Source organism: Solanum verrucosum, unplaced genomic scaffold, assembly GCF_900185275.1.
Source record: "Solanum verrucosum unplaced genomic scaffold, falcon-dt-bn FXZP01000151.1, whole genome shotgun sequence".
NCBI classification, from domain to species: domain Eukaryota; kingdom Viridiplantae; phylum Streptophyta; class Magnoliopsida; order Solanales; family Solanaceae; genus Solanum; species Solanum verrucosum.
In genome coordinates, this window is record NW_026020202.1 from 2062085 (window position 1) to 2134173 (window position 72089).

At 34.8% G+C, this 72089-nt stretch overlaps 4 protein-coding genes and 1 pseudogene across 8 annotated transcripts in view; 3 read left to right on the forward strand and 2 right to left on the reverse strand.

Annotated features, from left to right (window-relative positions):
• LOC125830069 (superoxide dismutase [Cu-Zn] 2) overlaps window positions 1-872 on the forward strand; it is a 4585-nt gene extending 3713 nt beyond the window's left edge. For both annotated transcript variants that reach the window (XM_049509292.1, XM_049509293.1), the window contains one exon: window positions 692-872. In XM_049509292.1, the coding sequence (XP_049365249.1) occupies window positions 692-720 (29 nt within the window). In that variant the 3' untranslated portion in view covers window positions 721-872. The remainder of the gene's footprint in view (window positions 1-691) is intronic.
• Window positions 873-8264: 7392 nt separating this feature from the next.
• On the reverse strand, window positions 8265-9797 carry LOC125830111 (uncharacterized; annotated as a pseudogene).
• A 99-nt stretch (window positions 9798-9896) lies between these two features.
• On the reverse strand, window positions 9897-10942 carry LOC125830067 (uncharacterized). Its single transcript, XM_049509290.1, has 2 exons — window positions 10464-10942; window positions 9897-10095 (listed from the first exon to the last, which is right to left on the reverse strand). Exons 1-2 carry the CDS (start codon window positions 10940-10942, stop codon window positions 9897-9899), a joined length of 678 nt encoding a protein of 225 aa, XP_049365247.1.
• Window positions 10943-12647: 1705 nt separating this feature from the next.
• Window positions 12648-23505, forward strand: LOC125830057 (nudix hydrolase 23, chloroplastic). Of its 4 annotated transcripts, none has more exons than XM_049509277.1 (7): window positions 12648-13085; window positions 17002-17133; window positions 19907-19983; window positions 20145-20280; window positions 20367-20507; window positions 20644-20702; window positions 23144-23505. In XM_049509277.1, exons 1-7 carry the CDS (start codon window positions 12846-12848, stop codon window positions 23202-23204), a joined length of 846 nt encoding a protein of 281 aa, XP_049365234.1. In that variant the 5' UTR covers window positions 12648-12845; the 3' UTR covers window positions 23205-23505. The 4 variants fall into 4 exon arrangements, with proteins under 4 accessions (XP_049365234.1, XP_049365233.1, XP_049365235.1 ...); XM_049509276.1 differs by having other exon boundaries at window positions 12745-13085; window positions 16993-17133; XM_049509278.1 differs by having other exon boundaries at window positions 12745-13085; window positions 16993-17079.
• A 45247-nt stretch (window positions 23506-68752) lies between these two features.
• The window catches only part of LOC125830056 (probable plastid-lipid-associated protein 13, chloroplastic), a 15026-nt gene continuing 11689 nt past the window's right edge, over window positions 68753-72089 (forward strand). Inside the window, exons 1-3 of the mRNA XM_049509274.1 lie at window positions 68753-68995; window positions 71767-71888; window positions 71967-72050. Of these exons, the coding sequence (XP_049365231.1) occupies window positions 68771-68995; window positions 71767-71888; window positions 71967-72050 (431 nt within the window). The 5' untranslated portion in view covers window positions 68753-68770. The remainder of the gene's footprint in view (window positions 68996-71766; window positions 71889-71966; window positions 72051-72089) is intronic.

A 72089-nucleotide genomic window follows, 5' to 3' on the forward strand; every position in this document is an offset into this window, starting at 1 on the left:
CCCAAGTTTAAGTTGAGGCGGGTATATTAGTTCTGAAAGGAAAGAGTAGAATAAATATTTAGTTGAAAAATTAATGCACATAATTAGACTTTATATAAAATATAAAATTAGCATTATATAAAAATTGTCATTTGAAATAGTCAAATTAATCTAATAACCTCCAATACAAGTTTTTGCTCAAGTCTTTACAATTAAGAGCACTTGTCTTGAACTTTAAATGGAGGGGAAACTTCCTTATCTAGAATAGTTCAAGACAAAATTAGACCCATTTTCTTTGTTTTGGACAAATCTTTAGTAAGAAGGATTTTTTTTATCTATTTTGATAGTTGGAGTGTATTTTTGAGCCAAAAACATAACCGAGGGTAAAGCTGACTTATTTGAATAGTTCTGAGGTATATTTAGCCCTTTTCCCTATATATCTTATCAGAGACGTAAATGCACCAATAGAACAAGTAAGGTCTAAGGGACTATGTTTTACTTAGAACAAGCCTAATTACTACTGATATGACTAAGGATCATTATGAATTTGAAGCTAAATTGTATGAAATCTGAACCTAAATTGCAATTGCTTTTCAGGTTCAATTTTATTGTGATTTCTAAGTTTATGTAACTACAATTGAAATCCTTTTGTGTCTTCCTCGTCTTTCTTATCTGTGGCACTAATATCGTTCTGCTACACCTGTTTTCGCAGGCGTTATTGGGCTTCAATCATCTGTCTAATGTTTGTGTTATTCAGTTAATCATGTTTAACTAGCAATACTCTCAAATGTCTCAAAGAGCTGATTAATAAAATAGTAGTGATTTACCTCTCAGCTCAAGTGTTTGAACCTCAGTTACATTTTGCTAGTGAAAATAATGAGTTACTTTTTCTATGATTGAGTAGACAATTTAGATGTGTTGGGTATGATGGGAAATGTCTTATTTTTTTGGAAATAAGTAATCTTTTTATTTATTCTCAGGTGTTTGGTAAGTAAGGTGAAAATGTTAGACTAAGAGCACCCTCTATCTCTCTCTATATATACTAGTCAAGTGTACGTGTTTTGCACATGTATATCGTGTTAATTAATGAAAAATGTATATAAATTTCGATATTGATATCAAAAATCAAAATTAATTTGTATTGATATCAATAAAAGGAATCTCTAGAATATAATCTAGTGGTGAAGAGAGAGTAACTCACCTTGAATTCTAACTGTCACAGATGTCAATCGTAGCAGCAAGTCAAGTAATGATAGTACCTGGCTCAATCCCTGCACACAAAAAGGTGCAACAAGTATAGAGTGAGTACGGAAAACACATGTACCCAACAAGTTTTGATTATTAACGCTTCCTAGAAGCGATAATGAGGTATATCTTAAAAATTCCCTTTCCAATATGATTACTTCATAAATAATTCACCTCAACATATTAATTCAGAATATACTTTTTTTAAACTATTAGTTACACCATTGATATCCACTACAGGAAAAAGAATCTTTAGCGAAGGAAGTTTCAGTCGTTAAAAGTCTAAATTCGGTAGCTATAAATCGATAACAATCGAAAACAATCTGGTTGTCACCGGTCGCTAAAAGTTCCGTCGTTAAGAGTTAAGGACCGGATTTAATATCCAGTTGTAAAAGATCCTTTAACGACAAAAGAAATTTCAGTCGTTATAATTAATTTTTAGCAACCAATTTTCTTGTCGCTAATTGCAAAATATCCTTCGCTTATTTCCGTTTTCATTCTCTAAAAGGTACCACATCCTTAACGGCCCTAAAACGCCTTTTTCAAACAAGTTAATTAGCTTCAGCCTAACTGGTGAACATTGTTTTTGCATCTACCTTGTGAAATGCTGAATGATTAGATCAACTGAAAAATAATATTACCGGGACAGAACCAACAAAAATTAATAATCTTCCATTCATTCTTGTACCATCACGTATGATGTCTAGATATGAATGAAATGAACTCGAGAATATAGAACGTGTCACGACCTGAAACCGAGCATGGTGACACCTGTCTTATCCCACCAAGACATATCAGCCTAAAACCCAACAAAATAAATTAATGCGGAAATAAAATGGAAATGGAAGACTAAATATCATGAATATTGCGAAAATATATAGCATAACTTATAAACCCCAAGGACTTGTGTCACATGTACAAGACTCTAAGTATTACATTAGAATCAACAAAAATACAAGTCTAAATGTCTTTTTGTCTAGAACATGACATAAACATAACGAAAGAGTAAGCGATGTCTGCCGAAATGACAAACAACTACCTCACAAACTACTCAGACAAGCCTCGAACAAAGGTAAGAAGGAGTAATCAAGACGATCCACGCTCGTAACCTACACAAGTGTAGAAGCAAGGGGGTGAGTACCAAACAACAATGGCACTCAACAAGTATGAACCCAAATAACTCTAAGTAAAGTAATCCTGAACACAAGTACTCCAATTACACTAACTGAACCTCCACAACTACGACATGCATATAGTAAATAAGTTCAACCTAACAGTTCACACTCGATAACAACAAAGCACGTATGACCATCACAACTTTCACCTCAATAAATATAGTCACATTACTGTGGTCTTTCACAATTCAATAACCACAAAAACACATCGTCATTCACTAATGACAAGAAACAAGATGAAGTGCAATGTCATATAGAGTGATGCATGTATGTTCTTAGGATACACACCTACTGTATTACAGTCCGAGACCCATAAGGGTCATATCTTTCCATGCATCAGATCGTTTGGCCCAACCCCTATTTCTCATGAATCTGCCACGAATCATGTGGTTTGTCCCCTATTTCTCATAAATCTGCCACAGTCGTATGGTCCATCCCCTATTTCTCATTATTTGCAACAAAGAATCATCATAACAATGTTATAGCACCAATGCAAATAAATATGTTCAAATGTTCAATGAGATGATAACATTCTTCACAACAATAAATCCAACACGAACAGTCTTGACACAAATATCAAGAGTGAGTCAATACAACATTCCAACCATTCATGGTACATCATTTATCACAATATCAACAAGATTCTTCTTTTATCCCACAACATCATGACTATAACGTATACGTCAATTAAAATACACAACTTATAGGAAATTCTTCACCAATTTTCATTACTTCTAATCACACATTGCATACAAGGTTCAATATACATAACAAAGGGTCAAAATGTCCATTTGCCTTAGTAATGAAAATAATCAATCTGGTATATGAGCTTTTCCTCTCCGATGGGTCTCCAATTCAACATAATCTATACAAATATGGAATCACAATAAAAATTCAAGACTAACAACAACCATATCAATGATTTTGAAAACCAAGGTCAAATTCACCCAAAAATCCATTCCCAAGTACTAGGATTAAATCTAAAATTTTGTATGAAATCATGTTACCCAATGATTTTGGAACTCATCAGTGAAAACCACATCAAAAATTGAGTTGAAATCAATCTTATATCACCATTTCCCTTAAAACTCAACTTCTTGAGGAACTCACAAAGTTGTAGTTCAAAATTAGCTATTTAATGATAAAATTTTGAAGTAAATAATGTGTAATAAAGATGGGGAGTTAAAATTCGTTACCCAATCGAAAATTCTTGAAAAAAAACCTTTTAAAAGCGCCTCCACTAAGCTCAAAAGATTAAAAAAAAATGGTGAAATGGAGATTAACCTCGATTTTGGAAAAACACATTTTTTAGGTCACAAATGTTCATCATGATCGCGACCCCTAGGCCACGCGATCGCAATGAGCTAATGCGATCAACTCATTTATTTTGACCACCGCGATCGCAATCAGGACCTACGTGATCATGATGGCTGAAAGTCTAACCCTACACGATTGTGTCTGACTGCATGTGATTGTGACACACAACAAATGATCCATATGCGATCGCGAGAAGGAGTCTCGTGATCTCGATGAACAAACTAGGATGCACCAAAACTCAGCAATTTAACAAAAAATAAGGCGTAACAAAATCTCCAAATGGACCCTTGGGATTCGTTCAAAATTTCATTCAAAAAAATTAAATATATTACCCTACTAAATTCGACATTCTGAACTGAATGGAACCATTGAAGCATGGATCTGAGATCTTCTTGATCAGAAACCCATGAAAGTACAATATACTAACTTTAACTCAAAAAATACCAAACTTCCCTCGGAAGCTCTAAAATTTAAACCAAGACCTTCCCTAGGCCCTAAAATCATCAATTGAATCCAATGGAATCGTTGGAAATCTAATCCGAGCGTCCAAATTGTGAATGTTGACCAAAGTCAACTCTTGACTTAATTTCACTTAAATTCCAACTCAGAGGCTCAATTCCACATAAAGACTCCAAAACTAAAAACGAAAACACTCGTCGACCAAATTTCGCAATTGAGAGTTGATGGAATTGACAAAATTCCATTTCGAGACTCGTAGCTCCAATTGTTACTAACAATCACTTTTAAAAACTTCAACTCCAAAACTCTAAAACTTTCAAAACTCACAACTTTTCAATAAACCTTCAAAATGGTCTTCATAAACAGATCAAATATGACTCTGGGCCATAATCAAGAGGGGTAAAACTATAATTTTTTTTAAATTTCCAAAAAATACCTTCAAGGTCATTAAATTATCCACCACTCAAAATCATGTTCCTCTCGAACATAAAGTAAAAGAAGGTACATGAAGCTTAAAAAAGTTGAGGATATCGGGCACGCATTTCTCACTCTGTCTCTAAGGCAACCTCTTCAATCAAACGATGTTTCTACTACACCTTTATAAAAAGCAATTTGTTGATGAGATGCCCGTTTAGATTCTTGATCGTTAGGTTCGCAAGTTGAGGACCAAGGAGGTTGCATCAGTCAAGGTCTTATGGAGAAATCAATTTATTGAGGAATCTACTTGGGAGGCCAATAAAGATATGAAGAAGATATACCCACATCTCTTTCTTTCTGGAGAAATTCCAAACCAAGGTATTAACACTTTGTAAAGTACTCTTTAAGTTGATGTGCTGAGTTTTGTTAATTGCATGTTGTGTGCTTGAGTTGGGGTGGTTAGATGCTTTCCACCCCTGTTCTACTTAGTGTGATCTTATTTGAGGACGAATGTTTCCAAGGGAGAGATATTGTATCACCTCGAACTTCCATCAGTTTTTTATTTTGGGTCAACTTCAGACCACCATATCTTTTAGCACATAAATAGTTAGGTGGTCCATGAGGTATCAAATCAAAGGTCTTTGATTTCTCTTTTCATCGCCACCAAGTTTGATAAATTTTGAGCTCCTAGTAAAAAGTTATGGCTGTTTGAGTGAAGCCTCTCTAGTTAAGATTTTTTCATCCGTTTGAGAAAGGGGTATTTTTGTCATTTCCTTATCCCCACTAGGCCTAAAACGTTTTTCTCACCCAAATAAGGGTCTAATCTGATTTAGTATAGTTTGAGAGAAGGGTTTCAAGAAGAGGAAAAGAGGGTTTTCAAGCGTTCATTTAAGGGTTGAGAAATTTCGCCAAGAACAAGTGTTCTTTCAAGGTATGTAAGCTTCTCATAGTATTGGACTTATTCGTCCTCAAGCCAAACATGTAATTCTTCCATTAATTCGTCCATGATATAGTTTATAATGAGATTCTTGAGTAGTTCTTGAGTTTTACCCCATTTTTTAACAATGGAGGTTTTGAGTTCTTGAGGTGAAGGTATTGACAATGAGTGGTGTTTCTTGATAAAGTTTGGGTGGAATTTCGATGATTTTGTGTGGGGTTTGTAAACCAAAAAGAGTTTAGAAGAAATCACTCGATTCTAGATGAATTAGGACCAAAAAAATTGAAGAAAAAATTGTTAGTTTTCTGGGCACAGGTGTGGGACGGCGCGCCACCACCGTGCTAGGACTACTGGTCAGTAGTTTGGGGACTGATGCGGCGCGCCAACAGTGCACCCCAAACATTGTCCAGTAGTTTTGTGGTTGGTGCCCCGCGCCACTCAGTGCGCCAGGGTTGCCAGGTTCTTTTCTGTCATTCATTCCATATGTGTTCTTTCAAATCGTGTCTACGTTCTCTTCTTAGTATGAACTCTTAAAGTCTTCATTAATCTTTGAGAGATCCTACATGTCATAATCACATGTCTTAATTCACATTTCAAATTAAACTAAAGTTAAGAGGAAAGTCCAAGAGGTTTTTTGAGAACTCTTTTGCAATTAACTATAGTTTTCAACTAAATCTTGAGTAAATGAGTATGAGAATGAGAAGAGTTGTATTTCATCTTTCAAAATGAGTATAGGGGAACTAGGTATTCCTAAATGTAACACTTTACATTTTCGAAGAGAAAAACAACAATGTCTAAATGAGTTATGAGTTCAAAGATGTTTTCAGAGCATTACCTCTTTTTAGAGGATCTTTTGAGTAATTACCTCGAATTCAGAAAGAGTTATGTTTTACACATTTGAGCATGAGTTATATATTATTGGGAGTAGTATTGAGCATTGATATGGGGATGAGTTCAGACAACTCAAAATCCTCATAAACCATGTATGCCAACATGGGTAAATGATTAAACTTTTAGATGATTCCTTATTGCTTTTAAGCATAGCTTAGTGGATCAACTTAGTTGAGGTGTTCTATACCCCGACAAGGTATATGACAGTTTTAGCAGCGTGGGCGAGACATTGTATCATCACATAGCTCATAGTGATGGTTATCGATTAAAGAATCTCTCAAATAAAAGTAAAAAGTATATTATTATATTTTATACATCATTGAGTTGATAACTACTGTTTTAAAAACTTTAAATATTGCATCTCTTATTGATTGCTTTTGAAATTTTTTATCATGATAGAGGCCCAACCAACAAAAGGTGTGTGAGGCTCCATTAACTTTTTGACATGTGGATAAGTAGGCCATTTATCTACTTTAAAGCAAAAATGCTACCATTAACAAGAGAGAGAAAATATATTTACATAATAAATTGAGTTGAACAAATACAAAAAAATGCAAGAGAAATAATACGTGCATTTGCTGCTTTTCTTCTTTTTTAATTATTCAACAAGGAAGCGACACACTGTAAGTTTTAAAACATCTTGTTTTAAAGTTTATGTTCAATTTATTTTTGTATAATGTATCTTTTGCATTTTTGTAGGGATTGTGGTTTGTTTGTGGCCGCCTTTGCTGAATTCCTTAGCGATGAAATTCCAATCCAATCCAATAATTTCCGTTCTGATTATCTCCGGTCAAGATACGCAGCATTGCTATGGAATTACGGCAATGAAAAGGCTTAAGCTAGATACGTTAGTGATAATGACGATCCATCAAAGCCTAGGGGTCATTTCACACCACCAAACCATGATGCGTTGGTTAAGTAGTTTTTGTGCATCAATGGATACACAATGTTTTGTTTGTTTTTACTGCTTTCAAGATATATTAACTTAAGTGTTGAAGGGTTCCTCTTAAAACTTGTTTTGTCTGACTTTTTAATATCAATATATTTTATTCATTTAATCTCGAAATGTATATTTGTCTAAATTTACAAATTCTAATAATCAAACATTATTATTAAATCATCATCAATATAAAATGCACATAAATTTGAGCAAACTTTTTTTCCTAACAACATCAATTCAATTTACTGTATCAAAAACATTTAAAAGGACAACACACTAAACAGTATATTACGTTTATAATCTAAAACTTATTGAATTGAAAATTATAAATCTTAAACATCAATGTATTCTAAAAAAAGTCTATTAAAAAGTCTAACACAATATTTTGATAATGTATATACAACAATAGTTATAATCAATATGATACATGATTTAATAATATATTTGATACATGCTTTCTTATTTATTGTGACAAATACATTGTTGAGAATTTATGTATCATATGATTTCTCTGATACAATAGCTTATTTAATCTAGATAGGTTATTTATGATTTAATGAATTTGATACATTAGATATTATGTAAATGATACAGTACACATAGTATATTTTACACATAATGTATATGATACAAATGCACCTAAATATTTGTATATCGGAGATAACATTTACACACAAATCATAACAATTTATTGAATTGAACAACAAAAGTAATAAACAAACGTAATAACATCCAACACAGAAATCATAACAAATTCTTAAATGGATCCGCAAAACTCATAAATATTGAATCAAAATAACCAAAAATAAACAGTAACATTTATTCATGATAAATATAAAAGTGATAATCCATTAAGTCAAAAATTATTCAACAAAAACATAAATGTCTTATAAAAATAACGATTTCACTTTTCTTTTGGGAAGAAAGTACAAGTTCTTTTGTTGTGTCCTTCTTGACCACAGCGTCCACAACAGTTTATCTTTACTATTATCTTTTCATCTGCATTTTTTTTTCTTCTTTTCCTTGGTCGTCCAGCCAATCTTTTATATCTAGGTGGCCACACAGTTTCATCTACAACATTGCTAGGAACCGACCAATCTTCCTTATCTAGCATTGGAACCATTGGAACCATTGGAACCTCATAAGTTTTTGCTAATGTATCAGGCTTGTAGTAATCAGAGCAATAAGGATACATATTTGTGACATTCTTGTCCTTTAAAATAGCAATTGCATGTGCGCAAGGTATCTCATCTAGTTGAAATCTGCCACAAGTACATTCTTTCCTCTCAAGACAAACAATGTATCTTCTTCCAGCTTCATAAATCGAGAAAATAAATTCAAATGATGGAACAACCTGCAGACATTAAAAAGTAATTGATAAATTTATTTCAAGTAATGCTGATCAAAATAGCCGAATGATATACCAAATTTGATACAAAATATAAAATTATGTATCCTGATACATACCTTCATCTTCGAACATTTAGATGCGTTTATAATCAATATCTCCTCAAATTTTCTCCCCAATATATCTTTTGTATAAGAGGCTATTTCTCTATTTTTTTCAATGCCAAGAACCAAATAGAATTCTAACCTCTTCTAAGAATTCTAATATAGACAACTGACGCGCCTCAACAAGACAACCATTGATACATTCCGCTATGTTCGAAGTCATCATTCTACCTCTATTTACTGTTGAATGAACTCTCGACCACTTCTCATACCCAGCATCCTCAAGGTACTGTGGTCAACTTTATCCACCTTAGCCATTAATGTATCGAAATCCTCTTTTCTATATGCCTTGGCCATAGAGTAGAATAGATCACTTATAGTGTTTCTGCTCCTTTTGAAGTTTCCATAGACATTCTTCCAAAGATGCCATATGCATGCATAGTGAGGTATAGTTGGGAACACAATTCTTACACTCTTCATAATATTCTCATTTCTATCAGAAACAACACACATTTTTTCACGCTCGCCAAATGCATTTTTGAATTGTTCGAAGAACCATGTCCACGAACAGTCATTTTCAGTGTCTACAACCCCATATGCCAATGGCAATATGCAACCTAATTAAAGATCAACATGCATGATTTCATTTGATACATAACATTCCATTTGATACATAACATTTACAATATAGATACATATTAAACAAGATCACAATTACAAAAAATACATACTTGCCCCCATCAAGTGTGCTTGCTGATAAAAATGTACCTTTGTAAGCTCCACCAAGATGTGCTCCATCGACAACAACTACCGGTCTGCAGTAATCGAACCCCCTCATCAATGGTCTTAAGGCTATGAACATATACATGAATTCATCTTCCACTGACTTGTGCATCCTTATATAAGAATTTGGATACACATTATTTAACATGTATAGGTATCTCGGAAACTTCTTATATCCATCTGATGGTTTACCCCTTAACATTTCTAGTGCACGTTCTTTAGCACGCCATGTTTGCTGGTAAGATATTTGAACCCCATAGAATTCTCTAATATCATCAATTATATATTTTGGAGTATGAATTCATTTATGATTGACCAATTTAGGAACAGTCACACTACTAACAAACCCAATTGTTGCTTGGACTTTGGTTAGTATCCTATCCCGCACTGGACATGTATGTTCACTATTAAAGTATCTTACTTTGAAAACATCAGAATTTTTCCAGCATGAAGCCTTCATAGTCCAACCACATTCAATCGAAAAGCACGCCAACACATAGCTGTACAATGTTGCACATCATATTAATACATATAGCAGTTACATTTTATATGACATTAATGTATCAACAATATTAACTACCATAACGCATAATATCACCATACATTTAAATTTCTAATTTGTTTCATACATTTCGCATAAATCAAAGTTACAAAATGTATCGGATACATTATAGACGCAACTCAATTGTGTGTGCTTCTTGGATGTATCATCTAATCAACAAAAAAATTACAACAAAGCAAAAGCACTATCATACAGTTTCTAAGAATAATACTGTTTCAAACACATTAGAAATTTAAATGTATCATCCGATGTAGATCTTAAAATTAAAAACATTAATTCAAAATTAAGATAAAAAAAAACTCATACCTTTGTCTATCAGATCTTTTTACTTTGCAATTGAAGTTTTTCTTTATTTTATATTTGGCCATCACATCTATCAATGTTGCTTTATCCTTATACAATTGACCTGTCTTCACATCTATACTGTTTGAATCAATTATGTAATTTGTAACTTCTAATTCTGGAATATAATATGAATCACAAATTCTTGATTCAACCACTGCAAGAGCTTCTGTATCCCTTGTTGTACCTTCGATACATATAATCTCTCCGCATGTTCCATCAAAGCTATGTATCTCACCGCCAATTTTATCTGTTGTATCAATATATAATGGATACATTGCAAAACCAGGCTCACTTTTTTTCACTTCTAAATATAGTCTAACACCCATGTCGTTCTTAATTTTCATCGGACATGAATTACCTTCTACGATGTATCGAATTTCAATATTTTTTCTTACCTCATCGATCTCTAACTCGGCTATAATGGCTGCCTTGAGATTCATAAATGAAATTGATTGTCCAACAACAATTTCATCACTTTTGTATCCTTCATAATTAATTTCGCTAGCCCAAATTCCTGAATGCCTCAACAAAATAGATATATTTATCTTGTATCAAGTTTCTTTTTGAAATTATGAATTGTTTAACATCAATGGCTTTTCAAAAATCATCTTCAATGGAGAAGAATATTTTGAATTTTGAAATTGTTGATTCTGATTCCTATTAGGATATGGAATGATTATGATTAGGATCAGTATGGCGTAAATCTAGGATATTAATATAACTAAATTTATTTGTACGTTTTTTTTCCCTTTTTTAGTGCAACAACAATTTGTTTTTAATGTATCCTTTATAATGTATCTTGGTGGATGCAATGTATCCGGCTGCATCCATTTACAAGGGATTTTTGTAATATAGATATTATTAGGGATATGATGTAATTTACATATTAGACTATGGGATTCCTTTAATTTTTACTTATAACTTCAAAGTTAAATGACCCACTTATCCATGTGTCAAAAAGTGAATAGAGCCTCACCCACCTTTTGTTGGTTGTGCCTCTATCATATTAAAATTTTTCATTGCTTTCATATTGAGTTGGGTTGAGGTGAGTATTTCTTCCAGCCTTGTCAGTCCAATCAACTATTGCTTTCAGTTTCCCCTTACATGCTCGTATATTCAATGTACTAACGTCATTTGACCTACATCTTTTTATGATGCAAATACAGGTGTTTAGGGTCATCAACAAACGCTTCGTTGATACCATTTGCATTCCAGTTAGCTTTGGTGAGCCTCCTTGCTATCCAAGGGTTCCACATTTATATTTCAGTTTTGTTAACATGTCATGGGTCTTGTCCCGATATCTCTCGTAGTATTTAGAGGCTTCATAGACATTAGTAGTTGATGAGTCTTTCACTATTTTCTTTGTGATGTTTCGAGACTTGGAGTCAAATCGTGTATGTTTAACTAAGCATTTCCAGACATGTTTGAGTTGAGTTATTGTTGACACATTATGAGTTAATTTTGGTAATTGGGATCCCCATTTTATTTGAGTAAGTCTTCCGCTTAGAAGTCAGCCAGGCCAAGCATTCGCCTAAGGACCATCGATGGTTCTCGAGTGTCGGCCACGTCCAGGATGTAGGTTTGAGGCGTGACAAAAATTATTAGTTTGAATTCCATTGACAAGGACAACAATGTTGGAAGTGCTAATACAATTCATAATACAATTAGTAACTTAAGGAGGAAATTTATAGTGGAGAAAGATTCGATATACAAATGACCATTCAAGTCGATCAAAAGCTTTCTCAAGATAAATTTTTAATATAAGACGCCCTTCCTACTCTTGGTCCGTTTGAGATAAGATATAAGTCCTTGAATTAGGATGACATTATCACAAGCCCTATGTCATTTGAGGAAACTAGTTTGGTAAGGGACTTAAGATTGACCAAGTTCCTTTTTTTTTTGATGATTTGCCTTTAGAGATAAAATATGAGAATGTATTTAAATCAACATAAATATATTATATCGATATTTAATTTATTTTTTATTCATATATGTATAATATCAATTAAAATTTTGAATATGTATATCTAATTTAATAATAATAAAAATTTCATTAAATTTTTATAATAAATATGTAAAATAATTTCTTTATAAAATAATCTTAATATTAAAAATTATATTAACGGTTATCATTTTTCATAATTTGATCCTCAAAAATTATTTTTTTTAAAACTAGTGAAACACAATATGCTTATAAAAACAAGTTTTTGATGAGCTAGTGGATATGGTGAAGGGGGATGTTCATCAGTCAAAATCCAGCTATGGCAAATCACAATTGACCCACCAAAATATCGCTGAGTTTTAAATTTTTGCTATGTGGGGAGCTGTTACCCAGAAAAAATAATGCTCAAAGCTATACAGATTGTGGGTTCATCTTCTGGGTTTGTTTCCTATAGATTCAGAAAGCCTCAACCCAATTCTGCCTTCTCCTTAATTTCAAGAAAATCCATTATCACAACATCTGAAACTTTGTTATTGCCGGCTTCTCAACTACATAGTCACAAGTCCTGTTCTAGAGATTTTCGAATGTCTTCTACTCATTCAAAGTCATCCTCTTCTTCATCTCTAGCAATCCAGTCAACTGTAAGTTGTTGTTGTTACAACTGTGCTCTTCTTTTGATAGTTTTTTGATTTACTGAAATTGTTGACTCTAAAGTGTTTGCTTGTGTGATTTCTGGTCCCATTTTGCTTGACTGATTGTTCTTTATATGTGGAGTTGCATTTTGGAATGGGATTATATTACTTGAAATAAAACAATTTGTTTGGGTAGGTATGAATCAATTAGCTCTTTCAACTCTAACACAAATAACATAGGTGCGTTAGTGGGTGAAGAAGATAGTTTAATTCATAGGACAATTATAAAGCCACCTATCTAGACTTTGATCTTGATGATGCCCTCTGGGATTGGAAATCCCACCCCATCAGCTTTTACTTGATGGGTTTCTCTTTTTTGGCTAGCTAGCTCAATCTTGTTTACTTTTAGTTTCTCCACATTGTTGCTTAATAATTGTTAAATTAGGTCTTAGGCCTGACTCACACCCCTAGCTCAAAGGGAGAAAGATTGTCCAAGCCTTATAAGGAGTCCTCCCATCTCATTAACCACCAATGTGAGACTTTTGTCATTCCACCTCACGCCCACGCCCAGTGCTTAGCATTTGGTGCGTGGGCAATTTTGATTTTGGGGGCCCCAACATTGGGTGAGATGGTCCTACTCTGATACCATGTTAAATTAGGTTTTAGGCCTAACTCACCCCCAAAAGCTAACTCAAAGGGAGGAAGATTGCCCAAGCCTTATAAGGAGTCCACCCATCTTATTAACCACCAATGTGAGACTTTTGTCATTCTTTAACAATAATCAAGTGCCTACTTTGATTTGTTGCTCAAACATTACCAAATGTAAGCCGGATATCAAATCTTCAATCTATATCTGCTTTATCTTCTGCTCCCTTCGAGCAAAACTAGACATCCTAAGTCCAGATAGCCATATACTCTGCTGTAAAAAGCCTTTGAAAACATTGATGCAAACAACCATGTAATCTGTCCTTCAATTTTTGTCTCTTGGAAGTAGTAAGCATCACCTTTCCACCCATGTATTAATTTTTATATGATACACCTCTTGCTTGCCTGATTCAGGCCCCTCACATTCCGTGATACTATGGTGACATTCATTGGTCACATGTTATATTGTAACCCCCCCTGCTTCTTGTGCCATTGCTTCCACACTCATGGCTCTTCAGTTCTTGGGATCCCTTTACTGCCAGAGTCATTTCCATGCACTTCTCTTCCTTATTCACTTCTTTTGCCTCATGCTATCTATCTTTATAAATAGTATCGTTGCTTCCTCTTTGCACCCCTTGATATCTATACCGAACTCTTTGGAGAATTTGATGATGTTCTGATGTATCCATGTAGGGATATCAAAGTCTGGATTTTCTCTTCCCCCCTGGGCTATGTTGGTTTAAAGGTATTGCATCTTCAATTGTTGTCAAGCTGGAATTGTTTTCTTCACTTCTCAGCATAGCAGATTCTTGCATGCCACTATCTTCTCAAGGTTGAGGGATTTCAGAAATTTCTGGATTCTTTACCATCGCTTCCTCTTCTTCACTCTTTTCATGAGTTGGAATATTGGCTTCAAGTTTGACTGATAGTGAGTCAATTAAATGAGAGGAAACTTTTCCTTCTAATCATGGCCTGTTTCTCTTGATTGGGGTGGAAAGTAGGACCTCAGCCACGCATGCCTTGTCACGTGCTGGGACAGCTGGCCAGTTCAAAATTTCAGGGTCATAGGAGGAACCCACGTGCCCTGCCACCTCTGTAAAGCCTAAAAGGCTTTCATCTTCTAGTCCACCAGTTCCTTCATCAGACCTCTGGATCTTTGGATGTTCTTTGCTGCCTGCACCGTAAACCAACCTTGTCGGCGTCACAACCCAGATTGGGACTTTGAAGGTTAAATGTTCATGTACCTGCTCCACCAAGTTCGGAACAGAGTCGCTGTCTCCTCTCACCTTCATCCTTGCCCATTTGAGGCGGTTTGTAACTCTGTTTCTTCTTCAGTTCTAATCCAGCCTCCGCATAAGTTTCCTATCTCATGGAAAATTTTCTGGGACCAAAGTTGGAGGGGCAAGCCTACTACTCTGATCCAGACCTGGTTCGGCCTATCATGGATGAAAGTCGATGTCAGTGACCACCATTGTAGGTTGAACTTGTCGGATTTCCAGAACCACTTCCCTCTTACAATGTGGTCTGCAGCTGGTTCGTTGGGAAACTCAAAGTGGAAACGGTTGCGCCCCAAATCGTAGATGTTGATTCCATGCTTGTGCTTCCAAGTGCTTGCCACCCACCGTCAAATCTCTGATAGAGAGGCATATGGAATCTCCTCTGGGAGACATCCAACCATGCTTTTTGCTAGTAGTTCATTTTGATTTGTTTTTGTCGCATCTGTAATAACGATCGATTTCCCTTTTTGTTGAATCTTTGTAGCATTTATTCTCTTGTCGACCATTTATTGTTTCTGACAGTGTGGATATAAGAGACCCTCTTCTATTTTCCTGTGCCACATCTTAACTTCCTTCTGGGCCTTAGCATTTATGAATTAGTTATTTTGGTAGCTATGTCTATCCATCCTGTGTTTTAGCGACTACTCGGGGATGATGATGACAACTCTTCTCTTACCCTGCATATTTAAAATGCTAACGTATCGACCATATTTGTTATAATTCCTCGAGCAGAAGAACTCTGTGAACAAGTCCCGAAACTTCCATCTATGGAGTAAATTCCCCTATGCTCCTTTAAGAGCGAATGCTAGCCACTCCATCGTCTTCTAGATAATACTCATCGTGGTCATCATGTTACGACCTCATTCTACCCAGTCTTACCATGTTTCAGCCCTAGAAGCTACTCTGATAATATTGTAAGATTTGAATCCTACAGCAAAATAAATGGTATTGTCCCCCATGGCTGTAACAAAAAAAGAAAGGTTGGAAAGGAGTGGGGTTGAGGGAGGTTCTAGCAATGCAAGATCGCCAGAAAAGGGATTTTAGGGGCCCAGGAGGGACCTGTAAAAGTTTACCTTGGGTAATGTGCCTGGGAGCATTTCGACTGGAAGTGATTTAATCTATTTAATGATCCCTTTTATTGTCAATATGTCATTAGAAAATATTATAAAGCAACAAGCTTACATTTTCCCAAAAAGTCCTGCAAAAACTTTGATGTAAATATACTATCTGATGAAAAATACCTTGTCACATCCTAACATCAACCTAGCGGTCAAAACATGCATACTTGTCCAAAATGGAAGGCAATATGCAATCAGAAATAAATGGAAGTGGCTTCTTATTGCGCATAGCATTCTTCTAAATGCTAGCATGCCTATGATTCTAGGTATCTGATATATAATTGGCTGTCCAAGTTGAAATAACCAAGATCTGTTATGAACTGAGGCATTCAGCTGGAGTTTCTCTCTCCTCTTCTCTTCAGCCTCATCTTGTGTTTCTCTTCCTATAAACATTTTTTGCATGTCAGTTGTGAAGAATAATGAACCTTGAGCTTGTCAACCCAAAAGGTTAGCTTACATGTGAGGATTTCCCAACATCATATAAGGACATGAAAACTCATTTCTTCAATCAACATGGACACTCTAACACCCCACCCTGCACGTCTGAGGGCTGGACATTTGAAGTATGACTAAAATAACATGGGGGTCCAACATTATGTAAACCAAGTATAGGAATGAGTCAGATGCTAATACCATTTGAAGGAAAATGAACTTTGGGCATAACTCAACTCCAAAAGCTAGTTCATGAGGTGAGACTTGCCCAACATCATGTAAGGTTTTAACAACCCCTCTCTCAACTAATATGAGTTACTCTTTAACACTAGCCAATTTTTTAAAAATTTACCTATATGTTATTTAAATAGATCTGAGAGCATTTTGTGTTTCATAAATTGTTCAAGTTCCTTTATCTTTTCCTTGATCAATTTCAGTTCAAAGACTCTGCAGGGAAACATTCGCAAGATCAACTTCTGCCAGTTTTGTGGGGGCCCAAATAAGCATGAGATACCTGATGGTGAAGAAAAGGTGAGAGCTATCTGCACTCGTTGTGGGAAGATTACCTATGAGAATCCAAAAATGGTAAGATGTTCATTAAGCTTCACTGTCTGAATTTCCACTTGTATTTTCAAATCAAATGCAAACTAATCATTGTATTACTTCTTGCAATCGTAATGATCACATTATTTTTCCTTTGTCTTTTCATTGCCTACATGTTTGGTGGTTAAATTTCAGTATTGATGGTTAAATCTGGGAATATTTATTTTTGTTTAGAACCAGTTTATAATCACCCAGCCAAATCAATTTGGTGACCATGCTTCAATTATAAAGTCTACGGTTTGAATTTGTTTATTATTTTATTTTTGGTTTCAATATGAGGGACAGTTTCAAATATGTATACACCTAATCATATCCAAAGGTGTAGTATAGTGGTCATTGAGGTGAGTGCAAATCTTAGAGATCAGGGTTCAAATCCCCGTTGAGACAAGAAAAACACTAGATTATTTCTTCTCTATCCGCCTAAGATTTGGAAGTGTGCCACATAATCTACTATGCTTCTTTTCATGTTGTTCCACTAGTAGACCTCTTTAAGGTCATGGCTTGTCTTCGTGGAACCAGGATGAATAGAATACCATGGGCAAGGTGCTTCACTCATAATATTCTCTTGAAGCCTTTCATATTGGGAACACATAAGTTACCTTCTTAAAAAAAAAAAAATATTGGGAACACATAATCTATCTTGGCACCTTAAGGTGCCATCTCTTGCGAGCTCAAATCCCGTGACTCTATGTTGGCGGAACCCCTCTTTCTACTGAAGTAACAAGGGGTCATCACACTTCTTCTCTTTCACTGTTGCCGTTAAGAATGACTTTGCAGTATACTGGACAACTACTTCACCATCTTCAGAGTCCATGAGTCGGACTCCTAAGCTTGCTAATCTGTTAATGTCTTTGACTGCCTGTTTCCTTTCTGCTGGCAAATGTGCTAGACTCCCCATATACAGTTGGCTATAGGTGATTTGATAAATTTGATTGGCAATAATTTGTTTGTTTATTCATAGTCTCCCCCTACTTTTGCTCTCATGAATCTAAGATTGTAATTACCTTTTGGTGTTGAGTCTTCTTGTATATATTCAAATGGTTGCCTCTTCAAAAAAAGAAGAGGTTTTGCCCTTACATACCTTGATTCCAATCATTAGTGTATTACCATGATCAATTACTCCTTTGCAGCTTCAATCTAGCAGAATGATGATACTAACACTAATATAAGCAGCAAAACAAGAAACTCGGCCAGTTACACAGTTTGACAAACATTTGACAAGCGACAAGCTCACAAAGTTCTCAATTTATGACATTCTTCATACTTAAGCTTTCTTGTCAAAATCAACAGCTCAACCGCCTGCTACGAGACCTTCGAATCTCCCTCCAACCATATAACAACCAAAACAACCCTGCACACATATCAATTACTACAAATTACTTTATTGAAAAGGGAAAAACTTGGGCTCACGGCTTTTGATCACCATCCCGTGAGTCAAGCTTGTAAACTATACTTTAAAGGCCATTAGAATCTCTTATATGTTGGTAGAAGAATATTCATACCTCACTTTGAAGAAATCCAAGTTCCTTATACTTGAGTTCACCAAAGAACATACTGAACCTTCGAGAAAACAACACGGGTAAGGATAATTCATGAGCTAGGATGAAGAATTTCACTTGATTCCTTGGAAAATTCACTTAACTTGAACTTAGGTGGTGTGGAGGACAAAATCTCTTTAGAGACAGTCAAAAATGTGAAAGAACAAATGCCAAATGAAATCCCTCAGCCCCAATTTATTAAACAAGAGTTTTGGGCTTTTGGCTGCCATGTGTCCCACATGCAATTTGCGCAGGTCCGTAGTAAAACATGCATAACTTTTTGTAATGAAGTCAGGTTGACGAGCGGTTTGTTTCGTGGGAAACTAGATTCAAACACCTCTAATTTGATATAATGATCATTACATAAATCCTCATTGTAGATATACTCTTTCAAAGTTGACCTTTTCGCAGCACGTAAATGATAAACCATTTGTAGTCGCGTTTGGCTTAACTTAAAACATTAAATCTCTTATGAATCTGTAACCTTGCAACACTACAATATACTGACCCTTAACTTATATACTCATTCTTGACCTTATAATCCCGTGGTTGGACCAATTCGTCGATGTTAGACTAGTCGTACTTGAACTTAAAGGCACAGGGTATAACAGTTAACCCTGAGTATGTACTAGTGGGAGATAGTAGGTATCTGGTGGAATAGTTGAGGTGCGTGCAAATTGGACTGTACCATCATTATAAACAGATAATATACCTAACTGCACCTAGTAATCAATATAGAACGTATGGCAAGATGCTGCAGTGCAGCACAAGTTTTTGCTTGGTCTTTGTAATTCTGATGTTAAAGAGACTATCCAGACCCTGTATTGTTTTATTTTGTATTTTGGATTAATAGTTTGGGAGCTTGCTAAACTTCAGGTCGTTTTTTCATGGGGAAACAGTTATGGTTATTTTACCCATTTGAGCTGCACACCTCCAGGAGGGATGCTCAAGCCGCTCTCTGAGAGCAGCCCTCCACGGAAATCTTAGTGATTCTAGTTGTTCACTAATATGAACCTCATGGAGTATAGTTGTTCTAGTTGTAAACTTTGGGGTCATAAGACCAAAATTACTCTTTCATAGTAGCCACATGAATTAACATTGTTCTTTCTTCCGTTGTTGGTATTATTATTCATTTGTGCAACACACATCAAGCCCGGAGCTTTCTTCTGCTTCTTACTAAGGGGGTAATATTTGTAACGGTTTGTTCTCAAATACAGGTTGTTGGTTGCCTTATTGAGCATGATAAGAAGATATTAATGTGCAGGCGGAAAATTCACCCATCATATGGACTTTGGTATGTGTCTGCCAACAGAGTTTAGTGAGAAGGGAGGACTTTCACTCAACCTCCTAAGGAAGTTCTCTATTAATTCCCAGCATTCAGAAATATAGAGAGTACTGAAGTAATTCGAATTCCAGTATAGTAAAGTTTATCTTCAAATAATGTTGTACTGGTAGGACGCTCCCAGCTGGCTATATGGAGATTGGTGAATCTGCTGCTGAGGGAGCAATTAGGGAAACCTGGGAAGAGGCAAATGCAGAAGTAGAGGTTCAATCACTTTTTGCTCAATTGGACATCCCTCTTATAGGCCAAGTTAGTATAAATTCTTGAAGATGGTATTCACCTACTATGAATTATGTCCGATATTGATGATAATTATTTTTTCCTCCTCTTTGCAGACATACATGATTTTTTTGGCAAAACTGAAAAATCCCCACTTTTCACCGGGTCCAGAATCATCAGAATGTCAGCTTTTTGAACTTGATGATATTCCTTATGATTCTTTAGCATTTTCATCAATGCTAGTAACCTTGAATCTGGTAAAATTTTATGCTACATGGTTAAATATTTAACTTTAGAGAACATATATGTATGTTCTGTGTATATATGTGTGTTCATTTGCTTGCTCGCTCTAAATTTAAATTATTTTATCTCTCTTATTTCATGTCATTGTAGTACATAGAAGATATTAAAGTTGGAAGACCGAAGTTTCATTATGGCGTCATTAACAAGAGGTATGTTGGTCACCCCATATTATAGTCTTCACTTAGTTCTAAGATCCTCTGCGAAGCTTTAGTAATTTGTTGTTATGTTGCTAAAACTCTTCAAAATGATTGCCTCACCCGTATCGACACAACATGGATGTGAGTGTGGGTGTGAGATCCACATAGGATTTGGTCAACTTACCTTGGGTACTTTGACTACATCTATGGGCGAGAAGTATAGATTAATTGGGTATTTGGTTTGTATTTTGGGTTTATGTCATATACATATAGTTATATATGGTATGAGCATGTTTTGCCATTATATCTTATTCTTATGAATAAAATATTACTCCCACTATCCCAATTTATGTGGAATCCTTTCCTTTTTAGTCGGTCCAAAAAGGAATATGACCTTTCTATAATTAGAAATAACTTAACTTCAAAATTTTCCTTTTACCCTGATGAAGTGATTTATAGTCAACAAATGTCTCAGGTTTGTTTTAGACCATATATTTCAAAAGTCTTTATTTTTTTCTTGAACTTTGTGCCAAGCCAAACGGTGCCACATAAATTGGGACGGAGGGAGTAGGTGCTTATAAAGAATCAAATTTTTATGAGTTTTAGTTCACTAGCTTTGATTAATTGAGATATATACTTGTATGTTATAATATACATTTATTGGCCATATCCTAACACCCATATCTGCACTCGTATACATACCCCCAAATCCTAAAATTTATGTGAAGGGGAATTTGACCTTGAGATCCGCACCTGTATTGTATTTCTGCACCGGAGTCCAAGCAACTTAGGTCTATTGTTCTAAGTATGCTAGATATGTCCTATTTAAACGTGTATGACAATAGTCATAGAACGGAGAGCACTTTCGATTTGAATAGTATTTATAGCTCAACCAATAAGATGAAATGTCATTTGTTTGAAGAAGTAACTAATAGGAGAAATCCCAAACTGTGAATGTTCTTTTTATTTGCTGTGCTGCATAGGTGCTGTATCTTTCTTTCTTATATTTGGTCACTAGAGTGTTGGCTAAAACCTGTCTGTATATTTCTCATTTTTCTGGAGAGGCCCCACTATCAGTCTCTGGTTATTAGCAAGCTGTGTATTGTAGGTATACTCGACCATCTTGTCTTTAAATATCCTTTGACTGGAAAAGAGAGAAGATCCTCTAATAGTAACTTGATTAACGTTAGTACTATGAGTATGCTTGCCCTTCAAATTTATTTCTCAATTTCTTGGCCTTCAAATTATTCTCACTTCATTGAGCTTCAGATTAAGTTCTCTGAAATTGCAATTTAATTTATCTGTTTGGCTTTCTTTGCAAGACTAGCCCCAACTCTATGGAGCCACATTTGGCCCCTCTTCCTATCCTAATCTTTGGTGAAGCTTAAATTAGTGTAGAGTAGTTAGCTGTCTCCGTCTATTAAAAACAGTGGCAAGTTCATGTTTCCATTTCTTTTTAGCTCCTTGGATTGGGATGACTTAAGCTGGTAAGGTACCCATTTGTTTCTTCTAACATTTATTAGAACTCTGGATGTGATGAACACCCAAGAGTACAACCCAGCTGTCAATGAGGTGGGAGAAAACCTTGGAGACCAGGGGTCAAATCCCAACAAAGACAAATAAGGCTAGTTCATTTCCCCTTGTCTTTCTAACCTTGGTTGACAGAGTTACTCGATACCTATGCTGGTGGGAGGACAAGTACTGGTGGAATAATTGAGGTGCACACAACTTAGCTCCGATACAACTATTATCCCCCCAAAAGGATTGGATTGACATGCATGCGCAGGCTGGCTCAAACACCACTATTATCCAAAAAAATAAGCAGATTGGATTGACATGCATTGCGTTGTATATAACCCCATCTCTCAGTGGAATAATATGTATCTGTCGGATATAGGGCAACACGTTTCGACCTTGGAGTAAATGTCTCAAACAATTTGACTTTCAAGTTGAGATACATGTTACTACTCCCCCATTATTCAGTTCTTTTTAAATACTCCCTCTGTCCAACAATACTTGTCCACTATTGACTTTGCACACTTCTTAAGGGATAATTTTACTACATCATCCTTTGAATATAATAAATACAAAATGACTATAATTAATGATAAGGGTAAATTAGGAACTAAGTGTAAAATTATCCATTGATTTCATAAAGTGGACAAGTATTGTTGAACATCCCAAAATAGTATAGTGGACAACTATTGTTGGACGGAGGGAGTATTAACTTATTTTCCCATTTCTGATGCTTGACTTAAAGGGTTGAGCTTTTGCTGAAAACTAGGATGCTTGAGAGCTAAAGCCTAAAATAGTTAGACCTGGAAAGGTGTATCTGGCTGTTGGTGCTTGAAAGTTGAAACTGCACTACACTATGGCTCTTGGCTTTTTTTCTGCCAAGAGCTTTTCTTTAAACTGTATTTCCTTATTCTTTTCCATTGCTTTTGTGTTTTCAGGCCTGGAACAAGCCCTTCTGAAATCCATGCTTACACACTGGATTTTCATATGCAATCCTGAGAAGCAGATACATTATTTTCAGGCACCAGAACGCGGTTGGTATGTTCATCAAGATAGAAAGAGCTCCGGCGTTTTCATCAAAGCTTTAGTTGTGTACTTGTGGTGATAGTTCCATTCTTTCTAATCAATCATCTAGTAGTAAAAGTCTTCCTGATTTTAGTTGTTCAAAATTGACTTATGATGGGTGCAGACTGAAGCTTAAAAGATGGGACACATCCACATTGAATTCATTATAAGATTTACATCAATTGTGGCAAGTGATACAAGAATTAATAATCAATGAAACACATAATATATCCAACCAAACAATGTTCACTTATCAAATAGTAGTACCAATTTAATCTGGATTCATATCAGGTGTGACAAGTCCTGAATTTTGGGCTGGATAATGACCAGAAATCCCAAATGAAAAATAATACAAAGTAACCTAATAAAAAATACAACTCCCCCTATCCTACTTTATATGACTTACTTTATTTTTAGTCGGTCTAAAAAAGAATAACACATTTCTATATTAAGTAACAATTTAACTTTAAAATGGTCATTTTACCCTTGATGAAATGAATTATGGTCGCACAAATATCAATTATTTATTTCAGACCCCAAATCTCAAAAGTTTTTCTTTCTTTAACTCCATATCGAGTCAAACTAACTCATAAAATGGGACGGAGGGAGTATATAATAAGAATAATAATAACTGTGATGAGGGAATAATTTAGCAAGTAGTCTTTTGATGATTTACGCCTGCCTAAATGAAGGTATAACTGGATTTCTCTTTTCACCATTAAAGAAGTGGACTCCACTTACTGGATTGCAACTGTACAAAGTATGCATATATATATTTTATAGAGATGCATACTGTAGTGGTGGAGCAAAAATAAGAATTTACTTTAACAAAATACAACAAAACTTGTCTTATGCTGCTCTGTTGTTCCTTCAAGTTAATTTGCTATCAATTTTTTCATATTTTTATAATATTCCCTCAAAATTCACTTGTTGTAATCCGAAAGGAGAAGAGGGGGTAGAAAACACAACTATTTCAGTGAACAAAACCAATTCGAATATTGAATCAAACAGCAAATTGAAAAACAAAATTTGACTAGTGATTTGATTTGATTTGATTTGGTTTGGTATTAAATAAAAAAAATCTGATTATACTTGGGTTGGTTTGGTTTTAACTAAAAAATGTTAGTCCGAGACCAAAACAATCCAATATTATATATATAAATTACTTTGATATAATTTATAAACATTTCTTATATTTCTCGTAGTTTTAATCTTTTAACATATTATTTCATGTTTGAAATTTTAGAATTTTTAATGGTCCAATAAAGATTATAATCCGTAGATATTCGTAACTCTAATAAATCTCGAATCAAAATCAAATCAGTACTAATGTTAATAAAAAATCAATTCAATACTAAGAATGACAATAATATTGAAGAGTTGTTCTTTAATTTTACATTGGTTTAGGTAATTAAAATAAATAACCTAATTCAGATTTAGTGAGGATCCAATGTGAGTATCGGATACTGGGTGAGAAATCAATAAAGAAAGTCATGTAATTACTACTTATCAGACTTATTTTTGCATGATTTAGTACTTTGAATTATGATCAGTTTTTATGACCTATTAATTTCCAATATTTGTTGTATGCAATTTCATTATTATTTTTTGTTATTTTTTTGTCATCACTAATCTCATATTTTGTGTTATTTTCTTTTAAAAGACCTTAGATGATTGTATTTTGGTAGGACTAAAGATATATTTAAAGTACAAGTTAATTATATGTTTGATACTTTGTCGGAGGGACCCGAAAAAAATCGAGGTTAAAAAATCCAAGTTTTATCAGTTTTATTTGGTTTATAGATTTTAAAATCCGATAATAATGATTTGATTTGGTATTTGAAAAACTCAACTCGATCATGTACACCCTTAATTCACCTGTTCATTTGTTATGAATGAGAAGGGGAGCTGAAATGAAGGATTTTTTACATGAATAATATATTTTATTTGATTAATTATGCTTTTAAGTGTTACTTTGTTTTTATTACCATATATGACATAATTTTAGCTTTAATAACCATTTGATATAAATTTGTACTAAAGTTTAGGAGAGAAGAATTAGAAAACAACATAATTGTACTCACAATATTCATAATAAAAATCACATTTATTTATTTTGCTTGCAATTAATTTTCGGCGTTTACAAAAATTTGTTGCGAACATACACATATATGAGTATATAACTCGTATAGTACTTTTCTCAATAATCATAATGTCCATATCAATATACATTCATATCATGAACATACATAAACTAATTTTTCAGAATATATGTTACCCTACATATACAGTACTTTTTAAATGAACTACATAAAAGTGAAAATGCTTAAAATACACAAATAAAATATCAATTTTTAAAATATAATTAAAAAATAATTTATTTAAGAAATTCACTTGATGATCATGCATATGGTAAATCTAAATAATAAAAACATATAAAGGAGGAAACTTCTAATAATTTATTTGTTAATACATACCGAACTGTATTAACAATAGTACAATTGGATTTTTTAAAAATATGCTCCTACATTATGTTTAGATCACCTAGTCTATTGGAATAGGCTACGCAAACAAAGCTTGAAAGGACTTGGAATCTTCAATGAAAACAATCTTCTTTTTAGTTCCTTCCAATTGCTCCTTCAACAATAATAGTTGATTTAAATTTTGACATTGTTCAACATCTATATCCTCCACCCAATCACAGAGACTTTTCCTTCTCGGAGTCAAATGATCTGAACTTTGAGGATCCACTAGAAACAACAACATCAGAATCAGAATCATGAAAATTTATCCCTGATGTTGATTGTTTCATGCAATCAATGTTCGGAAAATGCCTGTTGATAGCAGTGTTAACATCTCCGTAAGTATAAGTCTTTCCACTGGGTGAAAGAACAACAGAGGCAACTTGAGAACCAGTCAAGGATTCAAGTTCTTCATTTTTCTTGAAAAGTCCTTTCCTTCTTTTGGAGAATGTCACCATTCTAGAACTTTTCTTTGTAATTTTCTCGATCTCTATTTTCTTCTTTCCTGTGCCCGTTCTCCTTAATCTCCTCTATGTTTTTGTTCTTCTTTAAAAAGTAGATTTTTCTTTGAAATTTGGGATGCTTTTTAGGTTTGATGCCAGTGTTTATTTATAGGGAGAAAATCACATACCGTTTAAGTATAAACATTGGTAGTTACCTATTGAAAATTGGTACTTTCCTATTGAAATTGATAGTTACCTAAATTTTGTGTGTATAGATAGACTCTAATCCAATCTAATAGAAGGAAGGTTCACCAGTTTATTTTGTGAGGTTTGACTTATGAATTGTGATTATTTAGTAATTGGAATTTGGAAGTAAGAAAAATATACAAAAAGGATGTCGAATTATTTTATGTTAAAAAGATGATAAAATGATCAAAATGGTCCTTCATGGTCATTCCTTAATATACTTGATTGAAATGGTTCTTAATATATAATAAAAGTGCTCGTTTTGATTCTTAAAATATTTTACTTGATTGAAATGGTCTTTAATGTATAACAAAAATGTTCATTCTGGTCCTTCAAACCTAATATTTTTATTTTAAAAATTATTAGATTTAACTGTAGATCTCATGTCACTAACAAAATTCACCACTGTTATCTTATTTAATTTGTTAACTCTAAAGAAAAACTTTATGAAATCTAACATCATTGTCTTTACTTCTTTAATAAAATTTACAATTTTCTCTTACTTAAAAATCTAACATTCTCTTTTAAATTATCTTTTCTTAAGATTTCATGACTAAGTCTCTAGCTAAGGCAACATTGTACCTACTAATCGTTCCTTTTCGAGTACATGAACATGTGAAAGCATCGAGAGGATGACACTTTCAAAAACGTGATTAACCACCTCGTTACAGTTGGACAATCATCGAGTCAGCCACCTCGTTGCAGTTGAATAATCATTGAGTTTTCCACCTCATTACAATTTGACAATCATCGAGTCATCCACCTTGTTACAATGAACAATTGCGAGTCATCCACCTAATTACAATAGACATCATTGTATTTTCTTTTGTCAAGAGAGCCATTGCATAATTAGTTGCCCAGGAGGCCGTCATGGTACCAACATCAAAGACGTTTGAAGGGCATCCGTAAGACACGTAAAATACTAGAGAGTATTTGAAGTGCAACTTGCCAAAGTTATAATATCTATTCCACGTTGAAGTCTGAGGATGATGATGTTTGAAGGATATTTATAAGTCGCATCAATTCGGAGGTGAAAGATGTACACCTTTTCTATTCCACGTTGAAGTTGGAGGAGGAAAACATTGAAGGATATTTTAATAAGTCATATCGATTCAGAGGTGTCACGACCCAACCCACCAGGACGTGCGGGCACCTACTCTAACGCCTAAGTAGGAGAACTCTAGATTCCCAACCATTTTAAAAACATACGAAAGACTTAAGGAAACTAAGATGAAAACAAATTCATGGAGATTTTTATAAATTAAGAGTTTTAACAATTCAAAGTTAAGACTTGTAAAGTAATTAACACCCCAGGGATCTAGTCTAAACAGGTACAGGAGCTACTAAGAGTACAAAGTAAAAACATATTAATGAAAAGACACAGCTCCCACCATGTGGAAGGAAAATAGAAGCTGCTAGAGAATTGCCTTCGTCTTCACCTATGAAACAGATCCTGCAACCAGACTATGCCAAAAGGCATAGCAAGAGTAGTATCAGTACAACCACACGTACTGGTAGGCATCATCGGTCAACCCAAATACCCACCACATAATATGAGAAATCAACTAGCGAAACATGTAATAAAATTGTTCATTCATCCACCTTTATATTTTCCCTCCCCTTACCATTCCGGATATTATTATCATACTAGCATACTTGCCTATAGCCCCTTACTTCATTCCCATCTCCACTTAGCTTATAATCCCCACACCACGCCTATCGAGGCTTACTATCCATTTTAGAGTACTACCCTCTCACGAGGAAAATCCAACTATAAACACTATCACTAAACACCACCCAAACCTCAACAATAAATAAATCGGACCACATTCTAATCAATAAGAATAGCACCGAGACCCCCTTGTTTCCCCTTACCATGACACAATCTGATTTGGGACTCTACCATTCACAATTCATTACACAAACATATATCTCCAATTAACTTACAACATTGCAATTCACACATATGCCTATATATAACGTGCAACCCAGTTATCATGTCAAGATTCAATGCACCATTCCACATTCTCAATAATACATCCATATGTCAAGTCAATGGCCCTCTCATGGAACTCACACCCGAACTGTTAGTGTACCGGTACGTGGTACCCGATCCAAGTTAGTGTGCCAGACATGACACCCGATCCCATGTATGCACCGGAATGTGGCACCCGATCCAAGTTAGTGTGCCAGAACGTAGCACCCGATCCAATGCAAGTTAGTGTGTCGGTACGTGACGCCCGATCTAATGCATCACAACACAAGCACAATCACATTCACAACATACAATACTCACATCATATAGTCAATTACTCAAGTTCCTGGCATGCATTATTCATAATCAATTCATTACGTTCGTTAATACTGTGATACTTTGCTTATACGCATACATATCATACAACCACCAGTCAACGTACATCACAAAAAATAGGAAATCACAACCATTACCAAACCCTAGTTCACGAGATAGGGCTTTCTCCTATATTATACGTCTGATGTAACACTTAGGAATATACGCATAATCAACTATTTATTCTTATTGGTGCACGAAATCCTATGCATGAATCCTACTATCAAATTCCAACATACTACGCAGTGAATAATAGATTTATAACTACTTAATCAATAAAACCTAGCCTACCTGGCGCCAAGCAACTACACGGAATTTATAGCTCAAATTCTGGTTTTTTTGGATGGCAAGACGGTGAATTTTGCCAAGAATCCGCAAGTTATCGATCTCCTTACGCTAGAAATATCTTCATCCTTCTTTCCCAATACTAGAGTAGCTTTTGGAGGGTTTCTGGGGGTGATTTTCGTCTAATTTAGGTTTTTTGGGAAAAAAGAGAACATCAGATTTTGTGTTATTTACATTCTGTCTCTCCCATCCCCTCTGGCAACTACTTATCCCGCTAGAGCACTGCCGCCCTAGCAGCATTTATCCCACTCTGGCGGGACAGTGGCCCCTGTATTTTCTAACATTTTTCGTCTCTTAATTAACGACGGTTTGGGTCGTTACAAGAGGTGAAGTGGATCCTATCTATTCCACGTTGAAGTCATTGGAAGTTGACATTTGAAGGATATTATAAGTCACATCAATTCAGAGGTGAAAGGTGTGCACTCTATTTATTCCACGTTGAAGTCGAAAGAGGCTGGCATTGAATGATATTTGATATGTCACATCAATTCAAAGGTGAAAGATGTGTACCCTATCTATTCCACGTTGGAGTCAGATGAGACTGACGTTGAAGAATATTCGTGAGGCACATCATTGCCGGTGGAGGTAGTGTGAATATCCAAGAGTGTTCATTCATATTAATTTACCAGAGGAGATAGTGTTCATCACATTATATTATCGGAAGTGGTAATGTGCATTTATATTACATTATCGGAGGTGGAATGTCCATTACAGGAGATGGTAATGTCAATCATATTACATTATCAGAGATGGTAATATCTATTATCGGATGTGGCCATGTCAATCATATTACCTTATCAGAGGTGGTAATGTCTATTACCGTCAATGATAATGTCAATCATATTACATTACCTAAGGTGGTACTGTTCATCATATTACATTATAGAAAGTGGTAATGTTCATTCATATTGCATTATCGGAGGTGGTAATGTACATTACCGAAGATGGTAATGTCAATCATATTACATTATCATAGGTGGTAATGTCCATAATTGAAGGTGATAATGTTCATCAAATTACATTACTGAAAGTGGTAGTGATCATTATATTATATTATATTTTCGAAGGTGTTAATGTCCATTATCCAAAGTGGTAATGTCAATCAAATTACATCATTGGAGGTGATAATGTTCATCATATTACATTACCAGAAATGGTAATATTCATTCATATTTCATTATCGAAGGTGGTAATGTCCATAACCAAATGTGGTATTGGTATTTATATTACATTATTAGAGGTGATAATGTCCATTGCTGAGAGGGCTATTACATGTTGATCTCGTCAAAGAGAACCATTGACATTTTCCAATGTTATAGATGTTTGAAGGACATACGTTGGATGCATCAAATTCCATAGAGGATTTGAAGTGCAACTTGCCAATATATCCATTTTCATGCCATAAACTGACAAAAGGTTGGCATTTGAAGGATATTCTCCAGTCACATTGATACCATACATGGTAATGTACAAAGGTCATGGAAGTCACAACATTATCCTACCGATGAACATGCATTTATATTCTATCAATGGATCATTATCATTTATCCTATTGATAGATCAACATCATTCTACCAATAGATCTTCATTCGTCCTACCGATGGACATACATATTCTACTGATGGATCATTAACATATTTCCTATCGAAGGATCAACATCATCCTTGGGCATTCACAGTCTTTTGGAGGATCTGCTTTACTTCTCTATTAGACACTTCCACCTGCCCACTAGTCTGGGGATGATACACTATAGCTACCTTGTGTCCTACCCCATATTTAGCCAACAAATTTCGCACTGAACTATTAATAAAGTGTGTACCTCCATCACTGATCATGGCTCTTGGAGTTCCAGATTGTAATACCTTATGTGTGGTGCGTTTACCCCCGTGGTGTCCACCATATGGTGAAGAGTGACAACTCTGCAACACTTGGGCCGCCTCCTGTTCAGCTACACACCTTCTCACCATCTGATCATGTCCTTGTTTGAATAAGAAGGGCTCATCCCAAACATAGAAGCGTGCATCATACTTCAGCCTCTGGTTTTGATGTGTTGAGCCCCCCAGGTAGAAATAAATCACTTAACAAAAAATTAACAATGTCAGCATACCAAGTCACTTGAGCAAGGTCCAATGTAAGCAATTGTTCATCAGGGAACTCTTCGTGAATATGTCCTTCATCATTCACATGAGATGAGTCCTCTAATCTGGACAGATGATCAACTATCTGGTTCTCAGTTCCTTTTATATCTTTTATCTCTGGATCAAACTCTTGCAATAGCAGAATCCACCTAATTAGCCTCGGCTTGGCATCCTTCTTATTAAACAAATACCGGATTGCAGCATGATCAGTATACACTACAACCTAGGTTCCTACCAAGTATGACCTGAACTTATCAAACGCAAACACTAACGCCATCATTTCTTTCTCAAGTATAATTTGATTGGGCCGCATCAAGTGTCTTACCAGCATAGTAGATGGAATAAAACAACTTATCTTTTCGCTGCCCAAGCACTGCCCCAACCGCCTTATCACTGGCATCACACATAAGCTCGAATGGAAGCTCCGAGTTATGAGCAATCAGAATAAGTGCTTCTATTAATTTCTTCTTTAACGGCTCAAATGCCTGCAAACACTTTTCATCAAATACAAACTTCATCTCTTTCTCTAACAGACTGAACATGGGTCTTGCAATCTTAGAGAAGTCCTTGATGAATCTCCTTTAGAACCCAACATGCCCCAAAAAACTTCTAACTCCCTTCATTGTGATGGATGGTGGCAACTTCTCAATAACCTCTACTTTGGCTTTGTCAACTTCTAGCCCATTATTGGAGATTTTGTGCCCCAACACAATCCCCTCTCGAACTAAGAAGTGACACTTCCCCCAGTTCATCATAAGATTTGTTTCTTCACACCTAGCAAGGACCCTGTCAAGATTAGTAAAACAAAGGTCAAAAGACTCACCAAACACCGAGAAGTTGTCCATAAACACCTCAACAAAATCCTCCACCATATCATGGAAGATTACGATCATGCATCTCTGAAATGTCGTCGGTGCATTGCATAATCCGAATGGCATGCACTTGAACGCATAAGTGCCATACGTACACGTGAAGGTAGTCTTCTCCTGGTCCTCTAGTGCAATAACAATCTAATTATAACCTGAGTAGCCATCCATGAAGCAGTAATATTCCTGACCCACCAATCTATCCAACATCTGATCAATAAAAAACACCGGGTAATGGTCCTTTCTAGTGGCGTCATTTAACTTCATGTAGTCCATGCAGATGCGCCACCCAGTCACTGTTCTTGTAGGGATCAATTCATTATTTTCATTGGTTACCACCGTCATTCCGCCCTTCTTGGGCACACACTATACTGGACTCACCCATTTACTATATGATATGGGGTACACGATCCCTGCATCTAACCACTTGATCACTTCTTTTCTCACCACATCCTTCATCATTGGATTTACTCTCCATTGATGTTGTGCACTCGGCTTATGCCCTTTCTCCATGTAGATTTTATGGATGCACAACACGTGACTGATTCCATGGATGTCGGACATTTTCCAAACCAAGGCTGTTTTTCTCTTCCTCAAGATAATTAATGTTGCTTCCACCTGGGAATTAGATAATGCTGCAAAAAATATAACTGGTAAGGTTTTATTTTCACCCAAGAATGCATACCTGAGGTGGGCTGGCAATGCTTTCAACTCCAGTTGGGGTGCTTCTTCAATGGAGGGCTTGGGTGGAGGACCCAACACCCTATTTAAAGGCTCTCATTTATCTCTTGATGTACCTACAAGTGCCACATCAAGAAATTGCACTATTTCCTGCACCTCAACATCCCTATAAATATCATCTCCTACTAGCACTCACTCTAACGGGTCCTTAGACGGAATATATCGACCATCTGCCTCAAGATATATCACAATTATTGCATATAACTCTTCATATACAGCTGGTAACTTTAATGCCTTGTACACATCGAACACCTCTAACTTTATTATGCGCCCGCATAGTGAGTTGCCCAACTGCTACATCTATCATAGCACGCCCAGTAGCCAAGAAAGGTCTCCCCAAGATGAATGGGACCTCAGGATCTGACTCAAAATTCAGCACAACAAAGTCTATTGGGAATATCAACAGTCCCACTTGCACTAAGACATCCTCTACAACCCCCTCATGCCTAGTAACATATCTATTAGCCAACTGTAAGATGATGGTAGTAGGTTTAGGACTACCCAACCCCAACTTTTTATACAATGAAGTTGGCATCAAATTTATACTCGCTCCTAGATCACACAATCCTCGTGCATGAATGCTCTGCCCTATAGTGATCTGACCGTAAAGCTACCCGAATCTTTCAGTTTGGTGGGCAACTTATTTTGGATTCGGGAGCTGCACTCTTCAGTAAGTGCAACAGTCTCATATTCCGTCAACCTCCTATTGTTTGCCATAATCTCCTTCACATATTTAGCATACCTAAGTATACCCTGCAAATCATCTATCAATGTCAAGTTAATGTGAACTTGTTTCAAAAGAGAGATAAACTTACCAAAGCATTCATCCTCCTTATGTTTCTTGAACTTTTGAGGGAATGGATGAGGTGGTTTCACTATTGGTTGCACTATTTCTTCTTGTGCAACAACCTCGCTCTTTTCGGGTTCACTCTCTTTACTCACATCATCAGTGTTTATTTTCTTTGGAGTCAACTTGTCCAGCTGCAAACCACTACGTGTACCTACAACATTACTTGCCTGGGATTTGGATTAGTGTTTTCCTGCAATCTCCTTGAGGTAGTGAATTTTGAGCACTTGCATACTGCCCAAACTGCTTCTCCAAGTTTTGAGTAGCTAATTTGTTGTTTTTCAAATCAGTCATTACTGAGCTTGATCAGCCATAATATTTTTAAGCATTTCCTCCACACTCATGTTATCTGGTTGATTGTTTGGCTGCTTATTGGGCTGCTCCCTTTGGACTTGTTGTTGATATCCATGTGCATTTCCCTGGGGTCTATATTGATTTTGGCCTTGGGCCTGATTTTGATTACCTCCCATGAGAAATTTGGATGGTTACGCCAACTAGGATTGTAAGAATTTCCATTGTTCTGCTGGTCTCCTCCTCGTTGTGCATTCCCTACTGATGTGAGGCCAAAACACATATTTTTAATCATTATTTGCCTCACATTTATTATTTATATTTGTCCTTTTTGAGCATGGATTTCATGAATTATTCTTAATAGTATATTTTATTTGTAGGATTAAATTGATGTGAAGATGAAGAAATTTAGAGCTAAAACGAATTAAAGATGGAAGGTTGAAGAAGGAAATCAAACAGCTTAATAGATTAAATTGAATAAAATAATATATAATATATGAAGTGCATTGAAGGAAAGAAATTGAATTGGCACAGAAGTCTGCCACGTGTCACTAGCAACGGAAGCAGCAACGAAAACAATTGAGGCGGTGCACAGTTCAAGCGGGATTCTAATTAATTTTGGTTTTGAGTTCCTAATTTATTTTGGACTCAATTATTTTATTCATGGTTTTCTACATCTATAAATAGTCTATAAAATTAATTATTAAGGGGAGGAGGGTACAATGTAGAAATTAACTTTGATTAGGGTTTCATCTTTTCTTCTCTTTTATTTATTTTACATCTTTTATTTGAATGATTCGTTGTAATTGCTCTATGTCTATGTGGAGTTAAACTTCTCGTTCTTGGATTATATTTACTTACAATATTATTGTTTAGCAATTTTAAATCAGCATGATTTGTTTATCATATTAGTTGTTCTTATATTCTTGTGATTACTATTTTGATGCTTGATCACCATTAGAATAAATTTATTGTCTTCTTTTGAACTCGGGAGAGGAATAGAGGGATAGAACGTGGAATATAAGGAGCATGATCTTTTCTTACATGTCACTTGAATTGATTTGTGTCTAGGATAGGGATATACCTAGGTGCCTTGCTTGGCTCAAATACGGGAAGACAACTTAATGCTCCATAGTTGGTCCAGTCTATCCCCGCTCCACGATGTAGTTAGGCTATCAATTGTGGTAGACGGTTAGAGGTCGGAAGATCATGACTATATTATCAACCCCGTAAATCAGCAACTAGATAATCAAATAAGTTGATGAAATTGATGCTAAACATGATTGTTAGTTAAATCATAATCCTAGATCAATTCATTCATTGATTGTGTAAACATCTATCTTTTCTTAGTTAATTGATTTTTAGTTATTTCATCTTTATTTTTAGTTTAGCTAATATATATTCATCTTTGAAATCCTCCCCCTTAAATAAATAATTAGAATTAGTATAATTTAGTAAGAAAAATTAATTGACAAGTCCTTTGGGTTCGATAATCCGATTGTTTTAAGAGCCACTATATTACTTGCGCGACCACATACACTTGTGTGTGCAATTGGACACAACAAGTTTTTGGCGCCGCTGCCAGGGACATAGAAATTAATTGTTTTTCTAGGTTAAACTTTTTCTTTTTATTTATTTAAGTTTTTTATAAAAAATAATAATAAATAATTTAATTAAAATAAAAAAATAATTTCTTATGTTATTTTATTTTATTAGTGTCACTTTTTTTTTTCTTTTGATCTTGTTTTTGCAGATGAGGGAAAGTCTGAGTACCCAAGAATTTGAAGCAAAGGAGCATGTTTTAGCTTAAATGTGGGTGCGTACGACCCTTAATAAAAAATAAATTGAGAGAACATGCTACTAGCTAGGCCTAGAGGCCTCAAAGAGTTTTCCTAACCCTTGTTTTTCAATTTTATTTGATGCTTTGGGACATAGCATCTTTTCAAGTGTGAGTTGGGGATTCTTCCGCATATTTTGGTTAGGGTGAAGTATGCGTTAGATTTGTTTAATATAGTTTTGTTTTAAAAAAAATGAAATAAAAATAAAATTTGGACAGTGAAGTCCGCGTTGCGGACCTGACACAAAAAAAAATCGTGAGTAGGAGCACACTTAGCTCAACCCAAAAGAAAAACTCTTTCTTTCACTCATTAGGTTATGTTGTTGCACTGGGGACATTGTCATGTTTTAAGTGTACTGTTTTATTGAGTCTTTTCTTTTTTAGGATGGGTTCCTTGACTTTTGTTTTCGGTTATTTTCCTGAGGATAGTCCCTTAGAACCGAGTGTCTTTTATTTTATTTTATTAGGAATAAATTTTATTTTTATTTTTTTGGAGACAAAAGAAAAGACCCTTTTGAGTTATGTGATACTTGCTATTTGGGCCTAATTTTGAGTAGTACTTTCTTGAATGCTTGATTGCTAGTGAAATTACAAACTCTTTGACATCTAGGCTCTTGGCTGTGACCTTGTATAACTTATTTTATTCTATAGTTTGTTATGATCTTGTCTTTCTTAGAAGTGTAATTGATCCATCTTTATTGATACTCGTGCCATGTGTGGTGAAAATTTATTTATTCCATGTTTTGCATCTTAGTCTAGAACTTGTCCTGCATGTTATTGAAGCGAAATAAAAAGTGTTGCTTGTTTAGGAGATGATAATAGGCTTTCTTTGATTTGTCTTGTAAATTTTAGCCTTTTCAGATACATATCACTAGTAGCCCCTTCGAGCCTGTAGTTTTTTATTGGTAGCCATATTTTTTCCTTGATTTTTTTTGTTGAATCCCTAGTTTTTGCACCCTGCTTCCTTGAGCACTGTAGCATAGACTAATTATAATTCTTAAATCTGAAGAAAATGGATGGTTGAGTGTAAAAGGTGATCAATGATAGCTACATAGTGATTAAAAATCCCTCTTTGAAAGAATGTGACATGAAAAAAAAATTGGCCCTGCTATATTGTGTGGAAAATAAAAGTATAGAAAAACTCTATTTTGACCCTGATCCTTAATGGACAATGTGCACCTCAACTCAATTGAGGGTGACTAGTTCAGAAGTATGCTCAAACATTGGCCTTGGTCCTACCAATATATATATATATATTGAATTATTCTTGAGATGATGCGAATTACTTGTGAAATAATTGTTGAAGAGAGGGGCGAAAATAAAGAGAAGAAAATAATGAGTGATAAAGTCTTAAAATGCAAAGTGCTTAAGGAAGTGTAAGTCACTATTGTATAGTTTTCCTACCCGTCCCCTAGTATACATTACAACCCATTAAAGTCCTATTTGATTCTATTCAAGCATGCTTAATTAATGGAGATGTACATAATGGGCAAGCCTATGGTTCTTTGTGCATACATGTGAATTCTATTTCTGAGTGTGAGTTGTTCTTTGATGTTAAGTCCTTAATTTATATTCAATCTTTTGATTTGAGTGTGTGGACTATTTCTTCGTGTGAGGGCACTTGTTTTATGATAGATACGTGATTTTATTAGCTTTCTTTGATGAGAATAGGTGAACAAGCTTAAATTTGATGAGTTCAGAGTCCTTCCTTGAGGTTAGGAGGTTAGAGGTTTGTTGTTATTTGGAGATCTTTCATAATGATCGAGAAGTGTACATGATGTTTTGAAATTTGTATATGGCCTAATTATTTGTATCAATGATTTTTTTTAGATGAGCTTTAATGTTTGCTCGAGGACGGACAAAATACATATTTTTAATCATTATTTGTCTCACATTTATTATTTATATTGATCGAGAAGTGTACATGATGTTTTGAAATTTGTATATGGCCTAATTATTTGTATCAATGATTTTTTTTAGATGAGCTTTAATGTTTGCTCGAGGACGGACAAAATACATATTTTTAATCATTATTTGTCTCACATTTATTATTTATATTTTTCCTTTTTGAGAATGGATTTTATGAATTACTCTTAATAGTGTATTTTATTTGTAGGACTAAATTGATGTGAAGATGAAGAAATTTGGAGCTAAAACAAATTAAAAATAGAAGGTTGAAGAAGAAAATCAAGCAGCTTAATGGATTAAATTAAATTAAATAATATAATATATATATATATATATATATGAAGTGCATTGAAGGAAATCAATTGAATTGGCGCAGAAGTCTGCCACGTGGCACTAGCAACAGAAGCCGCAACGAAAAAAATTGAGGCGGCACACAGTTCAAGCGGCATTCTAATTCATTTTGGTTTTGAGTTCCTAATTTATTTTGGACTCAATTATTTTATTCAGGGTTTTTACATCTATAAATAGTCTATAATAATATTTTTTAAGGGGAAGAGGATACAATGTAGAAATTAACTTTTGATTAGGATTTTATCTTTTCTTCTCTTTTATTTATTTTACATCTTTTATTTGAATGATTCGTTGTAATTTCTTTATGTCTATGTGGAGTTAAACTTCTCGTTCTTGGATTATATTTACTTACAATATGATTGTTTAGTGATTTTAAATCGACATAATTTGTTTATCATATTAGTTGTTCTTATATTCTTGTGATTACTATTTTGATGTTTGATCACCATTAGAATAAATTTATTGTCTTCTTTTGAACTTGGGAGAGGAATAGAAGGATAGAACGTGGAATATAACACTACAAAAAAACTCCAAATTGCCAACAGATTTTACTAACAACTTAAGTTGGTTAGTATTCTACTAACAAATTACCAGCATATTTCTAACTGAATTATATTTTAAAACTTAACAACGAAATTCTAACAGATTACCAACCAAAATCTTACTAACTAAGTATTTTAGTTGGTAAATACGGCGGGAAAAAATGGCGCCAAATTTAGCAACATTCTATTAATGGATTACCAACTGAAATATTACTAACGCACATCTTTTGTTGATAATATTACCAATGAAGTATATATCGGTTGGTAAATATGACAAAAAAATTGTTTATATAATTTATTAACATATTACCAATGAATTGCTAACCAAACATTTATCAACGGCAAGATTGTGTTGCTAAATTTACCAACCAAATATAAATGTGTTCGTAAATTAGTAACGAAATGTAATTTGTTAGTAAACTTGCCAACCAATATCCAATTAGTTGAAAATTTTCCCGACGAATAAAGATTGTAGTTAGTAAATTACAAACATCATTAAAATAGTTGGTAATATACCAACTGATCATTAATCCATTGGTAAAATTTACCAACATATTAATTATTAGTTGGTAATATTACATATGAATGTTTAGTTGAATAGTAACTATTATCAACTGTGATAAAATTTATACGTAAATTATTAATTACTAACTTATATTTGAATAGTTGATAAATTTACCAATTGAAGTTAAATTATTTGGTAAATCAACGTTTAGTGTTGAGTCTTTCATATTCAGTTTGCGTCGTTAGGCGTTTTAACTTTTAAATTTTAGCCAAAACTTGACTTTGGTCAATATTTTTGGTAAACGTGCTCAGATTAGAACTCTGTCAGTGTCATTATCTTCGAAAGGTCATTTTTTTTATCTAACAGGAAGGTTGGTTCAAGTTTTGAGGCTTCCATTTTTTATTTGTGCCGTTAGGTGTTTTAAATCTTATGTTTTGGCCAAAATTTGACTTTGGTCAATATTTTTGTGAATGTGCTCAGATGAGAATTCCATCAGCGTAATTAACTCCAAAAGTCATTTTTTATCTAATAGGATGGTTGGTTTGGGTTTTGAGGCTTTCATTTATAGTGTGTGCCGTTAGGTGTTTTAACTTATAAATTTTGACCAAAATTTAACTTAGGTCAATATATTTGATCTCATATGAGAATTTTGTCAGTGCAGTTAGATGCAGAAAGTCGTTTTTTATGTAATAAGATAGAGGGTTCGGGTGTTTAGGCTTCCATTTTTAGTTTGTGCCGTTAGGCATTTTAACTTTTGGCCAAAATTTCACTTTAGTCAATATTTTTGGTAATCGTGCTCGAATTGAAATTTTGTCACTGCGGTTAGCCATATAAGTTCAGTTTTGGTCTCAAAGGATGGTTGGTTCGGGTTTTGAGATTTTTATTTTCAGTTTGTGTCGTTAAGCGTTTTAAATTTTAACTTTAGGCTAAAATTTGAATTAGGTCAATTTTTTTGGGAAACATGCTAAAATTTGAATTTCGTCAGCACGGTTAGCTTTGGAAGGTCATTTTTCGTCTAATAGGATGGTTGGTTTGGATTTTGTTAGGCGTTTTAACTTTTAACTTTTGGTCAAAATTTGACTTTGCTTAACATTTTTTTGTAAACGTGTTATGATGTGAATTCCGTCACGCGATTAGCTTCGGAAGGTCATTTTTATATCTAATAGGATGGTTGGTTCAGGTTTTGAGGCTTTCATTTTCAGTTTGTGCTGTTAGGCGTTTTAACTTTAAAATTTTGGCGAAAATTTTGATTTGGTCAATATTTTTGGTAAATGTGCTCAAATTAATTTTTTTGATATAATGATATATGTCATATTGAGATTAATTTAACTTATTATCATTGATTTTGCATTGTTTCATTCAAATATGATTTATAAAATTGATATTAATATTTTTGGATTTATATTCGTGCTCTTAGATTTTTAAATGCAATAAATTAATAAATATTTTACTATTGAATAATCATTCAGTTAATAATACTTTGAACATATTGTCAATCAATTACTAACCTAACATTGAACTTGAATGATATATTACCAACAAACTAACAATCAATTAGTAAATTTATTAGAAAAACAAATAATCATACTAACGTATTTAAAATTTATTACCAACAATGGTTGTGGTGGAGTGGTAAGTACTTCTTCATCCTTAACCAAGAGGTCCTGGTTCAATTCCCCTTGGATACAGAGTCGTCTTTGTTAGTGAGCGCTTTACCCCCCAATGTGGGACTTCCCGGTGTGAATACAGATTTAGTCGGGCTCCAAAGTGGGTACCAGACACCGGACACCGGATGGGAAACCAAAAAAAAAGTATTTAAAATTTATTGGTAAATTACCAACATAAATTTTCTGTTACAAAAACTGCCAACCAAATTACCAATGTATCTGGAAAAGTTTACTATCAGACATTTGTTGATATAATTACCAATAGAATCGAATAATCAAGAAAATGAATTACTAACTCCTTTTCAATTCGTTAGTAAAGGTACTAACGATATACTAACCAAAAATTAGTTGGTGAATTTACTAACAGAAATTTCAGGGCCATGTTTCAAAATTTTGTAACAACTTCTTTGAGTATTTACCAACTGATTTTTGGTTGGTAAGTTTACCAACAAATTAAAATCGGTTGGTAATATTTACCAACGAGCCTTTTGCAACGAATTAATAAAAGTTGGCATTTGGTTGGTAACTCAATTTGCCAACCAATTTGATCAATTTACCAACGAATTCTTTTGTTGGTTGATTTGTGTCTAGGATAGGGATATATCTAGATGCCTCCAAAACTTGTTGTTCCCAATTGCACATGCAAGTGCACGCGGTCGCACAAGTAATATAGTGGCTCTTAAAAGAACCGAATTATTGAATCCAAAGGACTTGTCCATTAACCATTTACTAAATTATACTAATTCTAATTATTTATTTAAGGGAGGATTTCAGAAGATGAATATATATTAACTAAACTAAAAATAAAGATAAAATAACTGAAAAACAATTAACTAAGAAAAGATAAGTTTTCACACAATCAATGAATGAATCGATCTAGGATTATGATTTAACTAACAATCATGCTTATCATCAATTTCATCAACTTATTTGATTATCTAGTTATTGATTCACAGGGTTGATAATATAATCATGGTCTTTCGACCTCTAACTGTCCACCACAATTGACAGCCTAACTACATCGTTGAGCGGGGATAGACTGGACCAACTATGGAGCATTACGTTGTCTTCCCATATTTGAGCCAAGCAAGGTACCTAGGTATATCCTTATCCTAGACACAAATCAATTCAAGTGATATGCAAGAAAATATCATGCTCCTTATATTCCACATTCTATCCCTCTATTCCTCTCCCGAGTTTAAGAGTAGACAATATATTTATCTCTATGGTGATCAAGCATGGAAATAGTAATCACAAGAATATAAGAACAACCAATATGATAAACAATTATGCAGAATCAAAATTACTAAGCAATCATATTGTAAGAAAATATAATCCAAGAACGAGAAGTTTAACTCCACATAGACATAGAACAATTACAATGAATCATTCAAATAAAAGATGTAAAATAAATAAAAGAGAAGAAAAGATAAAACCCTAAATCAAAAGTTATTTTCTACATTGTATCCTCCTCCCTCAATAATTATTCTTATGGACTAGTTATAGATATAAAAAAAATCCTGAATAAAATAATTAAGTCCAAAATAAATTGGGAACCCAAAACCTTAATGGAGTTGGATTCCTGCGTGAACAGTGCTTCGTCCACCGCCACAAATTGGGAAATCTTGAGATGCTGCCACGTGGCACAACTCCTATGTGGTGCAGTTCTTTACTTTCTCGCCAACTTCTGCTTGATTTCCTTCTTCAATCTTTCATCTTTAATTATTTTTAGCTCCAAACTTCTTTATTTTTCCACCAATTTAATTCTACAAATAAAATATACTTTTTAGCACAATTCATAAAATTCAGGCTCAAAAAGGACAGATATAAATAATAAATGTGAGGCAAATAAGGATTAAAAATATGTAGTTTGGTCTCACATCAACACCCTACACTTAAATTTTTGTTCGTCCTCGAGCAAACATTATAGCTCATCTCAAAAAATCATTGCTACAAACACTTAGGCCCTATACAAATTTCAAAATATCAAGTACACTTCTCAATCATTATGCAAGATATACAAATAAACAACAAACCTCTAACCTCCTAACCTCAAGGAAGGACTGTGAACTCATCAAATTTAAGCTTGCTCACCTACTCTCATCAAACAAAGCTAATAAAATCACATATCTATCATGAAACAAGTGTCATCACAAGAAGAAATAGTCCACACACTCAATTTAAAAGATTGAATATAAAATTTTGAACTTAGCATCAAAGAACAATTCACACTCAAAAATAAAATTCACATGTATGCACAAAGAACCATAGGCTTGCCCATTATGTACATCTCCACTAATTAAGCATGATTAAATAGAATCAAATAGGACTTTAACGGGTTGTAATGTAGGCTAGGGGATGGGTAGGAAAACTATATAATAGTGACTTACACTTCCTTAAGCACTTTGCACTTTAAGACTTTACCACCCATTATTTTCTTCTCTTTATTTTCGGCCCTCTCTTCAATAATTATTTCACAAATAATTCTCGTCATCTCAAGAATGATTCAATCATTTTTTTCTCTTATATATATATATATATATATATATATATATATATATATATATATGTGTGTGTGTGTGTGTGTGTGTGTGCGCGCGCCTTTTCACTAGTCACCCTCAATTGAGGTGCACAATATCCTTGGTAGGACTAGGACCAATGTTTGAGCATACTTCTGAACTAGCCACCCTCAATTGAGTTGAGGTGCACATTGTCCATTAAGGACCAGGGCCAAGACATAGTTTTTCTATAATTTTATTTTCCACACAACATAGCAGGGCCAAATTTTTTTTCATCACATTCTTTCAAAGAGGGCTTTTTAAGCATTTTGTAGCTATCATTGATTACCTTTTCACTCAACCATCCTTTTTTCTTTAGAATTAGCAATTATAATAAGTTTATGCTATAATGCTCAAGGAAGCAAGGTGATTCAATAAAATAGTTTAGGGTAAAATATGGCTACCAACTAAAAGCTACTGGCTCAAAAGGGCTAACTAGTGATATAATATCTGAAAAGACTAAAATTTACCAGAGAAATCAAAGAAAGCCTATTATCATCTCCTAAACAAAGCAACACTTTTTATTTCTCTTCAATAACATGCATGGCAAGTTCTAGACTAAGATGCAAATATGGAATAAATAAAATCTCACCACACATTGCACAAGTATCAATCAAGATGGATCAATTCCACTTCTAAGAGAGACAAGATCATAGCAAACTAAAAAATAAAATAAGCTATATACAAAGTCACAACCATGAGCTTAGATGTCAAATAGTTTGCAATTTCACTAGCAATCAAGCATTCACAAGAAAGTACTACTCAAAATTAAGCCCAAATAACAAGTATCACACAAATCAAAAGGGTCTTTTCTTTTCTCTCCAAAAAAATAATAAAAATAAAATTTACTTCCTAAAAAAATAAAAGACACTCGATTCAAAGGGACTATCTTCAGGAAAAGAACCGAAAACAAAACCAAAAAACCCATCCTAAAAAAGAAAAGACTCAATAAAACGGTAAAAACTAGGAATTCATTCCTCCACCCCAGACTTGAAAAGATGTTATGTCCCCAAAACATCAATTAAAATTTTAAAACAAGGGTTAGGAAAACTCCCTGGGCCTTTAAGCATAGCTAGTAGCATGTTCTGTCAATTTTTTTTCAAGGGTCGTACGCACCCCACTCTTAAGCTCAAACATACTCCTTTTCTTCAAATTCTTGGGTACTCAGACTTCCCCTAATCTGCAAAAAAAAAAAGATCAAAAGAAAAAAAAGTGACACTAATAAAATAAGTAACATAAGAAATTGTTTTTTTTTTTTTTTTTTTTAATAAAAAAACTGAAATAAATAAAAAGAAAAAGTTTAACCTAGAAAAACAATTAATTTCTAAGTCTGAGGCAGCGGCGCCAAAAACTTGTTGCTCCCAATTGCACACGCAAGTGTACACGATCGTGCAAGTAATATAGTGGCTCTTAAAAGAACCGGATTATCGAACCCAAAGGACTTGTCAATTAACTATTTACTAAATAATATTAATTCTAATTATTTATTTAAGGGGAGGATTTCAAAAGATAAATATATTAACTAAACTAAAATAAAGATAAAATAACTAAAAAGCAATTAACTAAGAAAAGATAGATGCTTACACAATCAATGAATGAATCGATCTACGATTATAATTTAACTAACAATCATGTTTAGCATCAATTTCATCAACTTATTTGATTATCTAGTTATTGATTCACAAGGTTAAATGTATGATCATGGTGTCCCGACCTCTAATCGCCTCCGATAAATGACAACCTAACTACATCGTTGAGCGGGGATAGGTTGGACCAAGTACTGAGCATTACGATTTCTTCTTGTATAGTGATCAAGCATGGTTTCTAGGTATATCCCTATCCTAGACACAAATAAATTCAAGTGATATGCAAGAAAAGATCATGCTCCTTATATTCCACGTTCTATCGCTCTCCCGAGTTCAAGAGTAGACTATATATTTATCTCTATGGTGATCAAGCATGGAAATAGTAATCACAAGAATATAAGAACAACCAATATGATAAACAATTATGCAGAATCAAAATTACTAAACAATCATATTGTAAGAAAATATAATCCAAGAACGAGAAGTTTAACTCCACATAGACATAGAGCAATTACAACGAATCATTCAAATAAAAGATGTAAAATAAATAAAAGAGAAGAAAAGATAAAACCCTAAATCAAAAGTTATTTTCTACATTGTATCATCCTCCCTCAATAATTATTCTTATGGACTATCTATAGATATAAAAAAATCCTAAATAAAATAATTGAGTCCAAAATAAATTGGGAACCCAAAACCTTAATGGAGTTGGATTCCTGCGTGAACAGTGCTTCGTCCATTGCCGCAAATTGGGAATTCTTGAGATGCTGCCACGTAGCACAACTCCTATGTGGTGCAGTTCTTTACTTTCTCGCCAACTTCTGCTTGATTTCCTTCTTCAATCTTCTATCTTTAATTATTTTTAGCTCCAAACTTCTTTATTTTTTCACCAATTTAATCTTACAAATAAAATATATTTTTTAGCACAATTCATAAAATTCAGCCAAAAAAAGGATAGATATGAATACTAAATGTGAGGCAAATAATGATTAAAAATATGTATTTTGGCCTCACATCATCTACAAAATTCACAGAATCTGAGTTTGCACCACATACCTCTGCACTATGATCACCACCTCCGCAGATTTCACACCAAGTTGGTAGTTGTTGGACTACATTCACCTGACCGGGCTGTTGTCCCAATGATAGATTGTTGAAGTGGGTGTTCATCATGTTCTGCATTGCAACAATCTGTGCAGTTAAAGCAGTCACTGCATCTACTTCCAACATACCTGCAGTTTTCTGTATCACAGGTTTCGCTCCCCCTCCGTTCCATTCGGGGTTACCCTGTGAGATCCTGTTCAACAAGGTGAATAGCTCAGCATAAGTCTTTTCCAACGCCTGACCACCTACAACTGAATCAAGTAAAATTTTGGTGTTGGGCTCCAATCCTTTAATGAAAGAAAAATTATGTATATAGACTGTTGGATCCTCGTGCAACAGATCAGTGAACTGCCCATTAGTGTGCAATAGTTGCACCATACTCTGCTTCAGTTCAAACCTTCCACCAGCTTCAGGTTTATGAATGCATGAATTCATATTGGTGGTACGTGGGATTGCCACGTCTCTTACCTTCATCTTAGCCATTATTGCAGGTTCCTCTTGCTCAACTCTTACTACTGGAGATGTTGGTTCACTAGCAAAAAGAGGGACTAGGTAAATGAGTCTTATTTTCCTTCTCTGGTAGTGAACGAATCTTTACGATTCAGCTAGAGGCTCTACTAATCCTTGATCGTCGTCCAGTTTGGACTTTCAACACAACATGCAAAATGAATTGCTAAGATCAAGTTGTCAACACTTATTTTTAACTTCAGAAATCAGAAAAATCAAATAATTCCTAATTCTAAAGTCCCCGGCAGCGGCACCAAACACTTGTTGCACCAAAATCGCACATGCAAGTGTACATGGTCGTTCAAGTATAAAAGTGGCTCTTAGAAAGAGTTGGGTATCGTACCAACAGAGACTTATGATTAGAAAACTCGATTGTTCCAATATTTTCAGCTAAGCACAAGTGTTATCAAGGTTTCAAGAGTGATTTATTTTATAATCTAAAAGTCAAACAAAATTAAATAAACGCGATTCAATTTCAAGAGTTTCAAATAATGATTAGGTAAAGTCCAGGGCTGCAGCTCTTATCAGGATTCATGCAATTAATATTATTTAAATGGGTGTTTATCAACTATCAAATCAATGATCACAGGGTTAAATGTATAATCATGGTCTCCCGACCTTTAATCGCCTACAATAAATGACAACCTAACTACATCGTTGAGCGGGGATAGGTTGGATCAAGTACCAAGCATTATGATTTCTTCTTGTATAGTGACCAAGCATGGTTTCTAGGTATATCCCTATCCTAGATACAAATTAACCCTAATTATTAAGAGAAAATCATGCTCCTTATACCCCACGTTCCAGCCTCTTATTCCTCTCTAGAGTTTAATTCGGACAATGTGTTTATTTCAATGGTGATCATGCACCAAAAACGAAAAACAAGAACATAAGAAAGATTTATAATAATAAATATTAACCCAATGAAAACTTAATAAATTACAATCATCATGTAGCCACAGCCCTAGAACTAGGGTATTTAGCTACTCATAACAATAGATTCGATTAAACAATGTTTAATAATCATAAAGAGATCGAAAGTAAAGGAGTTTAGGAAAGAACCCTAAAAAATGATGAAATAGCTCTCCAAGTTGTTGTTCTTCAAAACCCAGAAAAAGAATATTTTAATAAAATAAAATATTGACCTATTTATACTAAAGTCGAAACGGCCAAATCTGGCATACTAGGGCGCGACGCGGAGGGCTTTCCAGATTTCATTATGTGAATCTTTTCTCTTCTCCCCGACGCGGTCTTGACACGGACCACTCTACCTCAAAACTGACTTTCACGAATAAAATTCACAATCCCTCTCCGCGACACAAAGAGGACACAGAGCTTTCTGTCTTAAAAATTATTTCTCGAACAAGATTAGAATTCCACTCCGCGACGTGGAGAGGATACATAAGTGCATTGAACTTCATTTCTTCATTCTTTTTCCTTGCTTCTTTTCGCTTGTGTCCCCTTGTGATTCCTGATGCCCATTTCAGTGCTCGTTTCTCCCTTTAAGCTTACCTACACCACTAATCATGTTGGTTAGCTCAAATACAACCAAAAGACTCGATAAGCCTATAAACAAAAACATATTGAATTCAAACTTGACTTAAATACGGACATTATTAGATTTCTAGGTATATAAATACGCTTCAGATCAAGGTAGATAAAGACAAGGGTAGATAACAAATATCCGCTAATCCAAAAAAGAAATTAAAGGCCAATGCTATTAGAAGGCCCACTAGAGTCGTGATATCTGATGAGCCCTCTTGAGTTAATATTTCAAAACGAGCCTCAGTTTCAGCTACTCGCTCGGTACACCAGTAACAAAATGCATCTACTTATGTGGCTCCACAATGTGGTTATTCTATATCTACACCCACCGTGGTACCTAATTTAGGTTACCAAACATTGCAGGGCTATTCACATCTTGATCATGAGTCTACCATACCATCAACTAGTGCTAGTCAGTGCAATAATTTGAGTACTAATAGCGGATCAATTGGACTTTCCAATCTTCATCTTGAATCCAATGTCTCAGAGCCTAATACTCCCACCACCCAGCACTCATATGCACATGGTCCTCAGCCAGGCGATAGAGACAACTTTTGGAGACTCTTCATCGAGCCTTTAGGATACAAGTATGATTTAATTATGTTTCATCTTTCATTTATCTATTTATATTTTAGTTGATTGATTATTTTTGTTTATCCTTCTTTGTCAATGAACTCGTATTTCAGGTTACCTCCGAATATGGTTATGGCAAGGACTATTTTGAAGTGCATCGAAACTCACTATAATAGTGTGTACCCAAATTGGAGTTCGATTCCACTCAACACCCAGGGGCAGATGTTCAACGAATTTAAGGTAAGAATGTATATCAATTAAATTCACATCATATATATTTAAATTCGCTATTCATTTGAACAATAAATATTTAGTTATTTTTCATTACATAAATATTATGTATGGGATCCCGAACATGAGGAAGAAGTTCAAGTGAACTTCAAGCTTAAAGCTTCAAATTTGCTTTCTAGCACATTTTGTGAGTGTCAAAGACAAAATAGAATTCCTAAGTTTATGTTACCAGATCGATGGACTCTGTTATTGGAACATTGGAGTAGTGATGAAAAATTTAAAAAGAGGAAATAGATTGGGAAGATGGCTCGCACATCAGAAAATGGAGGCTCTTTGCACACTGGTGGAGCTATTAGCTAGGTTACTAGGAAGGAAAGAATGGTATACTTTCTTAATTTAGTAAAATATTTTTTTTTCTATTTTCATAAGTAGTTTTTGGAGATTAACGAGATCAGATTCTATATATGTTATTTGCAGGAAAAAGAGTTGGGTAGGCCGGTAGCTCAGGAAGAGTTATTCAAGGTTACTCACGAAAAGAAGAGTACGAACCCCACATAATAAGAAAGATGGATTGAGCCACGTGCTCAAGAGACATATGTAAGAACTCCATTCAAACTAATTTTTTTTATTTTCCTTGTAGATATTACATTCTTATTCTTATAGTTCTTTGTTTAAATTACAGGATAGGTTTATACGAATATCTCAGGCATAACGTAGTAGTCTACCTCTTGAAAGTCAGGACAAACCACTTACACAAGAATAAAATGACAATCTTTGGCGATAGAGTGCATGTGAATCGATTAGAGGTTCAATCTACGGCTTAACAAAAAAGGCATATCAGAAGAAGAGGTCTTGGTATTGTGGTTCATCATCATCAAGCTTCGAGAGTGGTGGGATAGAGAGACAATATCTGCAATGGAGGGTAAGATATCTTATCTCAATGTCGAGCTTGATGTTGTAGCCGACTGAGAGAAGAAGAGAGAGGAATAAAGAGGAGGAGATTGCGGCAACAAAGGAGGAAGAGAACAAGAGATATGTGGCGCTTCCAACTAACTTTTCATTTTGAATCAGGAAAAATTCTTTCTCCATGTCCGGCCAGCATTGATTATTCTGATCATGATAGTGATGAGAATGATAAATCTAATAAGGAGAGTGAGGGTGATGAAAGTGATAAGTCTGATAAAGAGAGTGAGGGCGATGAGAGTAGTTGTATCTATTTGACATTTTAGACTTCTATATTTTTGGAATTGTTTGATTGTATTTTAGTTTGTTTGAAGGTAGATGAAATTAATTTTGAAGTAGTTTAATGTATATGTAACACCCCGTATTCTACGTTGCCTTGTGATACAGTTATGGACTCGGATTCCCATGCGACTAGAAACAATAGAATAGGTTTAAAGTGAGATAGTAAAAGGTGGTATTTGATGTAAGAGTCAAAGTGGTCAAGTGCGTATTAGTGTTACGGTCTTGTAAAGAAACTAAGATTGGGAAAATGGTGTAAAATAAGTGAGGTGCTTGCTTGACTAAACTATGCTAGTAGGTGACAAGTAGGTGATACACCTACTTAGAATTAGTGGACTGTGTTCTAAGTGAAAAGGGCAAGTAGATGATGCACCTAATTAGAATTAGTGGACAACATTCTAAGTGAAAAGGGCAAGTAGGTGATGCACCTACTTAGAATTAGTGGACTGCATTTTTAAGTGAAAAGGGCAAGTAGGTGATGCACCTACTTAGAATTAGTGGACTTCATTTTAAGTGAAAAGGGCAAGTAGGTGATCCACCTACTTAAAAACTTGTGGCAGAAATTAAGGAGGTGATGCACCTGCTTGCTTAAAAGTAAAGGATCATAATATTTCTCCAATTTATTAAGTGAAAACGTCCAAAAGGGACCTCTAAAGTACTCAAAGTTATCAGATCTCTTTCATCACTTAGAAAATTGCTCCCAAGGAAAGCCATAGAAGGTCCAAGAGTTTTGGTCTATAGCTTCACCATTAAAATCTAAAGCAAACCCTTTCTTTTTAAAGTACAAGTTAGTAGAACATATCCCATCTTAAGGAATTCAAGTGAATAATCTGATTTAACATCAAGTTATGGGGGAGAGAACAACCTAAACCTTGAAGAATCCAATTCTTAGCAAGTGAGGTTTCTGTCCAGCAAGGTAAGTTATGGAAATTTTCATCCCTCTCTTGTTCTTGCATTATTTGTGAAAGTTTTTATGTGTTAATGAAATAAGGAGTGTTGTCTCTATATGGTGTGAGCTTGGAAGAAGGATGTGCTGGTTGGGAAAGCCATGGAGTGGAGTCCCCTTAAATTTTGATTATGAACTTGTTTTAAGCATCTTAAATGTAATGTTAGTTGGTACTCACGGGATGTTGATCGGAAGTCGTATGTGTCACGCCCCAAACTCAAGGGGTGCAAATGGCTCCTAATGCCAAAACTCAGGCCTGAACTAGCGCATGGCAGCCACACGCAATCAAGAAAATAAACAAGTATGTCTCGACTTAAAACTAAGCCCTCGGACGGCAAGGCCTTTGTCAACTGATCTATAAAAGAAATAGCTACTCCCAGGATATCATATAAATAAATAGCCAACTAGCATAAAAGTCCGGATTGGGCCATCGAGGCCACCATGATATCTATACCAAAACTAAAAGCAGGTATATATCAATACTATACGTCAAACAGCTCACAAACTTCAACAAACCAACAACATAGGCCAGTATGGCCATAACGTAGCTATACATCCCACACACTAGTCTGCAAGCCTCTAAGAGTAGTAAATATTAGCGGGACAGGGCCCCAGCCTACCCATAAAGATATATACAACAAAATGTAACAAACCTCCTAACTCTGGCAGCTCCAGAGGAAAGGGGCTAGCCAACCGGGTAAAAGTCAATCTTGCTACTGAGGAGGTCTACTCGATCGTCTGTCAGGACCTGCATGCATGAATGCAGCGCCCCCAAGGCAATAGGGAGTTAGTACAAAATAATGTACAGAGTATGAAAGGTAATAGACTATGAGGAGGTATCCTGATATACTGGAATAATCTGATAAATAAATCAAGGATAAAATAAGTGTATTGACCTGCTCCTAAATCTAAACTTATCAAAAATAATAAAACAACAACTTAACCAAGCCCTCATAAGCTCGGCAAGTACAAACAGCAAACAAGACCAACTACTCAGGCCCTCATAAGCCCAGAAGGTGCCAATTAGCCTATATACCCCTATCGGTAGTCCCCTAGCCACGTAGGCAGTCACATAGCCCTCTTAGGCATTTATATAGCCCCATAGGCAGCACATAGCTCTCTTAGGCATCAACACAGCTTATAGACAACTCATAGCCTTCTTAGGCAACAACATGACCCTGTATGAAGCACATAGCCTTCTTAGGCGTCAATATAGCCCTGTAGGTAACTCATAGCCCTTTTAGGCATCCATATAGCCCTATATGCAGAACATAGCCCTTCTAGGCATAGATCACATTCCTGCAGCTAACCACAATAGCCACAAGGCCAACAATAACAATCCAATCGCTAAAAGCGAGCAATTTAGTTATAAGCAACATATACAAATAGCCTCTAAGTCGTGTCCAACATAGGGACGCTACTAACTGAATAAGGATCCCGACAAGGGAGAATTGTATCAACTCGAGCAGCCAACAATCAACAATAATTGCTACAAGTGTAACAAGGACAACAACCCAATTACATTGCTCCTAAGCTTTAAGGAAACATGTCGTAAGTAGGGAATAGCCTTAACATACCTTTCCAATGAACGCTCAAAAGACTGCAGTTCCTTCACGAAAGTTGTTCCTTATGTCCTAAGCTTCGCAAACACTATAAATACACAGCCGGTACACACCTATAAATAGTTCATAGTAAATCTTAAATCTGCAGATTTGCCATATTACCCAACTTGTCGAAACGTCCATAGAAATTCATAAAAACAACCATAAAAGGGTCCCGAGATGATTACCTTATTTAACCAAGTGTAAACCTTGAAGAAACACCAATAACTAAAAATTTATATCTTCAAAAACCAGCTTCAAACACAGCTAATAGAAGAAAAAAATAATTGCCACGTGTAGGGATTACGTTTCTAGGCACAGGGGCAATGTTTAATGGTAGAAATCGTCAAAAACTAACCTACATCATGCTAGAACTCCATAGGAACCCTCTCTTAAGCTTTTTCTCTGGTTTGGAACTGAAACGAAATGTTTTCATGGCTTAAAATGTTAAATAAGACGACATACCATATTTTTTACCCGACCCGAATTCTGCCTGATAGTCCCTAGTAAAACCCTTACAACTTTTTACTCTGATGTCAGTTTAATACAGGGTTTTGTGCGTTACAAACTAGACTCGTAGGCCTTTAATTTAATTGGTGATAGGCCTTCTAACTGTTTATATATTGGGAGAAAACATCCAAGACATTTGACCCAAATTTTAGAGAAATCTTTAAAAAGGAACTTACGATTACTTTCGCCAACTTTTATTTTGCCACTTACTTAACTTCAAAACTTGAGATACAATCCTTGAACACTTAAAATATGACATACCACATCATTTTTAATTTATTATTCACCCTTCCTGTCTTTTCACGAAGATACGAGTTAATTTAGATGTTTTGAAAAATCGGGGTGTTACAGTATGTTCACACTGTTATTTCCACATTGTGATGCTTAGGGACTGTTTTGTGTATCGTAAAATAAAGGGGTGTGTCTGGACATGTGCAGAGAAGTCATGGGAACTGGTTATAGGATAGAACATTGAAAGTGTAGTGATACACCACTTAATTGAGTGTTGCATGAGCATACTTCCTGCCATCCCTTTGTATATTGTTTTCCAAACGTTATAAAGCTCGAGGAGTTTCGGAAAACCATATAAGAAGGTTGTATAGTATATGAAAAAAATTAGAGGAGAATGGGTGGGAAGAACACCCTTGATGGGATCAATTACAAATTTACTGCCAATTATTGTTTTGGTCTTATCAAGTAGCCCAAACTTGCTTATTAGATACTAATGCTAGTTTTATTAATTACTCCATTGTAGATAAATAATCTGAAAGGAAGATTGTTAACTCATTGTAATATCCAAAGTTGTGCAGTAAGGTATGTAAGGCTATTCGATTTCCTATTTCTTTGGCATGAATCCAACACTTGTAGTACAAAAAGTATAGCTTTCTAAGTGCCCTTGGTAGTGACTGATCCATAGTTGCAATTCCTACTCGCTAGAGCATTAAAGTGAGTACTATAATATGAGTTTATTACTAAATGTGTGTGCTTACTCTACCAAGTATTAGCATGCAAGGTTTAAACGTGTTTCATCGTCAAAGTACCCTTGGTACGTATTCCCCTTATATAAATCAAAGTGATCCTAGATTACACATGGGACATATGTGTATATGTTGGATATACAATCTGCCCATATCAAGCCAATTTGCTTCAATTTTTTATTCCATCATATATGTCATCTTGTCACATGTTCATATGTTCCCTTTATTGGTTATTACTCCAATTGTGTTAGACAGTTATGTTACCTCACAAGATCCCTACTTGCTCTATTGTACATTTTATATGTACTTACTTGAAATATGTATCCGTCCTTAAGTTGAATCTGCCCACATTCTCCCTTGGTTCCACTTTCGAGTGTACCTTGTATTTTCAAATTAGTTAGTGAGTATTTGGCTACCATATAGAGTTCAAATCTCTTGGCTGAATGTTAAATGTCTTCACTTGATATGTGCTTTAATTTGAGATGTCAAAAAGCTTACTGAGTCAGATAAGCTCGTAAGTATTACGTTGGTGTCATATTCTCTTCCCATGTCATTGTTATTATTGTAAGTCCATATTCATATGTATTCTACTAGTGGTTCATAGTTCCAAGTCTCCACAATGATTATGACCACCAAACAACAATCTCAAAAGAGTTATGATCATCAAAAGAATAATCTCAAAAGAGTTATGAACATCAAAATAAGATTAAAGAATCTAAGTGAAGCAATTTGTATAATGATGGGTGGCAGCCCAGGGGTAAATGTCTAGCATGGGTCGATCTCAATTGGTATAGAAGGGTGGCAACTCAGGGGCGAAATCCTAGCATGGGCCGATCCCAATTGGTTGAATTATGAGGACAACATCCCAGGGGTTAAATGCCTAGCATGGGTCATCCTCTTCTACCACTGATCAACTGGTCATTTGTATCATATGCCTTTTAAAGATTAGAACGCACAGAAAATTAAAGAAAAGAATGTAACATACATGATTCCAAAAGTATAAGCAAATGTGGTCTCTAATCCTTTTCTATTTGTATTTGGTTTCACTTGAGCTCTCATTTTACATATGGTTGTATTATGCCTTACATATTCAGTACATTCTATTGTACTGACGTCCTTTATTGGGGACGCAGCATTCCATGCTGCAAGTACATGTACTCAGCTAGTAGATCTCCCCCGTAGAAGCACATGATACTCAGCGGTTGTTGGTGAGCTCCAGGTTGATTTGGGGCTTTGCCGAGTCTTTACTATGCATATTTTGATAGTTGTACAGTCATGGATTCTAGTAGAGGCTTTGTAGACATTTTAAAACTATCATCTGTATTCATAGTTTTACCTGTCACATGTATCAATTCAGCTAGTCGACATGTGTTGTATATGTATCTTCTCAGTAGCAAATCTATATGCATATTAGTTCACTTTCTCATCATAGGTCACTTGTAAAGCATGTCTTCATATGGTACTTGTCCTCCTAACCTTGGGTGGGGTGTGACAAAAGTGGTATCAGAGCAGTTCATCCTAGGGAGTCCACAAAGCCGTGTCTAGTAGAGCATTACTTATGAATGTGTTGCGCGCCACATTTATAAATAGGGGGCTGCTTGGACATTTAGGAAATGTTACCTTCCTTCATAATCCAGATCGTACGATAAAGCGAAGTTAAGAAGTCAATTTCCACTTGTACCTGATTATGTTATTCATATTATGCTTACTATGGTTAAGCTTATTGGTAGCTAAAATGTCAACAAGACTTTATTGAGCTCATTTTATTCAACCGTCCTACTCCACAAGGTATGTAAAGGCATTTATGTTATTTGCATCTAAAGTTGCATTTGTATCACGTTTGTTCAGTTAAGAAAGATATAGTATGGTTATCCATATGATTAAAAAATGATGGGTTACCTTGTTACATATAGGAGTTGTAGCATTTCCAAGCACATCTTCTTAGGAGGGTGTAACCAACTCTTGAGTTCTATATTTCCTCCATATTTACAGGATCTATTCCTTTAGAGGACACTCGTTCTTAGTCTGTGATATACATAGAATTTTCAGCGTTACACATGTACTCGAAATTGATGTTGTGGAAACCAGTTTCTTTTAGTTTGAAGAAGGCAGTGGCACAATCTGATAGGTGCATGTATCAGTGTAATTGTGTTACTAGAGAGGTACCTAATTGGCTGACAAGGCCCAAATTCTCACCATATATCATCCCAAATATGTTAATAGTTGGTGTTTTATATGGTATGTGCCAACCACCCCGAATAAGTACTAATAACATTTATATTCTTTTCATGATTATAAAACTTAAGGACAAGTGTGCTAATTGCTGCAAATGATATATGTATGGCAGTTCCTATACAATCTATATTTTGGCTATAGAGGATTAGTATATGACCAAAGGGTAAGGTTAACAAAAGGAAAATTGATTGGTTAGACCTAAATTGTGATTAGTGAGGTTGTACATAGTGGGATTAGAGTACATGAAGCTACCCGTTTTGATTAAAAGGTACTTGTTAGACAGGAAGCATGTGAGAATGAAGCTTGAATGACATATGCCGAATATGTACGTAGAGCTTCTAGTTAGAAAGAGATTGTACATGTAAAATCCCCTAAACATAGGAGTAGGGGTGATATGAGGATGCTATAGAAGAGTGAGATAGATGGTTATGAAAGAGTGATTGCTACGTGTATGAGGAAAGAATAAGGTATCAACCTTCAACCTTAACAAGTTATTAAGGTGCACCTGGGAACAACTTTGTGAACCTTTGTTAGACAGAAAAATCATTTTAGTATTGATTCAAGTCTTGATATTTGGTCTTGATAATAACAAGAAAAAAAAGGTGAATAGAAAGGTTACCTGGATAGAAGATACATGGACCTAGTTCATTTGCATCATTAGCACAAAAGAGAAGTAGATCACTATACACATGTATAGACTTCCATCAAATTGAATAGAGCTATTACATGATTCATTTAATATATGTCTGCAGTAATTCATCAATCATAGTCCAATTAAGGGAGAGGAAAAATTCATCATATGCTAATTGTTCTTATTTTATATCTTGCATGGGAAAAGAGTGGGAGCACCCTCACTTGTTATAAAAAAAAATGAGGAAATCTATTAGTATGGTCAGACCTATCTAGTTAAGCCGAAAGCAGCTAACTCTAAGACGTTATGAATCATGATATAACTTTATAGGTACCTGACATTAGAGTTCATGTATTATGGTCTGTTCAAGCTTCACTATTTATTTTCTATTTTGACCTTGAAAAGGCACCAGACATTGATTTTGATGTAACACAAACTAGTAAAAAAGGTAAAGTTGACCTCGGCCTCCTACTCCAAAAGATGAACTATTGAGGATTTTTTTTCTCTATCTTAACTGTAGTAACTATATTGACCTAGAAGGAAGCCAAGTTCCAATAGCAGAACACATGTAAGAATTCTTAGGAGATTGAAGAGAGTAAATAGGGAAATCAATTGTATGTGCTTTGAGGTGAGTAAGGAATATGAGCAGAACTATCCCACCCGTGACCTAAGCCTTAAGACAGGGTTTTTTTCCCTTAATATGGTAGAGTGGTTCTATAGGATATCTCATAGTTTTCAAAGATGGTTTGTTATATAATTATATATGCTACATGTTCTATAACTCATCTATTTGTATGACATTTTCCCTTTATGGATTACTTTCTTACATGTTACCTAATGTCATAGAATGCTTTCATGTAAGTGTTATCCGCTTCGGAGCACCCTTGTTTATTGCTATATGTTTTCGTAGAACCTTTCCCTACATGTTATTTATTGCACTGGTTACTTCCCACATGTCACTTGTCCATATTGTGTGGGTACGACAAGATAATTGATCATATGCTATGGACAAAATTAGTGCTTGTGGGTTATATGAATCGCATACCACTTGTTTGCATGTCATATGTATCATAAACCATTTCTATATATATTACATGCCTCATAGCCTACTTGCTTAAACATTACAAGCCTTATAGCTTTTATGGCCATGTGTCATGTGCTAATCTAGTCCATTTGCTACATGCCTTATAGTATATGGCTCACACGCTACTACCCTATAATTCATATGCGCACATACACCACATATTTATATAGATTAATGCCCGTATATTATGCGCTCCCTTTTGTGCTAGTCTGACTATGTGTCATACCCAATGTGACTTATTTCTCCATATACTATGCCCCTCTGTGCTTATTGACTTGAGAACATTTTGGGAAAATGTTTCCTTGTATCATTATGTAGTGAAGATTTTGACCAGGAAAGGTTGGGCATATATGTAAATTTTATCACAACCATAGATAAATTACTTAGCATAATGCCTCATCCGAGAATGCGACATAAAATTTAGAGTTTATATTAACAGGGATGCGTTATTATAAGAATCACCTCTGAAATGCGTCATAAGATAAAGGAGAAGGGAAAGTAGATCCCCGATAGCTTAGGCCTATGATTTTATGTGTCCGTTCCACATAGTTTTTTTAGGAGATACTATAGTTATTCTTGATTGTTAAGGCCCAAAAGCTAAGCACAAAAGGTGTAACCTCCATTGAGGTGTTGTGGAAGGACTAGAATATAACATAAGATACTTGGGAATAAAAGATAGTAGAGATCCTAAATATCCCTCCTCATTCTAAACATCAACATAAGGATCTGAGATCATGTGATCTCCTTATATGATCATAAGTCCTACTAGCATTTGTTCATTTGATATGTCATTTGCATGTCTTTTGTTTAGTAGGTATATTAAATTCCTTATTTGTATGAGTTCTACTTGTGTATCATCAGTGAATTATATGGTTAAGAGAAAGGGGTTTAATTAGTCATATTTATATTTCATGAACCATATCTAGTGAGACATCATGCGAGACTTTTTTTATGTGTTTTAGGTTATTCTATAGATTTTGGATTGTCATGTTTACAAAGGGAACTCTCGCAAATCTCCAAATGAAATTCCAAGATTAACCAAACTATCAATTACACCTATCATTCAAGGACGAATGATCATAAGAAGGGAAAGATGTAACACCCTGTATTGTACGTTCCCTTGTGATATAGTTATGGACTCGGATTTCTATGTAACTAGTGACAACAGAATAGGTTCAAAGTGAGATAGTAAAAGGTGGTATTTGATGTAAGAGTCAAAGTGGCCAAGTGCGTATTAGTGTTACGGTCTTGTAAAGAAACTAAAATTAGGAAAATGGTGTAAAATAAGTGAGGTGCTTGCTTGACTAAACTATGCTAGTAGGTGACAAGTAGGTGATACACCTACTTAGAATTAGTGGACTGCATTCTAAGTGAAAAGGGCAAGTAGGTGATGCACGTACTTAGAATTAGTGGACTGCATTCTAAGTGAAAAGGGCAAGTAGGTGATGCACCTACATAGAATTAGTGGGCTGTACTTTAAGTGAAAAGGGCAAGTAGGTGATGCACCTACTTAGAATTAGTGGACTGCATTTTTAAGTGAAAAGGGCAAGTAGGTGATGCACCTACTTAGAATTAGTGGACTTCATTTTAAGTGAAAAGGGCAAGTAGGTGATCCACCTACTTAAAAACTTGTGGCAGAAATTAAGGAGGTGATGCACATGCTTGCTTAAAAGTAAAGGACCATATTATTTCTCCAATTTATTAAGTGAAAATGTCCAAAAGGAACCTCTAAAGCACTCAAGCTTATCACATCTCCTTCATCACTTATTCTCCAGAAAATTGCTCCCAAGGAAAGCCATAGAAGCTCCAAGAGTTCTGGTCTATAGCTTCACCATTAAAATCTAAAGAAAACCCTTTCTTTTTAAAGTACAAGCTAGTAGAACATATCACATCTTAAGGAATTCAAGTGAATAATCTAATTTAACATCAAGTTATGGGGGAGAGGACAACCTAAACCTTGAAGAATCCAAGTCTTAGCAAGTGAGGTTTCTGTCCAGCAAGGAAAGCTATGGAAATTTTCATCCCTCTCTTGTTTTTGCATTGTTTGTGAAAGTTTTTATGTGTTAATGAAATAAGTAGTGTTGTCTCTACATAGTGTGAGCTTGGAGGAAGGATGTGCTAGTTGGGAAATCCATGGAGTGGAGTCCCCTTAAATTTTGATTGTGAGCTCGTTTTGAGAATCTTAAATGTAATGTTAGTGGGAAATCACGGGATGTTGATCGGAAGCCGTATGTTCATATTGCTATTTCCACATTGTGATGCTTAGGGACTGTTTTTTGTGTCGTAAAATAAGAGGGTGTGGCTGGACATGTGCTGAGAAGTCATGGGAACTGGTTATAGGATAGAACATTGAAAGTATAGTGATACACCACTTAATTGAGTGTTGCATGAGCTTACTTCCTGCCATCCCTTTTTATATTGTTTTCCAAACGTTATGAAGCCCGAGGAGTTTCGGAGGACCATATAAGAATGTTGTATAGTATATGAAAAAAATTAAAGGAGAATGGGTGGGAAAAACACCCTTGATGGGATCAATTACAAATTTACTGCCAAATATTGTTTTGGTCTAATCAAGTAGCCCAAACTTGTTATTAGATACTAATGCTAGTTTTATTATTTAGTCCATTATAGATAAATAATCTGAAAGGAAGACGGTTAACTCATTGTAATATCCAAAGTTGTGCAGTAAGGTATGTAAGGCTATTCGATTTCCTATTTCTTTGGCATGAATCCAACACTTGTATTACAAAAAGTATAGCTTTCTAAGTGCCCTTAGTAGTGACTGATCCATAGTTGCAGTTCCTACTCGCTAGAGCATTAAAGTGAGTACTCTAATATGAGTTTATTACTAAATGTGTGTGCTTACTCTACCAAGTATTAGCATGCAAGGTTTAAACGTGTTTCATCGTCAAAGTACCCTTGGCACGTATTCCCCTTATATAAATCAAAGTGATCCTAGATTACACATGGGACATATGTGTATATGTTGGATATACAATCTGCCCATACCAAGCCAACTTGCTTCAATTTTCTATTCCATCATATATGTCATCTTGTCACATGTTCATATGTTCCTTTTATTGGTTATTACTCCAATTGTGTTAGACTATTATGTTACCTCACAAGATCCCTACTTGCTCTATTGTACATTTTATATGTACTTACTTGGAATATGTATCCGTCCTTAAGTTGAATCTGCCCATGTTATCCCTTGGTTTCACTTTCGTGTGTACCTTGTATTTTCAAATTAGTTAGTGAGTATTTGGCTACCATATAGAGTTCAAATCTCTTGGCTGAATGTTAAATGTCTTCACTTGATATGTGCTTTAATTTGAGATGTCAAAAAGCTTACTGAGTCAGATAAGCTCGTAAGTATTACGTTGGTGTCATATTTGTTTCTCATGTCATTGTTATTATCGTAAGTCCATATTCATATGTATTCTACTAGTGGTTCATAGTTCCAAGTCTCCACAATGATTATGACCACCAAAACAACAATCTCAAAAGAGTTATGATCATCAAAAGAATAATCTCAAAAGAGTTATGAACATCAAAACAAGATTAAAGAATCTAAGTGAAGCAATTTGTATAATGATGGGTGGCAGCCCAGGGGTAAATGTCTAGCATAGGTCGATCCCAATTGGTATAGAAGGGTGGCAGCTCAGGCCTAGCATGGGCCGATCCCAATTGGTTGAATTATGAGGACAGCATCACAGGGGTTGAATGCCTAGCATGGGTCATCCTCTTCTACCACTTATCTGCTGGTCATTTGTATCATATTCCTTATAAAGATTAGAACGCACAGAAAATTAAAGAAAAGAATGTAACATACACGATTCCAAAAGTATAAGCAAAGGTGGTCTCTAATCCTTTTCTATTTGTATTTGGTTTCACTTGAGCTCTCATTTTACATATGGTTGTATTATGCCTTACATATTCAATACATTCTTTTGTACTGATTTCCCTTATTGGGGACGCTGCATTCCATGTTGCAGGTACAGGTACTCAACTAGTAGATCTCCCCCATAAAAGCACATGATACTCAGTGGTTGTTGGTGAGCTCCAGTTTGATTCAGAGATTTGCCGAGTCTTTACTATGTATATTTTGATAGTTGTACAGTCATGGATTCTAGTAGAGGCTATGTAGACATTTTAAAACTATTATCTTTATTCATAGTTTTACCTGTCACATGTATTGGTTTAGCTAGTCGACATGTGTTGTATATGTAGCTTCTCAGTAGCAAATCTATATGCATATTAGTTCACTTTCTCATCATAGGTCACTTGTAAAACATGTGTTCATATGATACTTGTCCGCCTAACCTAGGGTGGGGTGTGACAGTATATGTTGAAAATATTGTGTTGGCCGCCCTTTGGGTTGTTTTAGTATAAATATGCAGGTGGACAACTAAAATTGCAGCAATTTGTTGTCAGTTTTGTAGCAGAAAAACGACCTATGGAGGTCAGAAACTCAAAAATAAAAAATAAAATTCCGACCTCTAGAGGTCAGAATCTCAAAAATAAAAATTGAAAATACAGACCTCTGGAAGTCAGAATCTCAAAAATCAAAAATCAAAAATATCGATCTCCAGAGGCCAGAATATAAAATATAAACAAAATAAAAAATAAACAATACCGACCTCCAGACGTCGGAATTTAAAAATTAAGAATAATAAAAATTAAACTATACCGACTTCTAGAGGTCAGAAATATTAAAAATTAAAAATTAAGAAATACCGACCTCTGGATGTCTGTATTTCAAAATATAAAAAATAAATATACTGACATCAAGAAGACAGAAATAATATATATAAAAAGTAAACAAATATATAAAAGTGACCTCAGGAAGTCGGAAAATAAAATTATGAATTTTTTGACTGACTTAAAATTAAAACTGACCTAAGCTGGGAGGTCGGTATTTTAGAGAATACCGGCCTCCAAAAGTCAGTATTTGTAGGTTGGTATTCATTGTTTTTGTAGTGTTCAACAAAAATTCTTTGTAGAATTTTTGGTTAATTTGGCTGAAATCACACATAAAGATTTGATTTTGAATGTATGATATTAAAAAAACATGATGGAACTCAAATTCCTTAATTCAATTTCACCTATAAAACAACCACCAAGTCCTAATCTCTTCCCCACACTCAATCCACTAAAAAAAAACTTTTAACTTTCCACAAATTTTGATATTTTTTTAACTTTTATTGCATATGCAACTTTTCATGCCTTAACACAGAAACAAGCACCCATTATTGAGCAGAAACTAGAGAATGAAGCAGACTACGAGTTGTTGTGCTGACAAGGTGCACGACGGCTATGCTAACACTGAAGAAGTGTGCAACTAGATGGTGTTTGCTCATCTGTTATGCGCGAGGATCGAAGGACTAGAAGAAAAAGAATTAATTTGTGGACCAAAGGGTGTTTAAGTTAGGTTAGATTGGGGGAAGGAGAAGAGGGTTTATAAACGGGTATGGGTGGGTTAAAATAATGAAAAATGGGTGGGCTTTTTAATTGTGGGTAAAAATTATATTAAATTTGGGTAGGCCTTTAAGATTATGACACGTGTCCCTCTGTCTATCCTAAGGGTATATACGTTCTAGAATATTGACGGTAAGGACATACACAACCCAAAAATATAACGAAGGGTATTGATGTACCATTTATGATAGTTCAGGGGTATATTTATCCTTTTTCCCTCCAAAAAATTACAAAAATCCTTCTTTTCCATAATGTGTCTCACTTTTCCGGATACATCACTCTAAACTATCACCTCAAGATTTATATTTCCTTTTTTCACGACTAAAATCACTCCATGGTATCACCAATTATCTCCATCACTCTATTTTTGAATTTCAAATATTTTCTCTTTCCGATTTATCAATTGCAAGTTATTGAAGAGGTAGTTCCTTTTCATCCATTTTTTCTTTCCACTTCATTAGGTATCAATTTTTTTAGTTTTTTAATCTACAAATTAGTCGAAGAAGGACACACTTCAACTTCAAAATCGATTATGGAAAAAATGCCCTAGAAAATGGGAAAAGATCAGGTTATTGGTGACTCCGGTAAGGCCTTTGGGTCGAGATTCATGGGTGATGCCACTGTTGAAAGTGAAAAAAAGTTACGGGAGTTGATATAGAGCAAAAGAGAAAAAGTAGAAGGATTTCTTCATCATTTTCTTTTGCTTTCAGCAAATCAGATTGATGACTTTTTTTTCAATTTTTTGTTGTTCATCTTTTTTTCTAATACATATGGGTTTGAGTTTTTAATGTATATAGTTGTATTTGTTTCTTAAATTAATGTATAATGTATTTATTTCAATATTATGATACATTATAATTTTATCGAGAGTTGGTGGTGGCTCCAGTAAGGGTTTTGGGTCGAGATCCATAGGTAACACCATTGTTGAAAGTGAAAAAAAGCTACAAGAGTTGATATATAGCAAAGGAGAAAGTGTGGAAAGATTTCTTCATCATTTTTTTTTTATTGTAGTTAATCAAATTATTGATTTTTATTTTTATTTTTATTTTTTGTTGCTTTCACCGATCTTTTAATGTATCTAGTTGATTTTGATTCTTAAATTAATGTATAATTCGTTCGTTTCACCTTTATGATATATTACAATTTTATCATGTGCAATATATCGTTTTCAAATATTAGTTTTGATACATAACCCTAATTTATTGAAACATAATTTAGTATGTACAATGCTCATAGTTATGTATTGGATAGACAACTATTAAAAATTCTATTATCTTTTACTACCGATACATACACCCAACCTTAATCAACTAGTAGAAAACTATGTAGTTGTAGACACTATCAAATATTACTGTTGATACATAAACACTGATGTTTTATAACAAAATATGTTTTATCATATTCATAGTTATGTATATGATATATAACGTAACTTTGTTATGTACATAACATAGTTTTGTATCAGATGTTGTGATGTATCACATGTTGTTAAGTATCTGCAACATTATTTTATCATATTCGTAGTTTTTTTGTATATGATACATAACTATATAAAATTATCAATTTTTAAAAAATCTGTTATGATTTGGGAGAGATTTGAGAGAAGAAAATTTAAATTTGAATTGTTTGGAGATGTTATTTGGAAGAGATTGACATCAATTTGATTTGCATGATTTGGGGACTAACACTTAATTTTATATTTAATTTCCTTTTTAATCTCAACAAACTATTTGTATAATTTATCAAATGTGATGTATCTGGAAGAATGAGATGTATCTGAATGACATCAATTTTAGGGGATTTTTGTAAATTGAAAAGAATAGAGATAGGATATATTTTCTCCTTACACTATGAGATTCCTAAATTTTTTACTAATAATAATTATAATGGAATAAAGAAAAGTGGGCATAGCCCATTATCTTAATTAGTTGCATCACGTTTAGTCATAAAAGTACTACCAAATTAGGGCAATTCTCAAGTATTTTGGGAAGAAATTATGTAACTTCAAAGGAGAAGTTTAGCGCTCATAGATAGCAATTCAACAGTCAAGAATTTATAACAACTAGGCATTTGGAAGTTATGTTATGTCTTCAATTATATAGTATAACTATATGGCGATGTGTGTTGTTGAAAAGAGGTAGTAATAATAATAGTTAAGTAATTGATCAATGATAAGATGAAAACTTGGGAAAATAATAATAATATAGAATTGTTTAGTGAATTGGTGAAGAACTTATCGAATGTGTAAACAAATAATAGGCAACAAGCAATCTTCAGTGCATGATTGAAATTTATGCTATATACCCAGAAAAGGCAACTGAAAATTTGCTACTGCTTTCTTAGGATCACTTGCTAAGAATCATCTCATTACTCATCATACAATTTATAAAAAAAATTGTAATCAAGCTTTGCGAGCTGTGTTGGATGAATTGCACGAGGCTGTTATTGATTCAAAAGTGATTTGAATTTACGAGAGCATACTATTTGATCTATCGAAAAGGGTGTATGGATTGAGAACTTGATGTAAGTGAGTCTTTAAGATTTAGTTCTTGCTTTTCAAACCTACTTTAAAAATATTGTTTATCTGTCTGGTCCATGTGTTGGGACAAACATGTGGTTGGCAGAATTGTAGTCTTTAATTAGCTATTCAAATGTTATTTTTTGAAGAATACTAAATATTTTTTATAAGTGATATTGGTGTGATGTTGGATATTCTATCTTCAGTTTCGTGTAGTTACTAGGGGCATACATAGCTGTTGTAATATGTTAGAGGTATACTTATGATGTCGTAATATGTTAGGGGCCTTGTACATGCTGTTGTAGTATACTTTGGGGCACTATATACGTTGTCGTGGACTTGTCGGGGTGCTACACTACTCTCCTTCACTATCGTTTATGACAATCTTTGAGTGTGGATTGAGTTTGAGACATTTAGTGTCCTTTTTGCATATTTGTTTGGACTTACTAATCATTATATTATGCAACAAATTCGTGTTCATATCATTATGTGTTTGTTGTGGAGATATATTTTCTAGCACTTGTTTCAGGGGTATTAAAGTAGCGGGTCGAGGATCTTACTAGGTTATTATTTATGTATATCTCACTCCTTACATGCATGCTTATGAAGATACCATTACACATGGTGAGACTAGTGGCTGGCGAGTTCATTCACGTGGATTCTGTTACTGAGGTAAGCCTTCACATTGTTCGTGGAGGCTAGTGCTTCAACTCTATCTATTTATAGCTTATGACTTCTTTTCTTGGGGTTTGCACGCCCGACAATTGAACTCATGTAACTCTAATAGATGCTCTATGGTCTTATTGGAGGATTTGGGTTAGAGATATATTATTTAAGTGATCTTTTCCTTTCATTGATCGATATACGATTTTAGTTGGATCATTATTTTGTTTTAATGAGTATTGATGTGTTTTGAAGTTGCACATGTTTTATCTTGTGCTTAAATGATTTGGTATGGTTATTTGGTACACTCGACGGGTGGTGTAAGTGGGTGTCAGTCACGGCTAGGGGGTAGTTTGGGATGTGACAACTAGTAGTATTATTATAGTTCTTGTTTTTTATATTTATCTTTATTTATTATTATTTTTAATAATCTATCCTACTACGTTGTTTATTATGTTTTGATTATTGCACTATTATGTTGTTGTTTTTGCTCCTTCTGGTAGACTTTGCACTGTTTACTTGTTACTTGCTATATTTTCTTTATTGTCTCATTCTTTGATCCTGAATTTGTTGCACTTGAGCATTAGTTCTAGCTATCGCTCCAAAGTGATAGCGCCATCGAAAGATAGTGTGTCAACCAATCAAACTTCGATACCTAAATTCATTCATCCAAAGACTTTTCCATTTCAAGATCCATGCCTTCGAAAAACAACCTCTCTACCTCCATAAGTTAGTGGTAAAATATGCATACATTCTACCCTCTCTGCACCCCATTTGTGAAATTTCACTGGATATGTTATTATTGTTGTTGATAGTGACACATCATCACCAAAGAGAAAACAAAACAAGTGTTGCAGGCTTGTTGCCTATGAACTCAGAAAAAATATGAAATGACAATCAAGCTCTTAAGGGGATGTTTGATAGTTGATTAGAGTTATGCAGGTGTTAGTAATGCATGAATTAGTTATGAAAAAAGTGATGTATTATTTTATAGATGAATTAATTATGCAGGGATTAGTTATTCATGTATTACGTATTTATAAATTAATTATTCCATATTCCATCTTCTATCTAGCATAAAATTATACATAGATCCTCTCATAATTATACATGTATTAGTTATGCTGATTTCCAAATTGCAAATCAAATAACGTATTAGTTTTATACATAGTCCTAACCAACTACCAAATATGGTACTCCCTCTGTCACAGTTTATATGACTTAGTTTGACTTGACACAGAGTTTAAGAAACAAAAAAACACTTTTGAAACTTGTGATCTAAAATAAATTATAGATATGGCATGACTATAAGTTTTTAAAATTATTACTTCCTCTGTCCCGTTTTATATAAGTTAGTTTGACTTGACACAAAGTTTAAGAAAGAAAGAAAAACTTTTGAAACTTGTGGTCTAAGATAAATCATAGATATGGCGTGACTATAGGTTTTTTAAATTATTACTTCGTCCGTCCCATTTTATATAAGTTAGTTTGACTTGACACAAAGTTTAAGAAAGACAGAATTTTTTTTGAAACTTGTGGTATAAATTAAGTGAAAGATGTTTGTTTGACTAAAAACGAAAGTGAATTATATAAACTGAGACAAAGAAAGTACTAATACATATGTAAATCATAATACATGTATAATATTTCTCGTAACCAACTACCCAACAACCCCCTAGTGCCTAAACAAGCATGACCATAAAACAAGCAACTCAAGCACCTAACTGTTGCCTATTATATCAGAACAACAAATCAAATGAAGATACTAAAAATTGAAGATTTATATGAAAAAGGCAAGAGGTGGGACCAATGTTCAATTTTTGATTTTCCAACAATACCCTTGGACAAAAGCAGTAAAAAAGAAATAGAGGTATGAGTGTTGAGAACAAGATTCCAGCACAACCACATTCTAATGGCTACTTCACTTCAAAATTTGGTACCACCATTTTCTTGCCGGCGTCCGAGCGATACATCCCCTTCTACTCCTATCGCCATTTTTCGAGGAGGGAGAAGAAGAAATGCAAGAAAGACGTTGAGGGTCTGTAGAGCTATGGTTGAGAAGACAGTACAAGGGGCTTCTTCTACTTTTGCTAAGGAAATGGAAAGGCTTTCAGCTAAGGAGTCTCTGCTTCTTGCAGTCAGTCCTTATCTCTTTTTACTCCAATTTATTTGTTTTTTCTTTTCTGTATGAACCAATACAAGAATCCATGGTTTGCCTATTTAAATTTAACTAACTCATTAAAATTGTGGAAATGTTCACAATTTCATCAACATTTGCCTTTTCATCTTTTCAAATTAATTTTGGGAATATACAGTGGACCATCAGTCCATACCTAGATTCTTCACCCCCTGTACCAGTTGGTGTCTCACAACATGGTTTTGAGTTCATTTTCTTAACATTGTATTATTGCCAGAGTCATTCCTGCTCTTTTGGTTTACTGAATGTTGACCCCCATGTTCTGTTGTCCACGCTTTAGATATCCAGCCCTACATGTGAGGGGAGTGTTAGAGTGTCTCGCATTAGTTATGCGAATGAGTTGTTGTCTACTTATATGTTTTTGGGGGAAGGCATTCCTCACCTCGTGAGCTAACTTTTTGAATTGAATTACGCTTAAGGTCTATATTCTTAACAGTTGTTATGTTTATGTTTGAGTTGCTTGTTTTAACTTAAGAGTAGTTTGTAAATCCAACTTGTACTAGGTAATCATAGGTATCTTTTGGGATTCTCATGGACATTCTCTGTGCCACTTGTAAATTCTTGTCATGTCTACTTCTTATTTAATGGCCCATTCTTTTTGATCGACTTAAATGGTAGAATTCACAACAGTACATAAACAAAAGAACTAAAAGTAAAATCAAGAATGGTGGTGTAGACTGACAGAAGAGATCTATTCTCTTTGTTTCATTTTACTTTACACTATTTCTTTTTTAGTATGTTAAACAAGAATGACATCTTTCTATTTTTATGGAGAAATGTCATTCATGATGTTAAAGAATGACAAAAGTCCCACATCGGTGGTTAATGAGATGGGTGGACTCCTTATAAGGCTTAGGCAATCCTCCTCCCTTTGAGCTAGCTTTTGGGGTGTGAGTCAGGCCTAAGACCTAATTTAACATGGTATCAAAGCAGGGCCCGTCTCACCCGATGTTGGGGCCCCCAAAATCAAAATTGCCCACGCACCAGATGCTAAGCACTGGGCGTGAGGTGGGGTGTTAAAGAATGACAAAAGTCCCACATCGGTGGTTAATGAGATGGGTGGACTCCTTATAAGGCTTAGGCAATCCTCCTCCCTTTGAGCTAGTTTTTGGGGTGTGAGTCAGGCCTAAGACCTAATTTAACACATGACAAGTATGGTCAAGATGACTTGTGGTGTTCAAAGGTGGTTGTGATCCCCCATGGTGTAGGAGTTTGGAAAGCAATCAGATCCCTTTGGTCTTTGATGGCTGGAAAAATTAGTTTTAAGAGTGGGCAATGGAAGGAAAATTCTTTTTTGGGTTGATAATTGACTTGGGCATGGACCTCTAAAGGAAGTCTTCCCTGAATTCTTTAGCATTGCCACTATGCCAGACATTAATCTGGAATCAGCAAAAGGAGTACAACGATGGAATTTACTGTTAGAAGGCTACTGCATGATTGGGAGCTGGAAAGAGTTGTTGAATTTTTCAAAACCTTGAAATCATTCCAAGGGTTCAAAGATATTGAAGACTCACTTATATGGAAGCCCACCGGTAAAGGAACTAATTCTGTTAACTCAGCTTATAGCATTCTGATTAGGCACAGACAGTCAACTAATCAGTGGCCATGGAGATCCATTTGGAAGATGAAGGCTCCTTTTAAGGTGGTATGCTTTTCTTGGCTAGTAGCAAGAAATGATTGCCTCACACAGGATAAACTTCAAAGAAGGGGATTCCAACTGTGTTCTAGATGCTTTTTGTGCGGAGCTGCTAGGGAAAATAATAGTCACCTATTCATTCATTGTCTTGTTACTGGACAATTATGGCAACTATTCTTGAACATGGTAGGAATCAGATGATCAATGCCAGCAACGAGTGCTGATTTACTGAAATGTTGGAACCAGAATGATGGGGCAGTTAGTCTGAAAAATTAGTGGAAACTTGTCCCTGCTTGCATATGGTTAGACCATTTAGAAGGAGAGGAACTATAGAACTTTTGAAAGAAAAATACAATTTTGTGGAGAAAATCAAGATGAACTGTATACTTTTGTTTTATTTTTGGTGTAAAGAAAGCTATGCTAAGGAGGCTGAATCACTAGTTGATATGATATGATTCTTGTGAAGCAGTAGCCTAAGCTTGGTTGGGTTGTAAAGTCTTTTTGCACTGTCATGGTGCAACTTTTGATATATATATATATATATATATATATATATTGACGTTACCAGTTTCAAAAAACACACACATTTAACTTTAAACTTCTCATTTACCCTAAATAACATGATTTTGTAGCCACATAGATGTCATGACATGTTTAAGGCCACATGTTCCATAACTCTTTTCTTTTATAAATTTCATGTACAGGTTCACATAAAATAAGGTGGGTATTATATATACTCTTGTCTCTTTACATTTTTCCTGCAATTCATAATTTTCCTTTGTTTAATTTCTTTCATTGTTTCTCTATGATTGACTCATCAAAGAATCGGCCTTGGGTAAACTAAATGTTCTTATATATCCCATTTCAATTTAAGAAAAGGCTCAGGGAATGGTGGAAAGAGTGTCACGGGAGATACAAAGTTGTGCAGGTCTGCAGGAGGGTTAACTTGATGGGGCCGGGAGGTTTAGAGAACAATATTATTGATGATATTGCAATGGTTATTTTCAAGAAATCGCACTTCTGTTCTTTCTTTGTGTCCCTTAAGCACTAAAAGAAATTAATTACTCTGTTATAGTTCAAAGATGCAGGTGGATTTGAAGCATTGGTCACTGGGAAGACAACAGATGTACAATGCATTGATGTGAATGAGAGGATCATTAGTCTCGAGAAGCTCAATCCGACGCCTCGTCCCTCAACGTAAGGTGTTAAATCTTACCAACAAACTTAATTTTTAAGATTCTTGACAAGGTACTCATTGGTGGTTTCATTTCCCAGGTCTCCCAATTTGGAAGGACGATGGAATTTTGAGTGGTTTGGAGCTGGTAGCCCAGTTCTTCTTTTTGCCAAATTTTTGTTTGGGTAAGTTCTATTTTTTGGGATAACATTCACTTTTATTTT

What these genes read in the sequence shown, in the direction of transcription:
- LOC125830067 (XM_049509290.1), bottom strand. Translation starts at nt 10,942, where the DNA reads ATGAATCTCAAGGCAGCCATTATAGCCGAGTTAGAGATCGATGAGGTA. An exon ending in AAAAGATCTGATAGACAAAG is followed by an intron (nt 10,096 to 10,463) that starts GTATGAGTTTTT and finishes AACATTGTACAG; the next exon opens with CTATGTGTTGGCGTGCTTTT.
- LOC125830057 (XM_049509276.1), top strand. Translation starts at nt 12,846, where the DNA reads ATGCTCAAAGCTATACAGATTGTGGGTTCATCTTCTGGGTTTGTTTCC. An exon ending in CTCTAGCAATCCAGTCAACT is followed by an intron (nt 13,086 to 16,992) that starts GTAAGTTGTTGT and finishes TTCAGTTCAAAG; the next exon opens with ACTCTGCAGGGAAACATTCG. An exon ending in CCTATGAGAATCCAAAAATG is followed by an intron (nt 17,134 to 19,906) that starts GTAAGATGTTCA and finishes TCTCAAATACAG; the next exon opens with GTTGTTGGTTGCCTTATTGA.